General features: G+C 54.9%; 1 protein-coding gene and 2 long non-coding RNA genes across 6 annotated transcripts; 2 read left to right on the top strand and 1 right to left on the bottom strand.

Moving 5' to 3' along the window:
- Nucleotides 1–2,495: 2,495 nt before the first annotated feature.
- On the bottom strand, nucleotides 2,496–5,645 carry LOC118967308 (uncharacterized). Its single transcript, XR_005054226.2, has 2 exons — nucleotides 3,694–5,645; nucleotides 2,496–2,716 (listed from the first exon to the last, which is right to left on the bottom strand). It is a non-coding gene; the product is annotated as an uncharacterized lncRNA (long non-coding RNA).
- Nucleotides 5,646–5,778: 133 nt separating this feature from the next.
- TRMT44 (tRNA methyltransferase 44 homolog) lies at nucleotides 5,779–35,032 on the top strand. 4 transcript variants are annotated; one of them, XM_073237995.1, is made up of 12 exons: nucleotides 5,780–6,368; nucleotides 8,258–8,372; nucleotides 10,961–11,180; nucleotides 12,669–12,737; nucleotides 13,469–13,576; nucleotides 14,848–14,919; nucleotides 19,275–19,381; nucleotides 20,371–20,554; nucleotides 22,441–22,837; nucleotides 25,044–25,160; nucleotides 29,425–29,653; nucleotides 33,920–35,032. In XM_073237995.1, the coding sequence occupies exons 1-12, from the start codon at nucleotides 5,822–5,824 to the stop codon at nucleotides 33,927–33,929; spliced, it is 2,175 nt and encodes a 724-aa protein (XP_073094096.1). In that variant the 5' UTR covers nucleotides 5,780–5,821; the 3' UTR covers nucleotides 33,930–35,032. The 4 variants fall into 4 exon arrangements, with proteins under 4 accessions (XP_073094097.1, XP_073094096.1, XP_073094094.1 ...); XM_073237993.1 differs by lacking the exon at nucleotides 33,920–35,032 and adding an exon at nucleotides 29,819–30,290; XM_073237994.1 differs by lacking the exon at nucleotides 33,920–35,032 and adding an exon at nucleotides 29,784–30,290.
- A 13,755-nt stretch (nucleotides 35,033–48,787) lies between these two features.
- Nucleotides 48,788–53,865, top strand: LOC118974101 (uncharacterized). Its single transcript, XR_005063698.2, has 3 exons — nucleotides 48,788–49,837; nucleotides 50,595–50,682; nucleotides 53,202–53,865. It is a non-coding gene; the product is annotated as an uncharacterized lncRNA (long non-coding RNA).
- Nucleotides 53,866–61,464: the final 7,599 nt, after the last annotated feature.

Raw genomic sequence — 61,464 nt, 5'->3', positions numbered from 1 at the left:
TCTCCGTGCGAAGGGAACCCAAAGACGGGTGACAGGTAGTGGTGGAGAGGCCGAAGATGCTGAGGTCAGTTTTGGAGACACGTGACAGTTAAAATGTTGGTAGAATGGATGGAGGTGCTCAGCTGATATTGGGAAATTCTCCCTTTATCCCCATTCTACTCTGAAAAACCTTCTCCATTCCAAGACAACATTTTTCTTCACAGTTGTCAGTCTTATTCAAAACACTTACAATTAAGGGTGTCCGTGAGACTTTCCTGTTGCAAAAGCAGAAGAGACTGAACAACAAATTGGGGCCATGCATGTGCCATGCTCAGCTGGCAGAACGGATCCTCCATCTAGGCGTTTGCAGCCAGGGGTCTGTGGCTTTGTTGCAAGAGGTCCCTGAGTCCATAGGAGCAGCCAGGATTGCCTGCAGGTCCAACACTAGTGGTCTAAAAAATATATCTGCTACTGGATTTCAGATGTTTATAGATATATTTTTGAGAGCAATACCCATTCATTACAAAATTCACATGTTCTTTAGGCCAATTTCACCCAAATCAAACAACTAGACAGCAAGTCAGGTTCATGTGTTTTACTGACATTAGAAAACCATGTTTCCCCTTGGAAATCATTTGAGTCCATTGCAGGAGTGAAAGGGAAACGTTTCTAAGAGGACATTGGTGAGGACGGAGGGAGGGATGACTTTTTATTGTGGGTTCCATGTAAGATAGGGTGTCATCACAGAATGTACAGTGCAGATGTTCCCAGCCTTGAGAATGTCATCAGGCCCCCCACCCTTCTCTGACTCTCTCCTACCGCCTCCTCTCACGTTTGTCTACCTTTGCCCTCCTGGCTTGTCTGGGTTGGCTCGCAGCAGACTTTGCCCTCATTACTGCAGCCTCTGTTTACTTTCCTGCACTGGTGACTTTGTTTAAGACTGATCCCAGGTCTGACCCTGGCTTCACTTCAGGACCCACCTCCTGGTCTTTGCCTGCCAATGCTTCAGTACCCCACATTCGGTCCCTTCCTTGGCCTTAGGACACTCTCTGACCTGGGTCTGACAGGGATGTGCTTCGGGCATCTGTAAGTAGAGTCAGGTGGACACGGAATCATGTTGGATGGTGCTGAGGTAGGGTGAGGGGAAGGGGTCATACACTACTCTGGGTTGTTTTGCTGGGACCCGGATGAATGGAGATGCCACTAAGACTGGCTTTGGGGAAAAGAAAGGGAGTCCAGTCTTGTACATGTTTTGTTAGCTACTTCTTAGTGACACTGCCCAGCGCTGCAGTGCAGCTGGCATGAGCAGGTGCAGTAACTCGGCTGCCAGTGCCCTGGTAGTCCCATACTGGGGGCCTACCACCAGTCCCCGCCCACTGCTCTTGTTTTGACCTCTGTCCTCTCCACCCTGTTTGGCACACCCATTCCCTCCGCAATCTTTGTCATTTGCTCTGTGGGTTATCATTGGAAACTGCAACTATTTGAACAGATTGTTAGCACTAAAGTTTGCTCCCCAACTCTGGCCATTTGTCTCTCCTCATCCCCTTCCTCCTTTCTCACCATCACCATCTTCCTCACTGGTTCAGAATCAGGTTGAGCTGGGCCATGAAGACTCAGTGCCAAGCATGGTCCTGTCTCAGATCCACTGGGCCACCAGCACCAGCCTCCTTGCCCCTCGTAAATCCTGTCAGTAGCAGGCAGCTGCGGACGGCCCTGGGAAAAGGTTGTGCAATATATAACATGGTTTTGTATGAGGTCCACATACAAAGGGTGGAAGCTTTGATCTTCATGGCAATGGTACTCGCATGACATAAATATGTCAATGAAATAAATCTTTTAAAGACCTGCAAACCTAACATATTCAATTCAAAGGGTTTAAATACTGAAGAAATCTTGGTGTTGGGCAGTGTCTAAGGACCTGGAAGGCAATGGAATGGACAGGGCTGCTGCTGGGGTGGCCTGACCATCACGCTCCACCAGCACTCTGGGACTGGCCCTTAGGACCCTCCGAGCACAGAGGGCCTCCCAGGAGAAGCCTCAGGAGCTGCTGTCCCAAGCTCCACCTGGCTCCCAGCACTTAGATGCTGAGGACCCAGCGTGGAGTGGCTTTGCAGATCCCAGTTAGGCCTCTCAAGAGCATCACTGTCCCATACAGCAGCCATGAGTCTCATGTGGCTATTTTAATTTAAATGTGAATTAGTTAACATTAAATTTAACATTTGGTTCCCCAGTTATATCCACTACATTCTGAGTGCTCGGTGGCCACGAGTGGCTACTGTAAAAGACACAGAACATTTCCGTCATCACAGGAAGTCCTTCAGGAGAGCACTGCCTAGAGGCCGCTCCCAACCCTGGGTGGTGGGTTGGAACCTTGACCTACACCTGGATCTTGCCAGCTTCCACCCTGCTTCCTACACCCGGCAGTGTCGGTCCCTCCCTGCTTCTGACCCGCGGATGAGGGGGGAGACACGATGAGATATGGAAGATCAGAAAGGACCAGCCAGGGGACTCGAGGCTAAACAGTGCCAGAGTGGTGCTGAGAGGGCACCTCTCATATTTATTGATCAAATGGTTGTCAACAACAATAAAATTCTGTATAGGGGACTCAATGTACAGTCATTAATCAACCCCAAGCCTAACTCCCAACAGTCTCCATCTTCTGAAGCACCACGAACAAGCTCTTCTTACATGGTGACCAATGCAAGGGACTGTTTCAGTTTTGATCACGCATCATGAACTATAAACAATCAAGTCAGATATTATTACTCATTTGATTTTTATACTTGATTTATATGTGAATCCCATCCAGCAGCCTCTGGTTAGGGCCCTGCTTTTCCCCAAAGAGACAGTCCTGCCAGTCTACACAGTTCTCCTGCCACACTCCCTTCACTCAGAGGCCTTTTCATTCAGCGATTATTCCTTGGGTGTATCAAGCATGCCAAAAACGAAGCGGGGACCACAGTGATGAGCAGGCCAGACAGGGCTCCTCACCTAGGGCCACATGTGTTCTTGGGGGGAGACCACACCACCAAGGGGACCATTTTAAGAAAACAAAACAGCGCAACAAGGAGTGAAGTGCTGGGTTATTTGGCTGGGACGTCAACAAGCTCCGTTTGAGGACAGGACATTTGGTCTGACTTCTTAATTGGGAGAAGATGGGGAGGGAATGGGCATTCCAAGCAGAGGGAAGCCCTAGAGAAAAGCCCTAGGGAGGGAATTGATGGAGGGCAGAGACAGGAGACTAGCATTGTGATTAATTTTCCAAAAAAGCCAAGATAGAAACAGTGTAGTAAGAGCAGGAAGGATTCCATCTTAAGGCTAAGATTCCATTTTAAAAATGAGGAAGTTAGGAAGTTAGATTCCTAAGATACTCTTTGGTAAACAGACAATAACTCAACCCACTCTGGGGACAGGGCGGGCAGTCTTGATTGACATGTTCCCAGAGAGAAGCTGATTACCTGGAGAGGAACCGACCAATTTCTTGTGTTAATTTAATATTGCAGAATTACCTGGAGGACTAATGATAGAAGACATGTCTCTCACCAGAAATAAGCATTTTGAGGCCACCTTGCAAGTCTATAACCCCTGGCCCTTTGTCACGTTCCTGAAAGTGCCTAAGACGGAACCCCCAGTCTCTCAGCGCGCCTCCTCTCTGAGGGCGCCCACGCTCCCCTTCCAGCGTGTGCTTTTGAATACAGCCTTTTCCCTGCTCACCTCGCCGCATCGCATCTCTGCCCGTCCAGCGGTGTCTTGGCTGTTGCGCTGCTGCTTCGTTCTATTTCCAAGTCTTCGCTCGGCCTCCGCTTTACTCCCGGAGGCGCTGCGAGTTCACTTCGCCTGAGCGACCCGGGCAGAACGGCAGCTGCGCCGTCCGCTCTTAGCAGCCTGCCTGAAAATCTCCTTTCTTTGGGAAGTTAGAACATTATCTCCCTCCGTCCAGGGCTCTGCGGCTCGCCCAAATCTTGGGGTGGTCGGGGCTAGTCCGCATGCCGTGCAGATCCAAGCGGACACAGGATGCCAAGGCTTTAAGAGTTGGCAAGAAAATCTGCGCCAGGCTGAGAGGGTTCAGTGCGCTCTCCCTCTTTGCCGCTGCACTTCCCGGCTCTCTGCTGCTGCGCGGCTGCCGCCATTCACCAGCACGCTCGCTTTAATGAACTCCTTCCTTACCTACACCTGTCCGACCTGGTCGAGAACTCTTTCTCGTTCAGAGTCAAGAACCCACCCCCGACCCAAGCTGAAGTTTCGCCTGGTGTGCAGGGAGAGGGCTCCCCAGCCGCAGCCACCCAGCAACAGAAGGGGCGGAATGAGCTTGGCGGGTTCCAAGAATGAGAAGAGCCCTGCAGCAGATCAGCGGGTGGGAGGAAGGGGAAGTGTCCCGCCAATGGGCTTCAGCCCCGGGCAAGTTCACTGTGGATTCAGTGCGACCAAAGGAATGACAGTAGGACATTCTTGGGGAGTGTAAGTCTGGGAGAGCAAATTCTGGGGCAAAATACCTCTGAAAACCGAAATCAGTCAATGGGAGAAATAAAGTTTAAAATCTGTTTATTGCTTACAAACTGCAGCCCAGGCCTCTCTCTTTCCTGCTCCCTCAGAAGCAAAACCAGCCCTCCCTCTCCCCCATCAGGTACAGGTAAGCCCTCCATTGCCCAGGTCATTACCCACTGATACGGAGATTTGCTTCTCTCCACCCCTGAGGAGTGATGCAAACGCTCTAAAGCCAAACTTCTTTCTACCTATTGATATGCAGACGTACTAAAGCCAGGCGAGATATTCTGGAAATACTACAATTTTACCCACAAGAGGGCAGGTGTTAGGCCATTTTTGCTTATTTTAGTAGATTCTCAATTTTCTCCTAAAACATAATAAAAACTGACCCTCCTTTTGTCTCTCTGAACTTGCCTGTAATTCCCCATAGCTTGCATGTTCCGAACTGCAATTCCTCTGCTGTTCCCGAGTAAGCTTATTTTGCCAGTAAAATACCTGGCTGTCTAATTTTGAAGGTTGACACGACTAATACAGACAGCCTAAAAATCAAGCGCCATGTTTAAAGACTGGGAGGGAAGGAGTGAGCAAGGAAGTGAGAGGGAAGGTGTATCTATGGGATCACAGAGCTCATTTATCTTTGACTTAACGCCATAGACGTTTGGTCTGTGCTCTTGTCCCTGAGAAATCACATGACTTGTGTTCACTTCTTGATTCTGACATGGACTCTAGGGAAGATCACGACTGAGGGACTAATGTACAAAGATAATGAGGACTCTGGGATGTGGGGAATATCCCTAGATCCCGCAGACTGTGCTGGTGACGTTGGCCTGAACTGGCAGTACCCAAGCGTCCCTGGTCCTCCGGGACACGCAGGTGACAGCTGACCTTCACCTGTCATGGCAACACCCCAGGGCTGTGCTCAGAGCAGAGCGCCCTTTGCAACTCTGCCGCAGAGGCAGCACGCCAGAGTGAAAATGCACTAGAGCGAGCTTTCCTAAGAGGAGCGACCCTGGACAGCCGCCGCGCGGCCCCTTGCCCGGTATCGGTCGTCACTACTGGGGACAATCGGGTGCCGGGTGATCCTCAGGAGTTTAGGAGTTCTTCTCCAAAGTTCGGCTCCTGGTACCGTGCGGCGCCAATCCACGCCGGGCAGATCCGCGGAGACCAAGGCAACGGCCAAGTTGCTCAGCCAGGACCTCCGTGCCGAGCTCGGACAGGAATCTACGCTGGCGCAAGGCCGTTCCGTCTTCTCCCCGCTCATTTCCGGCCCAGCGCCCCACCCCTAACGTCACACCGGCGCCGCCGAGCGCGTCATCGCCCCGCGCCGCCGCCGCCGGGCCCCAGGCTCCGGCTGGCCATGGCGGAGGTGGGTCGGGCCGCAGTGTGCGACCTGAATGCGCTGCTCCCGGGTGGCTTCTGGGCGGCGGTGGCCGTGTGGCTGGAGAGGCCGCAGGTGGCCAACAAGCGGCTGTGTGGCGTCCTCCTGGAGGCCCGGCGGAGGGCCGCCCTGCCCTGCGCCGAGGCCCGCGACCCTAGGCCGAGCGCAGGCGCCGCGCAGGCCCCGGCGGCGCGCGGGCCCGAGGAGTTCCCGGGGCGGCTCCAGCAAGAGGGGGACCAGAAAGCAGCAGCCGGAGCGCCTCTGCTCGCAGGGGCCTCCGGGCAGCCCGGCAAAGCTGGAGTCGGGGAGGGAGACCTTCCCTCCTCGGGTCTGGATTCTCTTTGGGACGATTTCTTCCGGAGCCTCGCCGGCGACGGTCGGGAGTTGCTGGCCTTCCTCACCGGTTCCCGCGCGGGATCGCAGCCGGAGGCGCAGCACGAGCTCGACATGGTTCTCAGAACCATCATCCCGAAAAAGAGCCTGCATTGCCCACTTACTGCTCCGAGGAGAGAAATAGTCGTGCAAGGTAAGAGTATTTCAGAGAGCGGGAGGTGTCAGAGATACACGGCGCCGGCAGCTAAAGTGGTAAACGTAGATTTTAATTAATAATGCACTGTTGGAATAGGAATTAGAATCCCACGTGAACTGAACCTCACTTTGATTCATGCAGAGGTGGTGGAGTGTTTTAAAAGAATGAGAGTGGTGGTGGTGGGGCGCTCAGAAGAGTCAGGAAAGTGAAAAAATAACAAAAAGGAAAAGAAGGGGATTAGTCCCTGTGACACCCATCTGTGTTTGCTAACTGGTGATGTGTGGGGAAAGTTGGGGTTCCCATGGCCAGGATCCTCACCTGAACCTAAACTACTTGATGTAACTGGCCTGCTGCTAGGCGCCTGCTTCCACACCTGTAGGCAATAAGCTGTTATTGACTGGGTCGCTGTATATAGAGCTCTGCCCGGTGCTCTGGGCGGAAGCAGAGACGAGGAGGAGTACAGACCTGCAGACTGCTGGGTGCAGACATAGTCCTAGTGCTCGACCTATCGCAGGGAGAAGAGCTGGGTAATAAACCCTTTCACCCCAAGAACGTTCCATGGTCATTCCTCGGTCTCACTGAATCCATAGTGAACTTGCTCAGGGCTGAAACCCACTGGCAGGACAGCGTGGAAGTCAGGTTCCTCCTCTCCCACGGAGGCCGAGAGACAGCAGCCAATTCAGGTGTGGGCTGGGACTCTCACTTCTTTTGCGGCCTTGACCTTTCTCAGACAGGCACTTCAAGGGCCTGGGGTCCTCTAGGAATACGGCCTTGAGCTCTCAGGAAGTATGTCAGTGTTTGTTTAAATCCTTATCGGCCAAGATTGGATCCTGGCTAGAGTTTGGTCAAGAAGAGAATCTTTGGCAGAGGGTGCAGTTAGATAAAAAAGCATTCGGTACACCTCAAGTCAGTGAAAAGGTACCGCCTATGCCAGTTCCTCTGCAGTGTCCTAGGGAGGGTGTAGGTTTTGTCTTCTTTTCTGAGGGGCATGAGGAAATATGTACCCTTACTACAGAGGAGGGCCATTAATTGGGGCCCCGTGTGGAAGGCTTGAGGGAGAAGGTGCAGGAGCGCCAGATGTGGAATGGTCAGTAGGAGTTCAGCATGCCGAGAGACGAGCGGAAAGGCCTCCCAGGGAGCTCGCAGAGGCCTCCCTGGCTCTTGCTCGCAGCTCCCTGGATCGTACAGCCAGACAGCACCCAGTCCTTCTCATGCTTGGGACCTGACTGCCCTGTACCGGCTGGAGGAAGTTCTCAGCTGTGGCTAGATTGAGCCCACCTGCCTCATTTAGCCTGTTCTCCCTCTTCTAAAGCCTGTAGCCTTAATAACGTCTTCAGAGGCCCTCTTTGCCATGTAACAGCTCGGGGTGTCAGGACGTGGGTATAGTCAGGCGGCTGTCCTGTCTGCTGCGAACAGCAGTGCTAAATTTCTGCATGGTGTTACCCTCCACCCCGCCCCGTTTGTCTCTGTGTCCTTGTCAGACTTCCCAGGTGACCCTGCCCTGCCCAGACCAGCTCTTCCACCTCTTGTCCATGTGTAGTGATCGCCTTTCACGTTCTCCCCCACCCGACGGGGAGTGTGTGTGGATCAGGGCCCACGCGGGTTTCGGATGCAGACTTCCACATCTGCAGCTCATCTTTCCTGAGGGGGATGAGGCAGAGCTCCTCTCCACAGCCATCTGCCCGGACCTGTGAGGGTGTGGACTTGGGGACCCTTCAGCGAGCAGGGCATGGAGGCGTGTCTGTCCCCGAGGCACTATTCTGAGTAGAGGGGGCAGTCCTCGGGATCCAAGTCGGCTAGCTGGTTCATTGCTGTTGTGAATACTGCTTCTGTGAGCCACTGCACTGAGCGGTTCCAATTTGTCATCCTTGTCTTTTTACCCCCAGATGTCCCCAATGGAACTGTAACTTTTTTACCTTTGGAAGAAGATAACGAAGGGAATTTGAAGGTTAAGATGAGCAACGTTTACCAAATTCAGCTTGGTCACAGCAAAGAAGAATGGTAAGGACTAGAAACTGACCTCTGTCAATGTCTGTGGTTTCTGATGACTGATTCTTTGGGGGCGCTGCAACGGCCTGGGTTGCTGAGGAGCTGAAAGTATTTTCTCTCTCAGGCAGTTAGAGGTTGTGTGAATGGGCTTCCCAGGAGGGGTCTCTGTGACATGTGCATCTTTATTCGGGTTGGAGCCTGGCCTGCATCTGGGTGCTTCCAGCCTGGCCTGAGTCTTCAGTCCCTACATTCCATGCAGTGCTGGTTCACTAACCTAGTTTTACTGCTGAATTCAAATAAACTCAGATCCCTTTATTATTTTGTTATGCCTCACGGCTTGGTACTAGGGTGCAAGTGTGAGCTTCCTTTTTTATTTCTGGCTGAGGCTCATGTGCATTTAGTGACACTTATAACAATAGCAGTTTAATAAAGTCCCTTAGTTTCATGTGTTGTTTGGGCCTGTAAGGGAGGTGTGAAATTTGGTTTACTTCCATTGGGCATTTTCTTAAGTGAAGAAGAGGATGGGTACATTTTTTCTATTCTCCTGAGAGCTACATCCGGTCCATACTTTCTGTTACAACCTTGGAGATTGTGTCTGTTGACATGGAATGGGCTTTGCTCGTGGCTTTGTAGAAAGGGGTACGATGGGAAGACTGGGGTTTGCAGTCAGAAAGACCTGGGTTTCCCCACTAGCAGCGTGACCTTGGGTACGGCATCTCTGTGGCCCTCAGTCTTCTTACCTGTGAAAGGGGTTTAATTATTGAACCTCTGAGGAGGGGGCCGGGCTTGGCTTCACAGGGACTCTGGAATTGTCAAGAGGCTGCCCAAGCAACCTTACCCTGAGGCCTTTTCCTGCTGCAGTTCTCTTTTTGGCAGGTGGGGAGGGAAGCTGACACCCTGGGAAGCTGTGTCTGCTGGGGGAGGGCAGTCAGTTCAGTGGGTGCACACACCTGAGCTGTTAGGCAGGCGCTGATGGCCACGCTGTCTGCTTGAGTGTCCTGGGAACGTATGGGCACAGAGCCCTTGCCGGCACTCTGTACAGGCGATGCCTTGGAGCACCCCTTGTCCTCTGATAACTTAGAGGGGGCTCGGCTGCCTGCTCCCCATCCTTCTAGGTTGGCTCTTCCTGACCTGCTGCATTGGGAGGCTGTGACTTGCGTCCCCCAGGGCCCTGGCCAGGCCCTGTGGGCCTGATGCGTTGCATTCTAAGTTGAGCGCAAAGCAGGTGGACTTTGGGTGGGATGCTGCTGCAAGTCCTTTTCATTTCAGCAGTACTGGTTGTGTGCCCACCAGCACTGGGCACATAGTGGTGAGCAGATCTCATGGGGGAGACACATAAATACATGCTCTACGGCCAGGCGGTGCTAAGTACCATGAAAAGAAATAAAGCAGGCGAGACAGGTCTCTGTTCCCATGCCCCCCATTAGCAGAGGCCATGTGCCCAGTGTATGTAGGGTGGATGGGGGCCTGAGGAGGGGGCCTGAGAGGATGAGGGGCCATGGGACCACTGGGGACACCTGGGGACGAACATGAGGCCCAGGGACCAGCGGGGAAGGGGCCTGCCGAGCTGAGTCAGCCCCAGCAGGATAACTTCTGGGGTGAAGGGACTGGAAAGGTGACCATCCAGAGTCCTTCCCAGCCTCTGGCCACATTGTGACCGCCCTGAGTGTGTCTCCCGGGGGGAGCCGGTGCCTGTTACTTAGATGAGTGAGTTGTGTCCTTCTGAAGCACATGGTGGCAAAAACCACCGTGTCTCATGAGAGCGGCTGGCCAGTTTTCCCTGTGCCCTGGCCTGCCTTCAGCTCTGTGCCCCTCATGCAGCTGCCCGTGCTTCTGCTCATTCTTAGGGGCCCCACTGAACACCGTCTCTGTTTCTGTAGCCTTCTCTTCTCTGCCCCAAAAGCTGGATGCTACCCCCCCTTCCTCATGCTGCCTGAATTGCCTTCCTGGGGAGTATATCATCCTGATCTGAGCCCGCGGGTGCTGAGCTTCTGTTCACTTACTCAGCACAGCAGTGTGGATCTGCTGGGGACCAGGGACTGGTGGGCGTCAGGGTAGAGCAGGGGCAGAACACATGAGGGCCAAGGCCTCGCTGCCTTCTGGTGGCTGAAGGTACACCCCCGACAGTGAACCCATAAACTGCCCCAGGGACTGTTGGTGCCCTCAGCTTTGTGCTGAGCACTGAACCTCCTGGCCAGTGAATGTCTTAAAAGTATCGTGGTGCCCTGTATACTCACATTTGAGTTGCACATGTGAAAGTTTAGGAAAAACAAATGTCTGGGCAATCCTTAGGCATTTAGATGCTGGCTCATCAGTGCCTGAGGCAGAAGGTGAGAAGAATTGTTACTTGTCCATCATAGGATGTGTAAACACATTTAACAATATTTGCAGGAAAAGAGGAATTATTTTGGCTTTTAAAATGTGCCTTTCTCTATTTGATGAGAATCCTACAATTAGTTTCAGATCGTTTTGTGTTTTGGGTCAACTGTTTTGTACTTGTAGCTGTCTTAATTTTTCTTTTCTTTTGGATAATAAGCATTTAACTTAAAAACAAGAATTGAAACAAGCTCTGCTTACTCATATTTCTCTTATTTTTAAAGGTTCATATCTGTTTTAATTTTCTGTCCAGAAAGATGGCATTCAGATGGAATTGTTTATCCTACGTCCACCTGGCTTGGAGGAGACCTGGTGGTGAAGTTGGCCAGGTGGTCTGTGGAGAGGAGGAGGAGTGGGTTCAAGAACTCCCTGTCCCTCATTTCCATCTCCAAGTACAGCAAGGCCTACCAGGAGCTTAAGGAGAAGTACAAAGGCCTGGTCAAGGTAATTCTAGGGAAAAATCCTTGATTCCCCCCGTTTACACGAGGCAGCATGGCCAAACTGTGCCAGGTAGAATTGGCTTTCTTGTGCACCTTCCAGTTCATACAGATGCAGACATCGCGTCAAAACGCACCCACGCAGGGTCTCCCATCGCGGGCTGTGTGTACCCTGATACTCGGGTGCGTGCCACAAAGCGTCGCAGATATTTACAGGAAAGTACTGTGTTTGTTTGCACATTAGTTATTCTTTCCAAGAGAGCAAAAGGGAAATATTTAATTTGAAATAATTGGATGTTAATTACTAAATTGCCGTAATTCTTTATTATGAACTTAAGTGTATTTTAAGAAAATATATGAAAAATTACAGAATGAAAGAAAATATTCTCAAAAAGGAGATACATTTCATAACATGTCCTTATCTTTGCATCTTACACGAGGCCTGTGGGTTCACACTCAGCCTAGGAAGGAAAGCAGCACTCACACAGTTGCACCTCCTTTGCATTCTCCCTAGTTCACATCTGCACCCCCTCCCCCGAGAAGCCACCAGCACTCCTCATTTCCACAGACTCTTCGTCAGGCACCTGGTGCTGTGGAACGAGGCCAACCAGGATGCACACGCTCGGGACAGTGACCGCTCACTTGTGCTGAAGTGTCTCTGGATCCTGGCTCGGCAGACTTGGGCCGGGCCGCCCCTCTCTCCCAGATCCTGGCCTAGCAGTTAACTGATCTTGTTAGCTGTCCAGTACCTTCAAGAAGGGACTTCTGTTTTTTCAGCTTTTGAAATTGTCCCTAGTGAGGTGGTTCATCTGGACTGTCCGGTCCCCTGTGGCTAGAGACAGAAATGTGAGCGCTGAGCGCCGCCACTGGGTCTTCCCCTCCGCCAAATGCCCGTTTTGCACATTGTAATTTCAAGACCTCACACCTACGTGGCCAGTGTTTTCATTTAAAAGCACCTCGTGCTCATCCTGTGTGGCCGCAAAGGCCTGACCTCTGGGCTCTATCCCTGCCTTACAGATAGGGCGACGGGGGCATACTGCCGAGTGCCTCTCCTGTCGAGGGTGGCATGGTCACCAGACCCAAAGGCTGCAGCTGGCCCCCTGACTCCTGTCCCCTCGCCTCCCTCGCCCTGCGTCTCCTTGTCTGTCCTCATCTAGGTAAACAGTGAGGGAAGTGTAGCTGAGCATTTTCCTCTGGCGTCCGCGGCCTCATCTAAGTGTCAAACGTACGTTGACTTTATTGCAAGATCTTGCTTTGGCCTTCATGGCTCTTGATGCGCCCTATCACATGCGGATATGGTAACACTGTGTGTGTCTTATGCAGATCTCTTTGTTAGAAGAGGCTGATGTGAATTTCTGCCTTTGGAATGAGCTAATTTTTAAAATTTTATTGCACAATTAGTCCAGTTTGACTTACACCTTATGGGGATACTTTAACTATTGTGAAATGGTGGGAGATGGGAGAACAGCTTACATGTGCCCTTGAACTGTTTTAGGTGTGGCCTGAAGTAACTGATCCTGAGAAGTTTGTGTATGAAGATGTGGCTATTGCTGCCTACCTGCTGGTAAGAATGTACATGACAATCCGAGGTTGTGTGGAGTGGGGCAGCGTTGCTCCTGGTAGGTGGACCGTAGTGAACAACACTTACCAAGTCCATAGTCAGGGTGTTCACCGTGCTGTTGGCCGAGGTTGGTTGCACATGTAACAGCTTTTGTTAACCTTGCATGGTGCTTTTGTGTGAGGGTGGAACACATTTGAATTGTGACACTGAGCCGCGGAAAGCCAAGCTGAGCCAGTCTTCCATCATCAGTAGTCAATGTGGAGAGGCTGGTTGGCATTTGGGAGCTAGGTGGGTGCCCACCTGTCATGCATGTGCTTTCCAATCTTAGTATTTGGTGTTTCTGGTTCCAGGCCTTTCCTTTAACTTGATAGTATTGATTTTCTTAGATGTAAAATGTTTAGATGATTCCCAATTTCCTTTCAGCTGTAATTCTCTGAATCAAAACAAAATAATGCTATATCTGAAAAGACTAAGTGTGTAAAACTTGAAGAGTATAGAGAAAGCATGAAGGAGCTAACTTTATAAAGCCCTTGCTTTATACCAGAAGAAAGTTCTGTTAGCCCACCGAGCATCAGACAGGAGCTGTGGGCTGGGCCCAACCCCCTCTGCTCACCTGCGCATCACCTGTGCCGAAGCTCAGCCTCCGAGGAGGTCCCTTCTCCGCTTGTTCTGGAACTGTAATTTGTAATCCCACATGCGCAGAGTGAATCACACACTTCTTTCTCTTTACTTAGATTCTGTGGGAACAAGAAAGAGCTGAGCGGGGAGTGGTGGCCAAGCAGTCCTTTGTTGACTTAGGATGCGGAAATGGCCTCCTGGTCCACATCCTGAGCAGTGAGGGGGTAAGCATGGTTCCATGGCTGTTTCTGGAACCTTTTTAGAGTGTCAGGTTCTGCACGGGGTTCACTGAGGTCTGTTTCAGCCGGCACCATCTGGACTCCCAGTTGGCCTGGCTGTCTGAACAGTGTCTCAGTACAGGCCGTGTTCCTTTGTAGAACAGGCAGCGTGTGGAACAGGCGGGAAAACGCTTTGCTCCTATTGGGTGGAAGAGGACATCTGAGGCACATGTCCCATGTGCCTATGAAGTGACCAGCTTTCAGCAGCATGGGTGTTTTTGCTCAGATATTTTCGTTGGGAAGCCCTCCCTGGTAGGAATAAAGGGCGCGGTGGGTTCAAGTGCTTTCGTGCTAGTCCAGAGGACAGCTGTGCACTTATGCATAACATGACATAAAACCTCAGAGCTGGTGTTTACACCCATTTTCTGGTTAGCGAAGTGAAGACAAGGTGCTTAGCGCCCGCCTGGCACTCTGGAGCAGTTGGCTGAGCAGAAGGCGCCTGCGCCTGGTGCCATCTGCCATCTCAGCCTTCCTGTGGGGGTCTGCTGTTAGTGCCACTCTTCTGTCACCTGCCTGGCCACCTGGGCCTTGACAGCCTCTGTGGGGATTTGGAGCCCAGTCAGGTGACCCCAAGGCTGAGTTTCTTCTGGCCGTAGCATTCCACCCTATGAGATAGACATATTTATCCACAGCTGTAGGAAAGTGAAATGGGGTTGGTGATGTACTTTCTGAACTGGCTTTGTGAAAGAGTGAGTCTGCGTTTGCAATACCTGTAAACAGGTTGGAGTGTCAGCGCATCAGGTGGGGCCTGCAAGCTGGTAGGTGGAGATGACGGGGGAGGAGGAGGGTGTTCCATGCACCCCTCCCCCCGACTTGGATGTGACCCCAGTTGCCCTGTGAGAGCTAACAAGGGAGGTCACAGAGTGCCGGGTCAGGGCTCGTCTCGGTCGGCAGGGTGGCAGAGCAGATGTTTCCGAGAGCTGAGAGAGCCGGCTCCCTTTCCAGGCATGTTTCCTAGGACGCCAGCCCTGGAGAAGCCCCCACGCTCGACTCCGTCCCCCTTCTTGAAGGCTCACACTATTAGCGGACTTGGGCTCTCACCTTTCCTCATGGGGGTGCAAGTGTCTGCTTCAATAGCTGGGAGCTGCTGATACCATCCGTGTGTGCTGAGGGTCTCGGACTTCACACTGGTGGCGATTCCTGTAGAGTTTAATTTGTTCTTGCTAAATTACGATGTACTGAACTTAACCTTTGATTTCTGAATGTAATTATTTCAGCATCCAGGCAGAGGGATCGATGTCCGAAGAAGAAAAATCTGGGACATGTACGGCCCACAGACTCACTTAGAGGTACTGGCTCTGTTTGCTCATCTGATCTCAGCATGGCTATACCCTGGCGGCTGTTTGAATGAGCATCTGTGCATTGGCTGGTCAGAAGGGCTGACCACACATGCACATTATTCAAAGTGCTCTGAAGTTTGAAGGGAAAGATGAGCCAGCAGACTGTAGGACCTTCTGGTTGGGCTGAGAACACGATGCTGACGCTGGTGCCAGAGGAGCTGGGTGTGCAGGCCCTGGGCCTCCCCCGTGCTCCTCGCTGCCTGCGGGTGGGGACGGACCTTGCTCTCTGCATCTTCCCTGGTGCTACGCCAGGACGCTTGTTCAGGTACCACTGAGCAGCAGGGACCCGCACTGCCAGGACCTGGCTGGAGAAGGGGCTCCCTGGCAGCCTTTTAGGAGGACGCATCTGGGGCCCACACAGAAGAGCTGTGAAGCATGGTGCCATGCCAGTCCTGGCGCCCGGGAGGTTTGTGGGTTAAGGGAACCTGGAAGAGGGGCTCTGAGAGCCCCTCACAGAATGGCATCTTCAGGGGCAAGTGGCTAGGAGCTCGGTTTGGAGTCGAGATGCCCACCTGCCCCGTCCCTCCTCACAGCACTGTGCAGGCGGGAGGGGGAGCGGCCCCTGAGGCTCTGGGACCCGTGGGAGTCTTCCTGTCAGTTGGTAGCCCTCATGTGCCCTCTTGCTAGAAGTTGGATAGGATGTCCTTGTTTTTTTTATGACTCCTTCCCAGAAGGGATCACTATTTTAAACTCAAGGACATGAACACGCTTCATTTGTGACCATGCTGCATGTAGGATCTTGACTCTGGTTGTTGCTTATTAACGTCCCATCCTCAGCATTTTCCAAAGCCGTTAGCAGGTGTCTGTAAACACTGCTTCTAAAGTTAGAGTGATGGTCCATGGAGTCACTCACAACGACGCTGTCCCGGCTCCTGGGGTGCTGGCAGGTGCTGAGCCGAGAGCTGGCTTCCCCCAGGGTCTTACGTGTGCTGACGTTCTGCGACCGTCCCGCGGCCCCTGGTGTAGGTGGGGGCCCCAGGCCACGGAGAGGTGGAGCCTTAGGGACGGGGTGGGGGCGGTCATCACCTTTCCTTCTTTCCCTTCTTTTCCTTCTTTCCCTCACCACCTGTTCTCAGAAGACAAATTACACTGTAAATGCTAGTCCACTGTAGAACACATCTTTTCATAAGCTGAATTTTAAAAGGGTTTTCATAATACTGTCATATGGTTTTCAGAAGTATTTTACTTGAAATATACTTTCACTTCAGGAATAATTTTGAATGCCATAAGATGCATTAAAAAAGAACAGAAAAAACAGTCACATATTTACCAAATATTTTAATGCTTATTACCTGGCAGACATTCTCTTAGGTGCTGATGCCTCAACAGTGACAAATGGGGGTGGGGGAGGGGGACAGACACATACACAAGTGGGTGTGTGGCAGGTGGCTGTGAGCGCCAAGCAGCAAGGAGCCTCAGCTGGGTGGGGAGGGCAGGGCCTGCACTGTAAGGAGGCCAGGGGGCCTTGAGCGGGAGAAGGTGGGCCGGGAGTTGGGTGCAGGAACGGTTGCGTGCGCGCCTATGCCCTGTGCAGCTGCGGGGTGCCCCTCTCCCCACCAGCACCCACCCCAGGGCCAGTGCCATCTTCACAGGTGTTGCTCTCCTTCGAGGCCTCCAGGGCAGCAGGGGGGCAGTCAGCAGTGGGGTCCACGTACACGGCTAGTGGGTCCTGTGGGTGCAGCCAGCCTCCCCACCCCCAGCTTCTGCTGCTCAGGTGCCTGGGGTGCCTCCGAACCTTTGTCCCGGGGTTGCAGCGCCTGCTGCGACTAGGACAGTTTCCTGCCCAACAGAGGGCAGAATGCTGTCTTGAGAAATGTAAAGAATCCGACTTTTCATTATGCAAAATGTCAAGAATACACAAAGGTGGAGAGAAGAGCATGATGAACCACAGCGCCGCAGCGGCCAGCTCCAGCGATGGTTCTGTATCTCGCTGGCCAGCGGTGGCCCCACGGTTATTTTGAAACAAATCTTAGGTATTCATCTGTAAATAGAAAATAAAGTTGAGACTTTTTATATATTCTCTCTCATTTTCTTTTAGAGTTGAGAAGAATAATGCAGATATTTTTAAAGAGACTAAAGGAAGGGAAGATCATTGTAGCTGCCTGACAGCTCTTCACTATTTTTTAAATTATGTTGTCTTTTATGGTCCAGGAATTTGCATTTGCTTATATGCTCATACATCATAAGTTAAGACCTTTTAAGTCTCCGGTTTGAAGTCATCGAAGCAGGTGCATGGGTAGGTGTGCATGCAGATGAGCCACTACACTGTTGCAGCCGGGCTGAGTTTAGGTAGAGGCTGATGTCTGGAACAAAAGGAGTAACGTGGTGGGTTACAGGCTTCCCTGTTGCCCTTTGTTTGTGACAAAGCAAATTAATTTCTTTGGGTAAGCAGTTCAGACAGCACTTGACCCAGCCCTCTGCTCACGTCGCGAGCCTGGGGAAGAGCCTCCGGCATGAGGCGCCCCCTGGAGAATGGGTGTAAGGCTCTAGGTCTTGATTTGATGGTGCCCAGCAGCTCGCCTCAGATCTTTCTGTGGACTTGGGACCTCTACCCCAGCTCCTCAGGCCTGCTAACGAGAGCTCCGTGTTCAGTGTCTCGTGTCTCCCATGACACGTGAGCCTTTGGTCGTAGTTCCTTGGAGCCCTGCTCATCGAGGGCTAATTACAAGGGTGGATGCTTCCTCGTTCTGCTGCACCTGCCTGGGACGTGGCTGGACAGCCTGCTTGTGTTGGCAAGGTCGTGATTTGGGTGTTTCCCAGTAAATGAGTGATTTCCATGAGTAGGTTCAATCTGGACATCATAGGCCAAGTGTAGGAGATGACTGCTTTTTTTCAAAAGCATTTGATTGTAAGCAAGAGACAATTAGGAAAAAACACGTTTTGAAAACAGTATTGTGCTGATCACAAAGTGGCTTAGTTCTGTTTGTGAATCTGTGTATGAAATGGGAGTATCGCCATTTGCTGTACCCAGGGTGCCAGAACTGCGTACAGCAGGAGGGCTTTGTTATCTAGTGCTGCTGGCAAGGTGATGTGAATGTGATCATGGCGCTCACATGTGCAAACTTACTAATAAAGGCCATTTAAAGGGAGGCAAATTTAAATCCGGACTGGGAAGAAATAAAGAATAAATGATATCAAAGGTTTGTTTTTCCTGCTTTGAAGTTATGCTTTGACTATTTGAGCAATACTATTTTCAGTATTTTATACGTAAATAGAAGAGTATGTACTCAATTTAAGAACCAGAATAATTGTAGAATTTGGGTTCTCTTTCTGTGTATGTCATGTCTGCAGAAGACTCTTGTAGTTGCGTTGTTTATGAGGGAAGACCCTGAAAAGTGTCGTACCGCCCTCCCTGAGGGTGACACTCCCGCTTACTGTCGGGCATTCTTTCCTCAGTTTGAAGACGGACAGCATCTTGCATAGTTTTGACTGACAGATGGACTGTTGAGCTTAGTGAGTTCAGTAACGAGCGATGGCCTGCTGTTGACACAGAGGTTGGTGTTCATTGCAAGTTCTTGGATCGTAAAGCAAGTGTGTCTCACTCAACTACAGAAATCAGCAGAACGCCTTTTCAGTGGGTTTTTACTTCCATCTGAGAGTTTACAGAAGACAAGAGCAGAATAGCAAGAAGAGTTATGCAAACTTGTATATGTAAATTCCTCTTCTCTTTCCATAAATACACTTCATCATGGAGATTGAAGGACTTCTGAGGTTTTAAATCAGCTTCAGACGTTGCTGCTTTCCACCTACCCACACTTAGGGCCATTTCTTATGCCCATGTTCTGCCAAAGGTGAAATGGTTCCTGTGTCCCGTCTCTGGTAGCTCCTTTGTAAGTCTCAGTGAAGGAGCACGTTTCTGTTACTCAGGGAGCTGCTGGCCTCTCTGGTGGTGATGCTGGAAGTTGCCAGTATTTCAAGGCCTCCGGGCAGACGTGGAGCCAGGTGCCTTCACTTTGGTCCCGGCCCTGGAGATGCATGTGGCCCACGTGATAGTTCTGTTAGGCGGTGCTAATTGAAGGTGTGTCCAGCATTGAAAGGTGTGTCATTTTTTGGAAGTTTTTTCTGATGGTAGGAGGATTTGCCTTCAAAGGGAAAACCTTTCGGTTTAGAGATGCCACGCAGCATTACTGTCTGCTCACAGCGGACTCCTCTGCCTTTTACAGGAGAAGCCCAGGGTGCTGAGATGAGGGCTGGGGCAGCAAGCTCTGCCTCTGCAGGGCCTTCGCCCTCCCGCCCCGCCTGGCTGCCTCAGTGGCTCTCTGTTTATTTACTGAACACTCAGTCTTGTTTGTGTTTTCTTTTAGGAAGGTGCAATCACGCCAAATGATAAGACCCTTTTCCCTGATGTTGATTGGTTAATAGGCAACCATTCTGATGAACTAACACCGTGGATACCCGTCATTGCAGCCAGGTGAGTCAGTGGAGAAGTTGGCCTGTGAATGGCTGGGGATGTTTCGTAACCTAAACCTCCCTGTCCAAAACCAGCTGCTTGCGATGACTGAGCATTCGAAATGTAGCTTGTTCAGATTGTTGAAATGATAATATACTGAATGTATTGGGTTAAATTTAAAATAAGTTCCACCTGTTTTATTTTACTATTTAAAATATGGCTACTGGATAATACAGAGTTAACGTATGTTGTTCACATGATATTTCTGTTGGACAGTGCTAACTGAAATTCTGTCACTTCTGTGATATACCTATCAGCATTGAAAGGTGTGTCATTTCTGGGGAGGTTTTTCTGATAGGAGGGTTTGCCTTCAGAGGAAAGCCCTGCCGGTATAGAGATTCTCGCAGCGATGGTGTCCTTTCGGTGGAAGCTGTGCGCACCTCCCAGGGACGGCGTAAGCTCTCGTATCCATCAAGGTGCAGGTTACGGTGCTGCCGCAGCCTGTTGTGTTGCCAAGTGTCCTCTCTCCAGGGTTCCTTAGAACGGCTTCAGCTCTCCAGGTGTAGCGGAGTCAGGAGGAAACTTAGGCTTTGTTGTGCCCACCTCTGAAATGCACCACTAAAACCTCAGAGCACTTCAGGAAGTGGTGGTTATTGTTGACAAGAATTAACTGCCATGGAAAAATATTTTTTGTAAAGGTAAATTCATATTTTGTTGAAAAGATGTATTATTTCTAAAATTAAATTGGGGAGGGCAGTAATTCACCTTTTTTGTTGTTGTTAGGAGAGCAAGGTACAGAGATAAAGTGTTTAGAGATAAAGTGAAAGGACAGAGCTCCCGGCTCACGCCAGGAGGGGACAGGAGAGCCCCTAATTCACCTTTTTATATAGAAAACAAAATCATCCAGCAGCGGACATGTATATTTTACCCCGATACGCGGTTGCCACGTGGCTTTCTGCCGAGGCCTCTTTGTGACGCCGGGAAACGCGGGGGTGTGGGTCCCCCCGAAGGTCCTCCTACAGCTGCCGCTTCTTCCTTCTCCCCTGTTGCTTCTTCGACTTCGCGGGGAAGTACCGCCGGAGGCAGAGCGCCAAGACGCAGTACCGGGAGTACCTCGATTTCGTCGAGGAAGTGGGCGTGGCGTGCGGCTTCCGCGTGGAGGAGGACTGCCTGAGGATCCCCTCGACCAAGAGGGTGCGTCCCTCCGGGCCGGGCCGGCGTTCGGGCGGACAGCGCGGGGCCGGGGCCCGGGGCCGGGAGACGCTGCGGCGCCCGAGACGGGGAGTGTCCCAGAGGCGCCCGTGCGGAGGCCAGCGTCTCGGCCGTCGCGGGCCTCAGAGGCCTGTTCTGTCCGTGCGGCCCCTCTTTTGGAGGCCTTCCGGCACTTCTTCTCCAGGCCTGGGGTGGTGCTGCAAGGACCCTCACCAGGTCTCGGTTTCCTTTCCAGAAACTACAAGTGGCCCCGGGGCTTTCCAGGGTAGGGGTCCACTTTGCTTGTGTAGAAGTTCCCAACCCTCGTGTTGTCTGAGGCTGAACGCTCTGAATTCTGACTCCTTGGATTCCCAAATAATTAGCTGGAAGTAAAATTTGTTGCAGAAGTTAAAAAGGATTCCAAGTTTTTTCATTAAAAGCTTCCTTTGTTCAGATTTGCCTGAACTGTAGTGTGGGTGGGTGGAAATTGACGCTTGCACAGTCTCTGGAAGCTTCCAGCGTGTCCTTGAGACTGCTGGTGGTCAGGGCCGAGAGGGAGGCCTTCCCGCCCAGTGCTGCCCAGGCTTGGCCCATGGGAAGCGTCCTGGGAAGGACTGACATCAGCTCACACTGTCTCTGCTTTCTTCTGGGAGGCTCCGTAGTTGCCATGTGCTCTTTTTGAAAGACAAAACCTAGATCCTGTCCAACCCAGATCACCCGCTGGATGGCTGCACGCAGTGAAAAGGGTGACAGATGGCTCAGCCCTTGGCTCTGCCACCGCCTTGCAGCCGTGTCCTGGTCTGCCGGGTGGGGAGGAGCAGCTCTCCTTGGCTCGGCTGGAAGACCGTGAGGACTGTGTGGGGCGGTGTCTTCCGGCAGGTGCTCGCCGCGGAAGGGACCGGGCCCGCGGCACGCCAGGCACAGGCGCAGCACCGCCGGCCCTGCTCAGTGTTGTTTGGGAACCTCCTGCAGGGCTTGGCCTCGGGGCCCTCATGCTGCTCTCTAAGTGCCCTCCCTGTCCTTTGGCAAGGCATGGTCTCCTGAGGTCGGCGCTGACTTGAAAATGGCTAGAGTTTGGGTCACGTAGGTGGGGATAAGGATGCAGCTGGCTTGACTTCTGCGTTCATTCCATTGCTGGTTGGGCACCTGGGCTAGGCCGTGATCTCTCTGAGCCTCAGCTTTCTTACAGCCACTGGATATTTTGGGGTCAGACCAGGAGTCATGTTTAGTGAGGACTGGTCACAGGTCAGCCATGCGGGGAAGTTGTCACCTGCCCCAGATCACACATGCATCAGTGGCAGAGCTGGGGAGCAGGAAGTGGTGGCTCGGATATGATTAGGTTCGCTTGCTTTCATTGTCTGTGACCTGGCTTTGTAGTTAATGGCCAGGGAGGAAGTCAGAAGTGCTGTGCTCAGGGCAGTGTTGCTGGACTGGGCCTCACTCTCCCAGGGGCTCCTGCAGGGAGCCTCTGGGTGTACGAGAAGGAAATGAGTCTGCACATGCCTCCCTGGCTCTGGCAAGGTTGGTGGGAAGATTCTCACTTTGAGAGCTCTCAGGGTCACCATCCGGGGGTGCATGAGAGACGGAGGTGGGTGTGAACAAGGCTGACATGAGGGAGTGTGTAGAATGGCGCAGGAATCTCAGTAATGTGGACCCGATGTGCATGTTATCTTGGGAAGCCTCAGCAATGAGATTTTTCATGGACTTTTGCTGTTAGTCTTTTTTTTTTAAGTCATTTATGTTGGTATTAGTTTTTAAAATAAGGATTCTTTCATGATAGCTTTCTAGAACTTAGGTGACTTGCACGCCAGAACAGGAGAGTTCCGTGGAGAGCGGTGAAGTGTCGCAGGAGCCAGCCAAGGCGCTCACGTCCCTCTCTCCAAATGCAGGTGTGTCTCCTTGGGAAATCGAGAACATACCCGCCCTCCCAAGAAGTTCCCGTCGATGCGCAGAGAACCCAGTACATTAACGGCCGACAGCGCTGCCCCGGGAACTGCCCTGGCAAGGGGCCTGCTCCTCCCCCGCCAGCTGCCGCGGGCGGTACTGGTCACCCTGACGGCCACAGAGCTGGGGGCGCCGAGCCAGGGGTGGAGGCCCGGCCGGAAGGACCCTGGCTGACCGGATTTCACCCCAGAGAAAAAGCTGAGTGCCCGAGGAACTGTTCTGCCCTCCCTCGGGATTTCGTTGACCAAGTGGTTTTGCACGTGGCGAATTTGTTGTTGGGTGGAAACCAGTTAAACACAAGAAGCTCTCAGAGTGGCTGCCTGAAGACCTGGAATCGAGGAGGTAACCGCCCCGCACCCTGGGGCTGCTGTGTGCTGGGTGTCCGGCAGTGACTCAGTCCCCCTTTGCCTCCTTTGTGACCCATTCAAAGCATGCGGTCGTTTTAACCGACTGTATCGTAAAGGGGCATTGCTGAGGAATAGGCCGTTTATCAGCTCGCTTACACGTCTTCCATGTAGTTCCTGTTGGCGTATAGGGGTTCGGCTCCCTCACAGGAGTAAGCTAAGGTCAGAGGGTCACGTCTGGGCCCCACCTAACCTCTACAGACATGTTCCGGCCTGAGGGCCTAGAGCCACTCGTTTTTAGTCTACAGAAATTATCCAAATAGAGAACAAGTTACTGAATGCCAGGAAAGGCACTGGCCCCTTGAATATGTGATAATGTTTTGGAGATGTTGTGGTTTGATAATTCTCTTTGAAATCCTCAAAATGCAAAAATTAGACACTATGGGAGGGAGAAAATTGTATCTGTTGTCACAGGATGGGTAGCGTGCTGGAACTAGTGGCGTTCAAGAGGGAGAGGGACCAGGGTATGAGGTCCCACCATCTTTATGAAGTCAGGTCGGGCAATGCTCCTGGCTCCCAGGGCCGCTGGCCGAGGGGCCGCTTCCTGCCTGCACTTGCCCCCGGGACCGGGACCGTCAGCCGCCAGGGGGCACTGTGGGGCTGCACTGCGGTCGCTGGGGGAACTCGCGTCCTGTCCCTCAGCCTGCGTCCCTCAGCCTGCTGGGACTGCTGTCCGGCCGGTTGCCTGGTGGCACAGGCCAGGGAGGAGGCAGCGATGGCTTCTCCTCTCTGGGCCTGGTCTCCCCCTCCCCCGAATGTTGTCCTGCCCCCAGTGTCTGCATCACTGCACTCCCGTCTCTTGTACTAGTGACGTGGCTGCACCGTTGAGCATGTTCCCTTTTCCAGGAATCCCCCGGCCCTGTTACGTCTGATCAGAACTTCTAGGGATCCCGTGGCAGCCCTGGCCAGAGCCTCCCTGGTCCAAGTGGCTGAGCACCCATGTGGCTGCTTACAGGCCCCCAGGTGCTGTGGGGCATTCTCTGGGTTGGCACCCCACTTCCCTAGGTGTGCCCTGCTGAGGCGGGCCCAGAGTGAGGAGAAGGGCAGGCTGGGTCTGGGGGGCTTGAAGCCATGAAGTGGAGCCACAAAGGGCACAGGGCCCAAGCATGCGTGGGGGGCAGGGAGCCCTGCAGGTATTCGGGTAAGTCCTCTGGGAATGGCTGAGCTCAGGATGCTTGTCTGCCTGGGACACGGCGCCCTCTGTGAGCGAACACTTCCCTAGGCTCGGGGACCTAGTGGGCTGCTCGGCCATCCAAGCTCAGGCCTGCCCACCCACCGGGGGCATCTAGGGTGCCAAGGCACTGTCCTTCCCAGAGGGGCTGCCTTCAGCCTGGGGCGGGGGAAGCCTGTACCCGTGAGGTGGAGCAGTGCCCTGGGCCTCCCAGCCGGCGGGCTTCCCACCACAGGTGGGCCTCCCATACTTTGGTCCCTGCAGTGAGTGACCCCCTCCCCAGCCCCCCAGGCACGGGGCCGCCATGTTTCTGAGCCCTGTGTGTGTATGAGTGGGTCTGCCCTGACTAACTTGCACCTGGGATCTGTGCTCTGCAAGGCATGGCTGGGGGAGACACGGGTGGGAGGAGGTGGCCCCTGCCCTCACGACTGGGTCAGGACGCACACGTATCAGGCAAAGCAGCTGAGAGGAGGCTCTGAGGAGCTGCGCGGTGGTGGCCAAAGCTGTGCGTGTGAGGGTTGGCGCACCGTGGGGCTTGGGGGGACCCCTCCCCCTGCAGGGGCAGGAAGGTGGCATGGAAGTCTGCTGGGCTCTGATAGGTGGAGTCACAGCAGGAAGAGCAGCTGCTGCCCCTGGGGCTGAGGCGCTCATCTTCTGCCTGGGGCGCAGCTCTCCTGGGCTCACCTAGAGGCTGGCTGGGTGGCTGGCTGGGTGGGGGGAAGTGAGACACTAAGCAGGGCCTGGCAGGTGGCAAGTTCCAGGCCCCTGGGGTGGTGGCGGCTGTGCCTGTGTAGTTCCAGCTGTTGTGAGGTGTGCACTGAATTAAATTTAAATTTTCGGGGTCCCTCCTGCTGACACACATGAGGGATTTGAATGTATGGGCCTGGTGTTGATTTCCAGGCCCAACAGCTTGTGCCTGGGGAACGGGTCTGTAACAGCCTTTTGTTGTTTGGGGAAACCCCTTTGTTAACAGAGAGCCTTTCATTGGCTGAAGTGGCCAGCAAGCTGGGCAGGGAGACTCTACAGCGGCTGAAGCGGGAATGCGGAGGCCTGCAGACGCTGCTTAGAAACAACCACCAGGTGTTTGAAGGTAAGGGACTTAGCCTGACATGGGCCTGTTTCTCAGATACCCGACGGCACGCTCTACCGCGCCTAAGGCAGCAGGAGCTTCTGACGTCCCTCTTTCCCAGCCCCACCTTCCATTTTCCCTAAATGAACTGTATCTTAGAGCAGGACAGACTTACAGGGAAGTTGAAAAGAGAACAGGGAGTCACCGTGTGAGCATCTCCGCCGGGTCAGGGCACCGGCCACGCCGCCCTTACCTCTCGTGCCCTCCGGCACCACCCCAGGCCTGCTTCCCCCTGGGCCCGATCTGCTTGCCCCTCACACGGAAGGAGGAGCCGCGCTGAGAGCTTGCGGGCTGGGCTCGCATGGCTGAGGGCCTCCCGGGCTGAGGTTCGGGCGGGGCTTTGGCCCTGGGCGGCCTGTGGACGAGCACCCTGAGCGCCCTCTCCCTGGTCCAGGGCACCTTTCCTGAACAGTTGTGTCTGCCCCACGCAGTCCTGCCTGGGGCCCCCGGATCCGCCCGTGCTTCTGTCACATGTCCTGCGTCGCGTCACCTCGCTGCGCCCTGCTGCCCCGGCCAGACGCTGCGCTCCCTGCGGCCGGGCCGGGCCTCGCCCTGCAGCCTGAGCCCCCTGCTTTGGTGCACAGCCACGTCACAGCAAGAAATCCTGTGGCGCACACTCACCTCACCCTCCTCACAATGGGGAGGCTGTTGGGTTCCAGGGTCCCCAGCTCACAGGGTGCCATCTGTGGGCGGGGCCTGGAGGCCTTGCGGGTATGCAGGCAGCTACCTGAACCCCAGTATTTGGGCAGATCCTTCACCCCCAACTTTGTGCTGCTGTGGAGTATGGGTTGGACCGTGACTTGGGCAGATGGTGGGGAAGGAGTCCTCGGCTGGCCCACAGTGGACGGACGCTAATCCGTGCACTCCCTCAGCCTGCAACCCCTGAAGGAGTGGGGTGCTGCCTCCTCTCCCCACCTCCTCGCATGCACTGGGGTTCTCCCCCGACCATGCGTACACTCGGGTGCACCCCCATGCCTGCACGCAAGCTTGGGTGCACCCACCCCTCCCCCTCCCCCTCCCCCATGTGTGTGTGTGAACTTGGGTGCTCCCTCCATGCATGCACTCGGGTGCTGCCCCAATGCATGCACATGAGCTAAGGTGCACCCCCCACCCCACCTCCACCTTGTGTGCATGTGAGCTTGGGTGCAGCCCTACCATGTCTGCACTCAGGTACACCCACCTGCCCCTCCGTGTGTTTGTGTGAGTTCAGGAAAGCATCTGCCATGCCATCGGGTGGCCTGGTTGCCCTTGTGGGGCTACACTGGGTTTTTGCTTAAACCTGGCTTCTCTCCAGTGGCTGCTGCTGTTAGGGTGGCAGTTAGCCACAGGACTGGGGCCTCCGTCTGTGGGGTGCTTGCTGGGGCTGTGGCTGGGTTAGGCAGGTCCCCACAGGTGAGTGAGTGGAGGGGGCCCTTCTTGAACTGAAGGGGATCCCCCTCCAGCAGGGCCCGGCACAGGCTGCCTGGGGTCTCCTCTCCCTTCTGCAAAGCTTTAGACAATTACATTTCTTCGTGCGGCTCAGAGGGGCTGCTCTTCTGGTTTTCCCAGCACATTTTTTTGATTTAATTTCATGAAATAATAGCTTTTTTTCTATCTTAAATACGCATGTATGTGATTGCTTTTCTGTGCAGTTCACCATGGGGGAGCATATTTATTGTTGGAAACATTTCTGAGGAGGCAGCCTGAGACGGGGCTCTGAGTAAACATTCTGCTGCAGTCATGCAAAAAGTATGCATCAAAGCTGGGCCTTGTCTCTGCAGGATAGTGTTTTTTTTTTAATTAACACAGTGGGTCTCTAGTAATGTTTACAAGTTAAGAATGTAAAACGACTTCAGATGCTTTCAGTTCAGCTAGTGCCAAGCCCCGGCTAAGTGCCAGGCAGCACTGGGGCTGCTGCATGGAGGGGACCCACGCTCTTGGCCTGCGCCTTCCTGGGGCCTGCGCAGCCTGGCCTGTGCCTGTGGTCAGGAAGCTCCGGCCGGTGGAGCACATCGGTGACAGCACTGCACTGAGTGGTCTACGCACGTCTCTTCAATCCCTTAGCTAGTGGTCTTGATGCAGACACTACTCAGAGAGGTTGGAGACTTGCCCAAGGTCTCCCATGAGTGGAGAGGCCAGGCTGCTGACCCAGGCCACGTCTGACCAGGACCTCAGCACGTGGCACTGTCCCATAAATTGCCCATAGTGATTTCTGGAAGAATCTTAAGCCAGTTTCTCAGAACACTGATTAAGATAGCGTCCACTGTCAGAAAAGGAGGAGATGGAGCAGTGGGTTTTGTGTGTTGTGTTCAAATCTGAGAAAGTGTATACTTTGGGGAAGAAATGTTCAGAAACGTGTTGGGAAGTGAACCTGGGTAGAGTGTATTCTGTTCCTATAATTCTTCTTTAAAATCAGGAGCACATTCCTGCACCGGCAGGAATCTCCTGGTGGTCTGACTGCAAGCTGGCTGGAGTGTGTGCACCAGGAGGGCAGTGCCTGGGCGCCTGGGCACCTGGCCCAGACCTGCCCGGGATGGGAGGGGACTGCAGGGCACTGCCTCCAGCCTGGGCACGTGGGGGAGCATGTGGGCTCTGGCCAGCTCCACAGCACCCTGGCCTCTGCCGTCTCCAGTCCTTAGCACCCACTTTCCAGGCCTTAGAAATCTTGGCTGGGCCCCTTCTCCCAGGCCCTGCAGGTATTGCTCCAAAAAACGTGGCTGGCTGGGTGTTGTCTTCTTTCCTGAGGCTTCCCAGGAGGACCTACTGAGAGCCGGCCTGGCCTGAGGGGAGGGGCCCAGGCCCGACCTGCCTTTGGCACCAACAAGACCCTGCCATCTCTTCCAGATTTCTCTCGAGCACGTCCAGACCATGAGGCTGGGCCAGGGCCCCTCTCCTTCCTGGGGCATGTGCCCCAGGAGCCTGATGGGGATCTTGCCTCCAGGGCTCCTTGCACACACACTTCAGGGGTCTAGGCTGCCCACCCGCTGGGATGCGTCACCGCTGCGCCGGGAGGGCACCACTGTGGGAACATCTGTGGAGCTCAGCAGGGTCCCCCAGCCTGAGTGTGCAGGCTGGGGAAGGCGCTTGTGGCCTCCCGTGAGGATGACTCCCCCTCCCGGGGCGCCTCTCTGCTCCTTTGTCTGGTTTCAAGGGAAATTATTTAATAAGTACCTGTCTGTGAAGACAGACTGTCTCGGTGTTGCCGAGGAGATTTGAAATCCAAGTCCAAGCTTTAGTTCCTACTTGTAAGTTCTCGTTAGAAGTGGGAGAGCCAGACTGACTGAGGACGCTTCCTTTATTTCTCCCCAAGCCTTTCCGTCTCTGGTGGGTTCACAGCTTCCAGGGAAAACCAGACAGATTTGGTTGCTTTGGCCTCGTTTCACATGGACTTGGCTTCTCATGGTGAACAGCCCGGGGAAGCTCCCGGGAGGCTCACCCCAACTGGGGGCAGCTGGCTCGGGGGGCAGCTCCATGGTGGGCTGGTGAGCTGAAGGGGCCACAGCCCCCTTCTTGTGTGCCCCCCGGCTCAGCTGCCCACTGCTCCCTGCTGACGGGGCTGCTGTCCCCTGACCCGCTGTCGGCGGCTCTGGTGGTGGGGGTGCCAGCAAGCCTGGTGGCTCCTGCAGCTTGCCCCTCATCCTTCCCTGCCCAGAAAGGGCCGCTTCATGCCTTGGTCCTTTGCCCTTTGCGATGAGGGGATGTGGCCCTCGGGGACCCGTGCCCCCTGCAGATGAAACGGTTTCCAGCTTACTGTCCGAAATAGGGACCATGCCTGTGGTGCCTGGTCTGCCAGGTCCCCAGCCTGGTCTCCTCCAAGCCCACCCCCCAGCTGCCCCAGCCTCTCTCCCCCAAGGCCACACCCTAGATCCCCTCGCTGCCAGGACCTTGGCTCTGCACGGGGCTCTGCACCTCTCCCCCAGAGTCCAGCATGCTGCCCGGACAGCTCCCACCCTGACGCTGCAGCTTCCTCACCAGGGACGCCACTCTCCTTTCTGTTTCCTGCCCTCCCTTCCCTGGCTGGGCTCCCGGGTCTGCCTCCATCACTGCGCCCCCCAGTCACGTGGGGGCTCTTGGTGCCGGGGGCGCACTCCGAGCCAGCTTGCCGAGGTGGAGACTGCGCTCCTGCTGCTGCGTCCCCAGCCCTGGGGGCTGCCCCCCTCCCCTGAGCTGGGGCCTCACAGACCCTGTGAAGCGGTCAGCTTTCAGGGTAACTTCTGGGCTGTGTCTGTTTTCTCCCAAACCGCAGTTCTGAAGGGGAGAGTCCACATCCGTGACTGGAGAGAAGAGGGGCTGCGGAAGGAAAAGCGGCCAAAGGCCAGACAGAGGCTGTTTTCCGAAGCTTTCAAGACCCGAGTCTGTTGGTTTTCCGTGCATCACCCTGACGGCTGCGTGCTGCCTGCAGACCGCTGCCCGTTTGCGCACGGGCCGGCCGAGCTGCGGCCATCCCAGACTCCCAAGACGGACAAGCAGGCTCTGTGAGTCGCGTGTGCCCTGCGCGTGGCGCCGGGTGGGAGGCTGAGCCAGGGAGAAAGGCCCCGGTCCCTCCGAGTCCTGCCCTTCCTGGGCTCCTGGGTTCCCGGCCATTTCCCTTCTTCCTCCCTCCAGATTTTCATGGTGATACAAGCGTGTTACATAAACAGTGACAACTGGAGCCGGCAGGTCACTCCTGACCCAGCCCAGCCGAGAGCTGGGTTTGCATTGTGAGTGGGGCCGCCAAGTGCGTTCAGACTGCATGAGAATGAGAGCCTGAGGGTTCTCGGCCCGCTCGCACTGCTGAGGACGGAGATGTGCCCAGCCGGCCGCCCCAGGCCTGGTTCTGCCTGCCTGCCTGAGGAGAGCGGCTGCCTCCGGCTGCACCGCCGCCCGCCTGGGCCGGAAAGCCAGCCGCTCGCGCCCTGCCGGACACGGGATTCTAAAAAGCTGTAACACGTGGGGGTTGTTTCTGCCTTAGAACCAAAGGAGGTGCCCCATCTCCCCCCGTGGCTCCTGCTGACGATAGCAAGCATCCGGGCACGGTGTGACCAAGGCCGGAGGCCTGTGCCATGGGCACAGCCGCCGCCCCCGCCCTTCTCCCTGCTGCTTCCAGACACACTGCTGGTTCTTTTGATTACAGAGCATAGTCTTCGTGTGTTTTATGTACGATTACACAAAAGATGGCATCGTCGTACACTGTTCTGTCCTCAGTTTTCCAAAGAATATGCCCTGGCGACCTTCCCATTCAGTAGTGTCTGGAGTGTGGGTGGTGGTGTTGCCCATGGCACTGAGGGGACACTTCTTCCTCTGAGAGGCACCCTGTTCAGGCAGCACCACCAGGGTGGGGCACGGGCCCTGCCCTCGGGAGCCCCAGGTCCCAGGGCTGCCTCCCAACCCCGTGTGGAGACCAGCCCACCCGAGCCTCACCCTGGTGTGGGGGCCCCGGGAGAGGTCCTGGTTGCTCTGAGCGCATGGAGCCGCTCTGACCCGTGAGGTGGGTCCTGGGAGGGGTTTCCTGGCTGCAGAGCCCCTCCCAACCTGGTCCCACTTTTGTGGGGGCCGTCTGGTGTAGGAAGCCCTGAGTGGCAGGACAGAAGGAGCACAATTCCCTGAAAGCAGCCCTGGGTTTGGGAGCTGGAGCCGCAGCCTCCCCACGTCCAACCTGCTACTCACAGATGTGAGTGTGAAGCCAGTGAGCTGAGAAGTGCATTCAACACAGGTGACGGTGGGTGAGGTCCCCTACCTCCCAGCGCCCCTGGTCAGCATGGGCTCTGACTCAGGAGGTGGGCACTGTGCCATCCGGAATGACCTGGCCCGTCCCCACGGAGCCCTCCGTCAGGCGGTGTAGGCAGGGCTCTCAAAGGCCCCCAGACTGGGAGAGGCGGGTTGGCGTGCAGAGAGGGTGCCCCGTCCCCATGAGGTAGGCGCTGTCTTGTTGGTCTCCCAAGCCCTGTTGCACTCGACAGTTTATATCCATTGTCATATTCAAACCTCACACCTTGAGGGGGGTCAGTGACCTGGTGCCCCAGAAAGAACCGAGGCTCAGAGAGGTTGAGTGACTTGCCCAGTGTCACAGCGGCTGCTGGAGTGGGGTTCACACCTTGGCAGTGACGCCCAGGAGGCTTTCCCAGCAAGGGCTTCAGGGTTACTTTGGACGTGGGTGTGTCTCGCCCTCCAGGGAAGGCACTCCCACTGTGCCATCGTGCACTCCGGGGCGCTGGCCTCCCATTGTCAGGGGCAAAGTGAAGTGCTCTTCAAAAACGGATCCGTTCTGCTAACAGGAAAATCAACGGGACACAAAATACCAATGATGGTGCTTTAGTTGGTGCGTGGATGGGGCCATCGTCTCAGAGGTGGTGTCAGGGTGACCCCGGCATGGAAGTCACTGCCCTCTGACCTCTTCCCCAGCACCTGCATCCCTCACCATCTTGCATGAAAAACCACTGCCGCCTCGTCCTCCTCCCGCCCTGGACGGCAGGGGCAGCGCCTCAGTTTCCTTGTCTGTGGTCCTTGAGGCTGCAACTGAGATGAAAGGAAGGAATGGGCTCGGGGTCCATCAGGCTGGGCCCCAGGCAGGTGCTTGGTGGGGTCGTTAGCATGGTGGCAATTGCCACAGCTCATCCAGCTCCAGAGGGGGCCTCTGGTTCACCCCAGGTGGCCTCTCTGCACGGGGAGGGGAGCAGGGGTGACTGCCCAGGGTCACGGAGCTGGGAGATCAGCGGAAACCACACAGCAGTCTGTCTGCCTCTGCTGCTCCCCGGGGATGTGGGCTCCGGGGCAGCCAGGACATTTCCACTCCTTGGGTAATTAGGGGTTCAGTGCTCATTAACCCAGAGAGGCCACAGCCTCTTCCTGTGACACACAGTTGCAAGTTGTGGTGTGCACTTTGTGTCTCTCCTCAGACTGGGATTTCTCGAGGTTGCTCAGGATTTATAATATGCACCCTTCACCTATCGGTGTCTGCCTTACACTGATAGTAAAGTCCCTTCCTAGAGAAGAGAGAAGCCCGACAGTGGGCGTGATCCCACTTACATGCCTCCCGTCCTCTGCTGTCATCCTCATAGCGCAAACCTGAGCGTACATTGTTCTTGCTTGAAACAGTCCATTGACTTGAATATTTTTAAAAAATTATATTTACACATGTATTTACCATTTCTTCTCTCCATCCTTGTGCCTACGAATTTCCAGTTGCTGTCAACTCCTTTCAGCCTGAATATCTCCCTTTAGCATTTCTTGTAGCACAAGTCTACTGGCAATATCATCTTGTACTTTAATTTGCCAGGAAAATGTCTTTATTTTGTCTTCATTTTTGAAAGATACGTTGATTGCATGTAACATTCTGGCTCAACAGTATTTTTCTTTTTAGCTCTTTAAATTGTCATTCCTTTGTCTTTTGGCCACTATTGTTTCTGATAGGCTGATAGTGATTTTTATTTTTGTATCTCTATACACAATGTATGCTTTTTCTCTGGCTGATTTTAAGATTTTTTGTTTTTTGTTTTTAGTTTTCAGCAGTTTTGTATAATGTTATGTAAGATGTGATTTTATTTTTATTTTTCCTCCTTGGAGTTTGTTGAACTTTGTAAATCTCTAGGTTGCTGTTTTTGATTGTATTTGGAGAGAAATCAGCCAGTAGCCCATAGAATTCTCTTCTCCGTCCTCTCTCCCACTAGACTTCCGACTATGTGTAGTGTATCAGGTCACGTAACACCAGCCCACTGGTCACTGAGGCTCTGTTTATTATTCAGTCTTGTTTCTTCACGTGCCCGAGTTGAGGTAATTTCTGTCTTGTCTCTAAGTTCCTTGGACCCTCTGTTGTAGCCGATCTACTGTTAATCTTATTCAGTGATGATATTTAAAAAACTTTTTCAGATACTGTCATTTTTGTTTCTGGGTTTACATTTACTTTTTTTCACAAGTAATTTCTCTTGAGATTTTCCATCTCTTCAGCCATTATCTGTCAGGTTTAAAGTCCTTTTCTGCCAGTCGCCAACATTCAGGACATCTGCAGGCCTGTGTCTATTGCTGTTACTTCTGTTAACTGTGAGTCACCTTTTCCTGTTTCGCCCTATGACTAGATTATTTTGTTGTGACCATATAATATACTGGATATTGTGGCTGATACATTGTAGATTCTGAATTCTATCGTCTTCCTATGAAGTGTACTGACTTTCATGTTAGTGCCCATTTAATTATCAGTGAATGATTTTGGCTTGGTGGGGGCTTGGCCCTAGGCTCTAAGACACATGGTTTCTTATTTTTGCCCTTACGACCCCTTATTCCATGCCCCTGCAGTCCCAGAACAGGTGGGCCTTTCCTGGTTTTCCCTGGTCCCCGACTTGGCAGGACCTGAAGTCCAGTCTTTGTCTCCTCTCTGGCTGCTCTGCTCAGCTGTATTCCCGGCTCTTGGACTCTCAGCCTTTTCCTGGGCAAGTCAGACAGGGATTCCAGGGGAGGTCATGGGCAGATTTTGGAGTGTCTCCTCCTTTGGGTCCTTCCTCGCCAGGGTTTTCCCCTCAATTTCCAGTTGCTTTGGCAGCCCTAAATTCCGTCCACTGACTCCTCAGGGCCGTGAGACAGCAGCTCTGCGTCTGGTGTCTGTCCCCCATGCAGTGCAGGGTCCACGCAGGGTCCAGGGAAAGCTGTACAATGCAGAACGTGCACATGTGCACACGTGCACCCTTGGGCAGGCTCGCCTCCAGTTCTCACCTGTTTTTGGTCAGTCTCCACTGCCTTCAAACATCTGCTCTTTTTGTCCATGTTTATAGCTATTGCTAATGGAAGAGCTTGTCCTTTGTAAAGTACTGCATGATGACCGGGAGCCAGCGTCCTGTGCTGTCAGCTTTGAGGGACACGTGACCACATTGTCCCCCAGCCTGCTGGCCAGCTCCCACAGCTTCAAGGCTGAAAAGCATCCCTAGACCCATGAGGAGTCCCAGGCCCCTGCCCTGGGGCTGGCTGAGCTGCCCTCAGCATCGGGCTAACTCCCAGGTTCATCTCCCTCCACCTGCTCTCAGCCCCTGAGACTTCAGCTCAGGCAGCTACTTCCTCAGCTGAGCTCTCACCTAGACCAGTGCAGCCAGTAGAACCTTCTGCAGTGATGGAAATGTCCCAGATCCACACTGTCCAGCATCGTAGCCACTCGTCCCTAGCCACCTGAAATGTGGTTGGTGTAACTGAGGAATGGGATTTTTATTTTAAATGTAATTTAAATGTAAATAGCCACATTTGGCTGGTGGCTAATGCATTGGGAGGAAGCTCCAGACCTTTGCTCCCTGTAGTGTAGTCTGGCAAATGGCATTCTCACCTGGGAGTTTGTTAGAAGTGTGGGGTCTTGGGGCCCACCCGCCCGCCCCAGCCCTGCTGATCAGAGTCCCCGAGGCGGGGCCAGCAGCTGCGGCAAGCTGCGCCTTGCTCCTTCCAGATGGACTGTGAGGGCGCTCAGGCTCAGGGACTCCGCTCCAGGGAGCCCCACACCTCTGAGCCTCCCATGTGCTGTTCTGCCTGCCTTCTGCTCGGCAAGTAACGGTGCTTCCACCTCCAGGCACATCCGTCTCTCTGGAGGCCTGTCCCCCTCAGCATCTTCGGTGAGCTGTTAGGACGGCGCCCTTCACGCCGGGTCACCATCGTCTGTTTAGGGGTCTGTCCTCCTGGGGGCTTCTCAGTAGGGAGGGACCCAGGTCCTCTCCTTGTCTTCAGTCTTGCCAGGGTCAGGCCCATTCAGGCGCCCAGAGGCACGTGTGGAGCAAAACTCAGTTTCCTGGTAATGTCTGCACTGCCTGCTGCTTCGGGTTTTTTCCCCTCCTGGTGTTTTGCCTTATAGTCGGTGTTTCCATCTTTGGAAAGCCTATGGCAGTCAGTGGGGTTTAATTCTTGAATAAATTTCCTTTCAAGAGCTAATTTTTTTGCTCATTCTTTAAGAATATAGATTTTTTGTTTACAGTAGAGAAAGTTAGGAAATGCAAATATTCCTGTAGATGATTCAAAAATACTTGAGGGATGACCTTGTTGAATTCCTCTTAGAGGTAAGATATTCCCAGCCGGGACCAAGGCTGCTAACGCAAGGCAGGCAGGCAGGGACAAGCTGGGGACTTGCTATTTCCCTGCAGTCCCCAGAGGCCCTGACACCCAGACTGGGTGTGTGTTCCTGCCTTTGCCCGCCCTGGGCCAAGCCATGGGAGGGGTCAGCGCTTGGAATGTGGCCCCTGGGTAGGAGGGGCCTGCTGCAGATCACAGCCTCAGGCAGGACCTTCCACACCTGCATTGCCGGCCTAGGCCCAGGGCCGCATCACCTGCTGCAGGGCTCTGCCCTGGTCCCTGGAACCCAAACTCTATGCAATTCCACTCCTGGGTCATGTGGGCATCACCAGCCAGCTGTACCACGCGGCTGAGGGGCAGTGGCGGGGTGGGTGCGAGTCGACAGCCAACTCAGCTGTGGGAAAACAAAACCAGGCCAGAGAGACCTGGCCTTGAGCATGGCCTCTGCCTCTCGGGGGCTGGGTGAACTCCTGGCTGGCTTATCTTCCTCCTCCACCCTGAGGTGTGTCCCAAGTGGCTCTGGTTTTGTTTTGTCTCCTACATTGCCCCGTTCTGATTGATTCTGGGAGCACGGGTGTGTGGAGGAGGAGCGGACAGCCGCAGCCCCGTGGCTGCTCAGCTGTCGGCTGGCCTGTCCAGAGGCCCTCGAATCCTGGCTGCATCGTTGGCAAAATGGGCCAAGAGAAGCAGGCTCATGGGGAATTAAGTGAGATACTCTGTGAAAAGAGCTCTTCCCATGTACTTTGCGTGAGAATGAAGAGTCCACACATTTTGCGGCTTCACAGCGGGAGGCTGAATGTATGGAAGGGCCAGCAGTTGGCACTAGATGAGGGGGAGGTTATCCTACCCGTGAAGGAGGCATCCCCCTCAGCCCCAGAACCCTGACCCTGAGCTGGTCGTGGCTGTCCCACAGCTGAGGGTCTACCAGGGGGTTTGCTCAGCTTCAAGAAGACACAAAACACATTGGGAATGTTTTGGAAGTGGGGCTGGGCAGCAGACACCCCAAGAAGGCACAAGGACCCCACTCTGGTCTGAAGCACGGGGCAGGCCTGCCTGGCCCCACCCACGTGTACTTTACATGCTCAGTGTGCTGGGTACCGGGATGCTGTGCCCCTCCCCGGGTCTCCCCCTGGCCAAGGGTGTACAGAGCAGCCAACTGCTGCTCCCACCAGGCTTGGGAGCAGGTGTCAGGGACGATGCTGGAAACCGCTCTCAGTAGCCCTGCACGCCTGGGGAACCTCGGAGGGCTGGGAAGGGCCAGGAAGGCAGTCCCAGTGGTTGGGGCTGATGTAGGGGTTCAGCCATGGTGAGAAGAGGCAGTCCCAGGGGCCTTGGGTGGAGGACAGAGCAACTTTGGTGCCAGCTCCACAGGGACACCACATCCAACATGGGACCAGTCCATGAAAGAAAAACCTTTTGTGCCAGTGGAGCTGACGAGATGGAGCATGCTGCCTGCAGGTAGTGAGTGCCCTGTTACCAGAGGTGTGCAAGTGGAGGCTGCGTGACTGGCAGAGGTGCTTGGGGTACTTCTGCTGATATTTTTTGTGGGAGCATGAACTCTATCATTTCCAAAGCCCCTCTTAATTTAGGCAGTGTTTCCAGGAAAGGAAATGTCATGGTGGGATTGCCAGACGAGGCGACCCCGGCCCTCAGGACCCAGAAGCTCCCTCTTGCTGCACCCCAGGGCAGCTGCGTGACTGCCGGCCAGTGCTTGTCCTTCGGCTCCTTCCCTCCGTCTGTAACCAGGAGGCCACTCGGGCGGCTCCTGAAGGCGCCCTCCGCCCTGGCCTGGCCCACTGCTGCTGTGCCCGGGCAGCTGGGTTCCCTGCTTCTCCCGGATCCTTGGGGAGGTAACTCCCTTCTCCCAGGAGGAAACACCACTGGTCCCTTAAGTGGCAGCTGTATTTGCCAGCAGAAAGGCTATTGATTGTTTTTTTCAGATAGAGGATAAATTTAACGAGTCATAATTTGGCATTCTCCAAAACGGTTCTGACCTATAAACTGTGAGCTCCTGTGAAGTGGCAATGGAGGCTCATGGGTGTGTTTAGAGCCCTCCACTGACATGGTTTCAGAAACGTCCCGTGTGTCGGTGGGGTAGTTCTTGTGATGGGCCGGCGCCCTGAGTAGGAACACCGGCCTGCTTCTTTCTCTTGGCCTTGGTTGACCATATTTGTGTGGTGAGGCCCTCTCTGTGGCTGCGTGACGGACTGCAGTGAACTGGACGCCTAAGCCACCCTTAGGTGTCACCTCAGCTGTCATGGTCTGGAGTCCGAGCTCTCAGGGCTGTGCAGGCAGCTGGGGTGCGGGCGGGGCTGTGGTGTGCTCAGGCCTGACTGCAGAAGGACCTGCTTCTACGGTCAGCAGCGTGTTGGCAGCATTCAGCCTCTTGCAGGCTGTCAGTCAAAGGCTGCCCTCGGCTGGCTGCCAGTGGCCCTTCTCAGTGGCCAGTTGACCAGGTGGCAGCTTGCTCCTTCAGAGCCAGCAAGGGAGACTGCCCCCTAGTAAGACCAGGTAGGATAACATTACCATGGTGGTGACATCCCATCGCCCTGCCCAATCCTATCAGTGAGTCCCAGGTTCTGCCACACTCGGGAGGCTAATCAAGGGTCAGTGAAAGGGACAGACCATGGGCCACTTGGAGTCAGTGCACCACTGTCTGGGTTGGCACAGCCGTGTTAGCCTCACCCTTGCTGAGACAAGTTACAGGCACAGACCAGGATGAGCAGAACCACAGATCAGGGTGAGGGCAGCCCTTGTGCCCCTCGCCTGCCCACAAGAGGCAGGAGAGCTGGGCTTGCCTTACCAGCTGTGTGACCCTTAGCAGGTCACGCCCCGCCAGCTGTCTGCCTCCTCGTCCCTGAAACTGCAGTGACGGGGTCGCGGCCCTCTCCCTGCACCTGCTCCCTGCCACAGGCCGTCCCGCACAAACCCCTTCCGTAAGCAGGGGCTTGCGTGTCTGTTCCACCCACCTCCCATGGTTGCCAGTGCATGCTTTTTCCACGCAACCAAGGAGCTAACAGCTCTCCATGGACACTGGACCCAGTTCTGACACCATCTGCCTGGCGAGGAGCAGAAGATGCTGCCCACGGCCCCTGCCCTGTAAGGCACACACTGTGGCTGCCTTCCCAGTGAGGGTCCCTTGGCACTTCTCCCTTGTCTGTGAGGCTCAGGTGGATGGAGAACCCCAACAAGCCCCCTTTGTGGCCCTGGAGAAACACTGGGGCGCGGGGGGCAGGCCAAGGTCGCAGGGGCAGAGGAAGGCTCAGGAAGCATAGCTGCACCACTTTGCTGCCTTTATCCTCAAACTGCCCCCAGAAAAGGGGCTCAGCATCACCCTGTGCTTGTGAGAAATCAGACACCCGAGAGGTTGGGGCACTTGCCCAAGGCCACACAGCACACAGCAGCATGAGAGCTGGACCCAGGGCTGGCTGGCTGGTGCGCACAGGGGGCGCGGAGCAGGAAGGCGCTCTCCCTGCTCTCAGGGGTACTTCCAAGGAGGGGCCAGAGTGGTGCCCAACAGCCCCCCCCAAGACCCAGGGTCCCAGGGACCCCACATCTCTGGACGGGACCCCCTCCGCTGCCCCCACAGACCCTGCAACAAGGACTCAGCACAGAAATATTTTCAGTATCGGGTAAAGCAAGAGGCATTTCTCTTGGAGCCTTGGTGCCCCAGAAAATGACATTGCCAGGAACTCCTTGTCTCCTGAACGGCCTGTTTGATCCCCAGGCCTGGACGCACCAGAGACGAGGAGGAGCCTCAGCCCAGCTCCCGGGCTGCATGGTGATGGCTGTTCCTCAGAGCCGCTGGCCAGGCCAGGGCGCCACTCTGGGCTCCGCAGGGCCTTGACCTGATTTCACCTCTGGCTCTGGGCTCTGCTCACAGCGGGCTCCCTGCCTGACCGGGCAGCTCCCTCCCTCGGCCTGGGGGTCCCCTGAGGCCAGGGAAGCTGGCCAAGTGCTGTGTCCGCACTTCCTCTGCAGGGTTCTCCCCTCGGCGCCGCCCCGCTGGCGTCTGCCCTCCCGACACACCAGCAGAGGCCCAGCCTGGAGTGTTAGGAGCCGTTTCTTGGCACAAATAAAAACCACAACTCAAGTTCCCTCTTGCTTCAAATGAAAAATGCTGCTTGGTTAGCCAGGCGGCCCGCCCTCGGTCCAGGCCCACCGGGGCCCTTGCTGCAGCTGGGGGCTGGGGGGCCTCACCAGCTGAGCCCCCGGAGACCGTGCCAGCGGCCCGGTCAGTAGACTGCCCAGTGGGAGCTTCCCCAGCAGAGCCCACCTGGCCACCGGTCAAGGGGTCAGCGGCAGCCTGGCAGGACTGGAAGGCTTGTGACCATGTCAGCTTCTCCAGCCTGGCTCTGGGCCTGGGGAGGAGTGGGCAGCAAAGCTCTCTCAGCGCCCCAGCACTGCCCCCCAGAGCCATCTGTGCTTTTCCAGGAGCACTGCCCGCCTGCTCCGTGGTCTCTCTTGGCTCCACCCACCTGCGTGGTCTCAGCAGAGTGACCGTGTGCATGCCCTGTGACCCCAGGCCAGGCCATGCAGGGTCCCCACTGGGAGTTTGAATTAGGGACAAGTGTTCTCAGGGCTGGATTGGTCATTCAGAAACCTGGGGTCGCCTGGCAGCAATCTGCCCACTGCGTGACACTATGCCCGGAGAGAACAGGGCGGGCCCAGGAGATGCCCAGGTGACCAAGGCGCAGACACACCCTGCCTGCGGTTCGGGGACTCCCTTCTTCCCCCCAAGCTCTTGCTCTCTGTGTTTTGGCTGAAGCTAAAGTTGATTTCTGTTATTTGTGTCCAAAAAGAGTTCATTCTGGGGGGTGTGAGGTGCCCCTGCTCTGGGCTCTTGGGTCCTGCCCTGGGTCCACGCTGTCTAGAGGCAGGGCCGTTGTCCAGTTCACAGGAGCCCCACGCTCTGGGCCCAGAAACGAGCTGAGGGTCTGCAGTTTGCACAGGCCCCATGATCACAGATGCTCCAGGAGGCACAGCCTGAAGCTGCAGAGGGGCCTGAGCCCCAGCCCCCCTCTAGAAGGGGGTACGTGCTACACCCGTGGGGAAGCCTGGGGGTAGCCCCAGGTGAGGATGTGGGCGGTGAGAGGCAGGGAGGGGGCGCCATCACAGCGGTGGTAGGGCTGCCTGTCCTGTGTGGCTGAAGGTCCCTGAGCTGACCAGGCCATCAGGAGCCCCCGAGCCCTCCCGCTGGGAGCCCCGAAACCTTGTCCCAAGTGACTCCAGCCACGGGTGAGGCTTCTGATGGGGTGCAGGCTGCCTCGAGCCGCCTCCTCGTGTGGGCAGGTGCTTGGGAGGCCCCGGGCGACTGCACAGAAGGGAAGCCTGCCCCTCAGCTGATGGCTGTGGGGTCCGCTGACCCTGACTGCAGCCATGTGCCTGCAGAGACACGGGCCCTAAAGTGCTGGCCGCACATCTCAGGTGACAGACCCACAGCACCATCCCGTCTACTGCTGTGCCCTGCGGCTGGTCTGCTGGGTTTGAGGCAAGTCCCTCCCCCGGCCGAGCCTTTTGCCCACCTGTGAGGTGGGGGAACAGCCCTTTTCCAAGCCAGTGACCTTTCTGGCCCTTGGGCTGACCATCTCCTTTGGCGCCCCTTTCCCTTCCCAGCCGAGGTGCTGGCTGGCCAAGCCTCGTGCCCTCCCAACACTGCCCACCAGGGCTGGCAGCTGGCAGGGCCTGGAGGATCCCAGCCAGCCACTCCTCTACTGAGTAGATAGCAGGTAACATCTGGGGTTTCTACAGAAACTAGAAAACAGATTTTGTCATCGTAGCTCTCCTTGAGCAACCTAAGAAACACAATGAAATCATGAATCTAACTCTGGCCAGTGGAACTGGGTTTTTTCCACGGTCCTGAGGTCTGGAGCCCCAGGGAGGAGGTGGGTGCTGTGGTCTGAGTCCCTGCTCCTTGTGGGATGCCCCAGGCATTTCCCATCCAGGACAGTAGCCCCTGGGCCACCCTGGACAAGTGACGCGTAGGAAGCGGAACAGGTGTTGGCTGTCTCTACCCAGCCTGTGTGAGGCGACAGTCCAGGTCCTCTGGAAGCAGAGCCTAAGGAGGGGATTCTGGTCATGTGGTTTATTAAGTAACAATGTTTAATAGCAGTATTATTATGTTGCTCTCAGGTCCGGGCAAGGGAAGGGATTAGGCAACACAGTGGTCTCCCCTGGAGTCTCCTCTGCTGGGTGTTCTGGCCTGTGAACTATGCCACCCAGTGGACCCAGCCTGAGGCCAGTGCCCTGGGCACCTCCGTGTGCTCTGGACAACCCCAGGGAAGGACCCAAGCAAGGGCAGTTGTTCTCTGAAGGGGCTCCAGTGAGTCCCCTGCTGCCTCCCTGGGGAAGGGCTTGGCTGTTGGGAACTCTGGCCGAGACACCAGGAGCTTCCTCTGCAACATGTGTCTGAGAAAACTGAGGCTCAGAGAGACCAAGGCTGCCCAGGCCCCCATAGCACCCAGGGAGGCAGAGCAAGGCTCGCGCCGCCCACCACACCGTTCTTGTGCACCCCAGGGAAGGGTGGGGGCAGCTGGGTACCTGTGTTGGAAGGAAGGCTGTTGCTCCAAGGGAATAGTTTTTTATTTTTCCTGCCTACCTGGAGGGCCTCACATGTCGCATCATTTAGTTGTCACAGTGACCCCCTGACATGAGCACCGGTGTCCCCCTTTGGCGCAGGAAGGAGAGCGGTGGCACGCACAAGGCTGCAGAGGACGGCCGCAGCAGAGCCGGAGCCCGGACGCAGACCTTGGGCTTCCTGGCCGCCCCAGGCCAGCAGCGATGTCTGGGGTCCTGTGCCGGTTCTGCGGGGGTCGTGGTGGATGGGTGTGGGATATGTCCTGGGAGAAGCGTGCCAGGACCCTGCAAGTCCTCATACTGTGAGGGGGCCAGTTCCTCATGGCAGGCCAGGGGGGTGCCTGTTGGCCCTTCTGGCAGTGTCGGGTAATAAGGCAGTGTTGGAGAAGGCCGTCCAGGGAGGGTAGCGATCCTCGTGGTCGGAGGTCAGAATGGGGGAGCAGGGCCAGCTGGGCCTGGAAGGACAGAGTGTCCACTGGGAGTGGGGGACCTGTCCCCTGAGGACTGATGGAGTCTGCCAGGCCGTGTGGGTTCAGCCATCTCAGTGACTCCTACGGCCTTCACATCCCGTCTTCAGTCCCTTCCTGGGACCTGCAGGGACCCACACCAGATACACAGGCCTGTTCTGTCTGGGTGGGCCACAGCCAGCAAGCCGCGGAGCCTACTGGGATGACTCCGTGCTGGGGTCTGTGTGCATGTCACACCTGCAGTTACTGGCTTCAGTGTGTGTGGCCTTTTAACTCCCATGATGGATTGATTCCTCATAAAGGCGCACCCAGCGCCGTACTCATCGGCCGTTGCTGCTTCTCCTCTACCCTTCCCACTGCGCCCCACCCTTCGCAGATGGTCCGCTGTCCATTGTTTACCCACCCCCACCCACCCCTATTCCTCTGTCCTTCCATTCATCCAGCCAGCCTCCATTTCCTGGGTGCCCACTCTGGGGCCCAAGGGTAGCATCAGATAAAGGAGATGTGAAGGGGAATATGGCATGTTTCCTTGTCCTCAAGAAACTCACAAGTTCTAGTGGGAAAAACGGCAGTGAAGGTGACAGCTCACATCCACTGAGGACTTCTGTGCCTGGCACGTGCTGAGTCTATGCAGGGACTTCCATACTGGAAAGACGCCTTAGCGGGATGACACGGCCTCCTCAGGGAGGCAGCTCTTCCTTTCGACTGAGGACTAGGCAGGCTAGCAATGATGGTCGTGTGCAACAGCGACTCACAGCGACCGTGACGAGGGCGTGGGGTGGAGACCAGGGTGGAGACCTTGTCTTGGACTATGTGAGGAGGGTTCAGTCAGGGAAGGGGTCCCCAAATTCTTTCTCTTACCTGTTCCCCAATGACTGTTGAAAAAAAACACGCTTCCTACACATCTTAAAGGTGATCTCTAAACTTTGCATCCTAAGTCTACAGGGTCACAGAAGGTGATAGATCAGTTAAAAAAATGTCAGCACTTTAAAAAAAGCAGAAAGTTTTATCCCCTAAGATGGTAGGCAGCAAATCAGATGGCATCAACATTCCATTTGCCGAGTTGGAAAATGTGCATTTCTTATGCTTCACATTTTTTTAACTCCCCCCTCTGCCCCAACCCAGTCTGTTATAAACATATAAACTGAAATAGTTTAAAAAGAAAATTTCTGGGGTCATTATGATGTGCCAAGACTTTAAATTTTCTTCTGCATTTAGTGATCCTTACATTTGTTACTAGAATGCAATCTATCAAAACAACATAAGCACATGGGAAATGAATATGGCACATGAAATACATTTTACTGCAAACAGTATGTTGGGCGGGGCCGTTTTTACCTAGTTTTGTATATGGCTGCATGCTGCCTACTGCTTGAATTACAGCAGGTTTGGCATCCATCTACTGTTATTTTTTATTTTATAGGTAAAGAAATGAAAAACACTCATATGGGAGCCCCTGGTCAGGTGCGCTCAGGGAAGCCAAACCACTGGTCCAGCACAGCCACTCTGTGGCCCATATATGTAGCCGCCTCCCAGTGGCTGTGTGTGTGCATGTGTGCACATACACGTAACATATATAAACCTGTAAGTGCACAGAATTATATAAAAGATTATATAATCCTTTATAAATAGAAAATGAATATACTTTAATTTTTAATATTTATATTATAAAAGTTGTTAATGCCTGTATTATTAAATATATTTAAGTATACACACAGGCATATATCAGTTATCACATGTCTATGTTTACAAATTCCTTTATAGATGCATGTACATACACATGCATTGCATATGCACTTACATATTTGAGTGCAGGCTTACAGTGTGTCTGTCTGTTTATAGAGGGGACGGTGGGCAGGAGTTGGGTCCGTGCTACAGTGAGCAGGTTGCCAGCTGTCGTCGTCTGATGCTGGAGCTCGAGGCCGGGGGCAGCAGTGGGAAGGGCCGGCGGGTGTGCGGTGGGGACAGGAATGACCAGAAGCCGCTGCAGGAGCTGGTGCCCCAGGAGGGTGGCTCCTGCCCCACTGCCTCCGCCCTTGGTGGGAAGAGGGTCCTGCACGAGCCCCTGTCACCTGGCCCAGGAGCAGGGGGAGCACAGGACCAGGGGAGAGGGCCTGCAGTTAGGGTAGCGGCTGCCCACCCAGCAGGTGGGCCTCACTGCGGCCACTGCCCCCCTCCTACCCCCTGGGGTGCCCAAGAGGACCCTCTGTGGGGAAGGGCCTCAGAGGTGCCTCTCAGCCTGGTGGAGCTGACACAAAGCAGCGCCGGGCTCCCGGTGCCTTGGACGGAGGGACAGGCTCTCCCGGGGGTCGCTGCCCCCTGCCCGTCCCTCTCCTGAGAGGAGATGCAGCGGTGGACTTGGTGGTGCCAGGAGAGGGTGGACACGAGGGTGCTGAGGCCTGTCCACGCCCTCGGGGGCTTCCACCACTCCTGCCCGGCCAGAGCTCCTTGCACAGGCCTCATTTCAGCCCCTCACCCACACCCTGGGCACCAGAAATCCTCAGCGGGCACTGTGACTCCCGCACCCACCTCTGCACATGCTTCCTCCTCCTGAAACGTGTACTGCCCCCCCTGCCTCCCTGCCCAAGCTCGGCTGGCATCCACCTCTAGGAACCTTTACCCTCTGACTGCCCACCTGAGCAGGATTCAATTGCCCCCTCTGGACGCTGACCTAGGGACACCCTGGTTCCCACAGACTCATGTCAGGGGCTGCTGTGGTCTCGAGGTGGCAGGCATCTCTCTGGCACCGTTCCTTCTACCACGGAACTCGGCTCGGTGCTGCAGGCGCATATAGGGGCCTGGGTGACAGATAGTGGCACTGCCCTCCCCTCCACGTGACCCATCACACTTAGATGGTCAGTTTCTGCAGGAAGCACAGACCCCCACCTGCTCCTTTCTGAACATCCCCTTGGAAGGATGTAAAAAGTTCACTCCCAAAGCTCTTCCTTTCTTTCCTTTTAAAGGGAATTTAAGAGCTGGGCACTGAGATTGAGGGCAGCGATGAGCGATCTCCGTTTTCCAAGTGCGCTAGGATCAGACCCCAGCCAGACAGAGCTGATGAGACGAGAGCGGCCTCCTCCCCCAGATCGCACCCCCCCAGGCTGGCCATTCACACCAGGAATCTGACCCCTGCCCGCAGCTCTGTCATGGGACAGCTCCCCTCAGTGGGGGGTCCCTGGGCTGTCTTCTCCCTGGGGGTCTCTCCCTGGGGGCTGAGATTGGCGTGCTGGGGAAACCAGAACCCAAACCTGGGGCCCCGTGTCCCCTCCCTGATGTGGGTTGGCCCCGCCGCATTTGAGCAGCTGGCCTGAGGTGACCTCTCTGAGGCTGGCTGGGTTTCCAAGGTGTCCTGGAATCAGGAAACAGGGGAATGGCCTTTGTAAAGTGCTGAGAGGTACTGACTGCCAACAAACCCTGGGTTTCTTTCTGGGGAAAATCGACAGGCTGGTTTCAAAGGCACATGGAATGAAGAGAAACAAGAACGGTCAGGGCAACCTTGGGCACGTAGGGCTAAGCTGGAGGGTCTCACGGCTCACGGTTAATGCCTGTTAGCAAGTGGCATCATTGAGGAGTGAGGTGTTGGTACCAGGACAAGCCAGAGGGGACAGTGGGGAGCCCGTCAAATCCTACACTGGAAGACTCAGAGAATTCAAACGCCCACACAGCGGAAGGCACCGGACCGCGTCAGTCCTCAGGGAAATGCAGACCGAGCTGTGCTGCCGTCGCATCTCACACCCGCCCAAGGGCCTAAAACGCATCAGACAGATGCTCTGAGGGCTCTGCAGCGGCCAGAGTGCCGGCCCGCACAGGTCGGGGTGGGAACTGTCAGGCACTTTGCCCCGACTGGTTGGCACCACGTTGCAGGGCAGCACAGTGCCTGCCCTGCCGTGGCATGCACACAAGCCCGCGGACCAGCCCACCCGGAGCCTCTAATGGGCGGTCAGCAGCGAGGGCCTGAGCATGGTGTGGTCAGCACGCAAGATCCCCACACTGTAGATGGTGACACGTTACACCAAAGCAGGGCGGGCGTCACGAACCTGGAGGGGTGTGGTGAGTCCCCCATGCGGCTGACAGTCTCTTCAAACCCTGACCCCCAGGAGCCATCAACCCCCTCAATTTGCTGGTGGTGCTGTAGGGCCACCCTGGGCAATGAGAGAGGCGAGAAGCAGAGCCCTGGGCCCCCTTACCGCCCACCCTCCATTTCTCTCCTCACCCCTCCTGCCTAAGTTGTAAAGAATGGAACTTCTTCAGAAGGTGAAGGACCCGAAAGACAGGACAGCGCGAGGGAAGGAACTCAAGCTGGCTGCTCCAGCGACATTCCACATGGTCCGAAGAGGGCTAGGCCTTCTTAACTTGGGAACCCCAACTGAGGAGAACCCCAACAGGAGTCCCAGCCCTGTCGCCAACCTGCTGCGGCCGCCACCTGAGGAGCACAAACGCCAGGTGCCTCGAGGGTCCTTCCTGCTCCGGCGCTCCTGATGTTGACGGTCTGCTGGGGTTGTGCCCCTCCGGAGTCTGTCTTCAGTCCCAGGAGGCCAAGGCTGGGGAGGGAGGGGCGACAGTGGACAGCACAGGCCCTGCCCGGACCTCTGAGTGACCTGGGTGGGACCTGTCCTGCCCTGCCGGGGGTGGGTGCCCAGGGTGGCCCCTCCCGGCCTTGCAGGGGAGGAGTCGGGGTATGGCAGGGCTGCTGGGGCTGCCTGTGTGCCCCCAGGGCTGAATGACAGCAGTGAGGTGACCAGCCACCTGCCAAGAGGTCCCCTCTGTTCCCTCTCCAGCCCCTTTGCCCAGAGAGCTGCCGAAGACATGCCCGCTGGAGACCAGTCCCTCTGGCCTGCGTGGGGCCTGGGCAGTTTGGCACAAAGGCTTCTGCGGGCACGGGCTCTGAGGAGGCTCCGCACATCCTCCCCGAGGTGGCCCAGGCCCGAGGCCACGTCAGCAGCAGGCCCACGGCCGGGAGACGGCCTGACCCGGGGTTTCCACAGGCACAGCCTCTGGCAGGATGTGAGGGAGGCGGGGCCTAGGGAGCCGCCTTCCCCTCCTTGGACAGAGGAGGAGAAAGTGACTTCCAAGAACTGAGTGGCATTCGGGAATGCCTCTGCCCCGAGAGTACCCTTTCTGTACGCAGGCACCCACAGAAGGCCCCGATCTGCCTGCTGGCTTCATTTGGGCGTTAGGGCAGCTGGTGGGGGGCTGTCCAGGGTCCTCCCTGTCCAGGAGGGGGATGGCGAAAGTGCCAGGCCTGCAGGGCGAGGGCTGGGATCTGACGGGCCTTCAGGCAGCTCAGTTCTCTCAGCAGGAGGAGAGGCTCCCGTGCAGGTGGCTGGGGGGGGAAGGTGAGTGAGCACATGCAGAGGCTGAAGCGCTGGGAGGAAGAGCTTTTCATCCAGAAAGACAAAAGGGACCTTTGCTGAACCCCCGTGTCTGGTCTGTGTTGGGGTGAATGAGAGACAGCTGGTGATAAGGGGGACGACACTTTCTGGAGGGCTCAGGACAGCTGGCACACGGGCCATGAATGACCCAGTCAGCTGCCTGCTGGGTGGTCCTGGATCAGACAGTCAGCTTCTCTGAACGTAGTATTCAGACATCCAGATGGGACAATTAGTGGTTGGCAGTGCCACCTCAGTGGGTCACTGACTTTCTGCAGGACCCTGGGTGAGCCCCTTTTCTTGGGTCTCAGTCTCCCTGTCCATAGGACGATGGGGAATGAGCCATCCCCGAGCCTTGGTTAAGGCAGGAGCCCAGCTTCCTCTGCTGGGAAGGAGATGGGGCGCAGAAGTCTGGTGTGGAGTTATGCTAGGGAAGGAGTGGGCTTGGTGAGACCCCAGGAAACAGGCTGAAGGAAAGAGCTGGAGAAGTTGGAGCTGCAGGTATGGGGCCCGGGAGGCACCAGGGGAAGTACCGGAGTGGGGCCTCGGGAATGTTCCTAAAGGGGGGTGGACGGCAGGTGCTGTCCGACTCCTAACCTTCCCTTCTTCTTGGCTGGAATGAAGATGTGCAAGTCGGAGCTCCAGCAGCCAGACTGTGACTTGAGGATAGACACCACACACCAAGTGCGTTGAAGCAGGGAGAGAGGAGGATCTGGGGTCCATGCGACCTGTGGTGAGGCCACCCCCCTGACTGTCTTCTTTTACGTGAGAGTAAATTGCTGATCTGCTTCCGCCACTTTTATTCCGCTTCCTGTTGTAGGCACCCATGCCTGACCCTGCCTGCTGTGCCATCCTAGGGGCTGATGGGATGCAGGGGGAAGGGAAGGAAGGGAGGAAATGTCGGGAGACTCCAGGGAGCTGGCGAACTACTGGAAAGCCGATGCGGGGTGTCTGGTCCAAAGGTTACTACCTTTTTGTAGGAGATGCTGTTGGGGCAAAGCCTGCCGATATCACCGACATCAGGAATGAGAGATGATACTGCTACAGAGTTCACAGATATTAAGAGGAAAATAGGGACTAGAGGAACAACTTCATGCCAATAAATTCAGCAACGTAGCTATAAATGGACAAATTATTTGAAAGACACGAAAAAGTCAAAGCCCCTTCAATAAGAAAAAGGTGACAACCCAAATAACCCTATTTCTACTAGAGAAACCGAATTAGTGGTTAAAACTCCCCACAAAGAAGATTCAGGCCCAGGTGTTTTCACTGGCAAATTCTGCCAAAGTCTAAGGAGGAAATAACACAAATTCTACCTAAATTCTTTTGGAAAATAGAAGAGGAAGGAATATTTCTCACCTTATTCTGTGAGGCCAGCATTACCCTGATACCCAAACCAGACAAAGACATTACAAGGAAACTATAATCTCTCATGAATATAAATACAAAAATTTTAAATAAAATTTTGCAAATTGAATCCAGTAATAAACGGGATAATATATTATGACCAAGGCAGATTTATCCCAGGAATGCAAGGTTGGTTTAACATTTAAAAAGCAGTCAACATTATGAAGATTAGAAGTTATCACATTAACAAAATAAAAATGAAAACCCACATGATTATCTCAATAGAAGCAAAAAAAAAAAGCTTTGACAAAATCCAACATATATTTTTGATAAAAATTCTCAGCACACCAGGAATAGAAGGGAACCTGATCAAGGACAGATACAAAACAGCTATTGTTTATGTCATACTTAGTGGAGAAAGACTGACTACCACCAAAACAGGAGCAGAGCAGGGGTGTATGCCGCCCGCCTCTGGTCAGCCTGTATTAGAGGTTCTGGCCAGGGCAATACAGAAATAAAAAGACATACAAAACATGCATATTGGAAATGAAGAAGTAAAACTCTTTATTCACATGAACATGGTCATGTAAGTAGAAAATCTGATGGAATCTACAAAACTGCTAGAACTAATAACTGAGTTTAGCAAGGTTGCAGGATACAAGACCAACATATAAAAATAAATCTTTAATATACTGGAAACAGGAAGTTGAAATTTAAAATGCCCATTTATAATAACATCAAAAAGTATGAAACACTCAGGAATAAATTTATGAGAGACATGTAAGACCAATGCAGTGAATTGCCAAAAGAAACTAAAGACTTAGAGGTGGTTGAAAGAATAAGATGCCTCTTCTCTCCAGATTCACCTGTAGATTCAACGTAATCCCAGGTGAGTTCTCGGGGGACTCTTTTGTGGAAATCAACAAACTAGAATTCGTGTGGCTGTGCAAAGGACATAGAGTGACCGAAACAAGTTGAGAAAGAGCAAGGCTGCCGTACTACCACGCCTGGGAGGACATGCGTCACATGTCACCTCGCGCATCCTTGATCTGGTCCTGGGGGGATCTGAGGTGCAGGGAGGCCCTCGCTGACCAGCCCCCCACGGTGGTGAGGGCCAGTGGGAGGCTCACTGGGCAGGACCATGTCCACTCTGCTTGCCCTGCGTCCTCAGCTTCTAGTCCCGTGCCTGGCACATTGCAGGGCCTGATGACAGTAAGAATCCTATTAGCCGTGGTTCCTGTGCACTTCCTTCACCCTGGCGCTGTCTGAGCACGTTGTGTGTGTAAACACGTGCACCAGCCCTGTTTGGATGGATGATTCTCCCCTAGCCTAGTGTCTTTAAAGGGATTTTCCCTGACCCTCCTGGGTCCCCATCCCCCACCCCTCACAGAAGGAGGGTGTCCTTCCCCCGGGGGGCATGCTGTGCTCCCACAGAGCTTCCCCGCCCTCTGCCCGCTCCCAGTGTGCAGCACGGTGGGCACCTCCTCCAGGCGGTAGGTCTCAGGACAGCCCCTTGGGGAGGCCTGTAGGGGTCACTGCCGCTCCTGCTGAGTGGTGGCCAGCCTGGTGGCTGCCATTAAGAAGGCATTATTGCTGCAAATCCCAGCTGTGTTCTTGTGAATCCAGTCTTTTGTTTTTCTTTTAAGTAATACAGCTGTACTTGATTTCCACTCCGTTCTGCCTGATTTCTTGGCCTGCGCTTGGCCCCAGTCTTGGGCAGCACCAAAGAATATGGTAAGTGAAGAATTCCTTTTTCTCAGAGGTGATCCACATGGCATCCTATGGGGTGAGTGCTGGTATTGTCCTCATTTTGCAGACAGGGAAATTGAGGCACAAAGAGGTGAATGTGTGAGTGAATGAAAGGACGGTTTTCCTGCAAAGCCTGGGCCCTGTGCCATGCACTGCCCTGCCTTTGACACAAAGAGCCGGGCCTGGCAGAGGGGAGGTGGGTGTGACAGTCCCTGGCTCCGTTCTGGACAGGCTGGGTGGTGAGGACAGACAGCCTTGGAGCAGCCCTTCCAGAGCTGGTCAGCTGTGCCGCCAGCAGGGGGAGGTTGCCAGGGCTGGTTTTCCACTGTGAGAAGCAACGCCCTGGAAGGCACGCAGGGGCCACGTGGACTGAGACCGTGTCCCTGCTAAGCCCTGGCTGCTCTGCCTTTTAACAGTTACCCTCCCATCAAGATGGCCCAGGCCATGCCCTCTCCTCATCCCGGGGCTGCGAGGTGGCATTCTGTCTGCAGACACAGGCAGCCCCTTGGGACAGACTCAGTTCCTACCCACAGGGGGCACTTGTTCTGTGGGGGAAGCAGACAAGGAAAGCGATGCTTATAATGCCCTAGTCAGCAGTGAAGAAGAAGTCAGGGATGTTTGCCCACAACCCCTGGAGGGCAGAGGCCACCGTGCTCTTCTGGCCAGTGAGCAGGAGAGCCATTTCCTCCCTAGCTGACCACTGATCCCTCTGCCAGGAGGCCCTCTCCTGGGCACCAGGTGACGGGCCTGCATGAGACCTGGGGTCCTGCTTGCACCATTGCCAAGAGGTCACATCCCAGGATACACACGTGGCCAAGAAATGTCTGCTATGGGTCCACAGCAAGTACAGAATTGAGAGCACATGTGGACGGACTTACAGCATCTTGACCTTGAAGTCTCACGCAAGCGTGTCATTGTCGTCATGCACAGTGGGAACATGTTTCTACCTGGGATGGGTTGGTTCCTCCCCACAGACAGCTTGATAAGTGCTGACAGACGGAACCCTGCCTAGGGTGGGTGGCAGTCAGGAGGGCTTCCTGAGGGAGGTGTTTCCAGAGGTGGCACAAGCCTCAGAATCAGTCTCCCTGGAGGCCTCTGGGATGGATGGAGGTTGAAGACTCACAGCCTGCGCTGAGGTCCTACAGGGAAGCCAGCTCAAAAGGACGCAGGCCTCCCTGCAAGCCAGAGAAGTTTCTGGGCCGCAGACGCCAAGGGCAGCAGAGAAAGGACAGAAGGAAGATGCATTCCAAAGGAGGCTGAAGAATTTGCTGACCAGGAAATACTTCTGGAAAAGTTCGAGGAGGCCTCCCGGGGAATCTCAAGTATTCCAAGTTTCAGAGGAAGGAAGGTTTGTGTTCCCAGGATGCGAGGGCCAGGGAGGCCTGGAGATCAGCCTTTCTAGGTTCATTCCACAGGCGAGGCCGAGCTCTGGGGCTGCGAGGTCAGCAATGGAGGAGGGGCTTGGATGGGGCTGGGCCGCCTGCAAGACTGGAGCTCAGGCTTAAAGCTGAAGACACTTGGGGCAGCCCCCAGCCGGCCCCCCACTCAGCCCTGCTCCAGGACCGTCTGCACGGCGGCCCCGGGCACGGCATCATAGGTGGTATTCATGCCTGTGTCTGCGGCATGAATAACGGAGCAGCACGTCCACCGCATCTCAGACCCGCCTGCTGCAGATGCCTCCTCACTTTCACGCCACGAAGAGAGAGAGACCGCCAATGAACTACGACACAGCCTTTAGCTCTGGGCCAGGTCACCGTCTTTCTGCAGACATGCTGAAGGGCACTGACTCACGTGCTGGGAGTGGCGTCCCGTGAGCCACCTGCAGGGCTGAGGGCACAGGGCATGCTGGGGAAAGTGGGGACAGGCGACGGGGCATGGTGGGCTCATTCCCTGGGTGCTGGAAACTTGCACCTCCAATTTCTGTATCTTCCCACTCAGTTTACAGCCTTAGAGCCAAGAAAACTGAGGCGCGGGAAGAGTCTGTGGTGCGTGTGCAGCCTCATGGTGCCCAGAGTGTCTGGGGAGGCCCCAGTGCCCCGGGGTCAAACGCTCCCTCCCAGCACCTCCTCCCCCCACAGGGGCAAGGCCCTCCAGCCCTGCCAGGTCTCCGGGTCAGGGTGCTGTCTTGCCAATGAGCTTCAGCCCCGGGCAAGTTCGTTATGGATTCAGTGTGACCAAAGGAATGACAGTAGAATGTTCTTGGGGTGAAAGGGTTATACCCAACTTTATTCCCATGGTGGCAGGTCAGTCACTAGAATCCCGTCCACTCAGAGCGAGTCTGCAGGCAGCAAGCCGGTCTCTGCCTCTGGGCCCCTCTGTCCGCACAGCTGTCCTCTGGGCCTCTGCTCTGCTCTCCTGCAGCCATGCCACTGTGTGGCCCAGAGCACTGGGCAGGGCTCTTTATATGGAGTCACTAACAACGTATTGCCCACACGTGTGCAGTGAACCAGCCGACCAGGGCCAGGTGGGAATCCTGCCCACAGGAACTTCCTTTTTATCCACAGGTGTCCCCCGTCTGGCAGCTGACGTGTGCTCACCCCTGACCCAGTGGATGTGAAGGGCCCAGGAGCAGCAGGTGTAGCTCGGCTTTGTGAAACCCGCATACGTGTGAATGTTCTTATGAAACACTGACAGTGAGTCTCCCCCTTTCCTCAGCTTGCATCTCTAGGACTTGTTTCCTCGGAACCCAGCTTTTTAAAGTTATTTTTTAAACAATCATGCAGGCCTCTTGCCCCTTTGGGTGTTCACTGCGGTGGGTTTCCCACGTACGGAGGTCTGCCCAGGAGCGCCGCAGTCAGGGTCAGACCAAGCCGGGCCCGGAGAACCCCAGGCAGGTTCCGGGCCTTCCCCCACAGCTCCTGCTTTGGGACGTCCTGCAGGTGGGCAGGCACCGGAACAGGCTGGCGAGACTTGACGCACTCACTGTGGAAGCCACCCTGGAAGGCTGAGCTCCAGAGAGCGCGTTCCCCGCAGTGCACACCCGGCCCGTCCACGCCACTGCCCTTTATTGCTGGGCAGCCGTCCCTCCCATGCACACGGCCTCGTTCAGTTATCCACTGTCTCACTGGGGGACAATTTTCTGGCCCATTTGGAGGAGGACAATTGGGTTGTTTCCAGCTAAGGTCTTTTGCCAAATTTGGGAAAATTTTGACCATTATTTCTTCAGATATTTTCCTCACTGCCCTCCTCCTCCTAGCACTCCAGTGACATAAATGTCAGGCCCTTTAGTCTCCCCACAGGTCTATAAAGCTGTTCATTTTTTCCTTTTCTTTAATTACACTTTTTAATTATTGATACAAGAGTTGCCATAATAAAGGCTACAATTCAGTGGGTATCAGCATTCTTACAATGCTGTGCGTCCACCCCCATGATCTAATTCCAGAACATTTCTGTCACCCTAAAGGACACACAGTACCTGTTAAGCAGTCACCCCCAATTCCCCCCTCCCAGATTAGGTGACCCTGAATTGGCTTTCTCTCTCTATAGATTTGCTTACTATGGACATTTCACACAAGGGAGATCGTACAGTATTTGGCCTATGCATCTGGCTTCTTTCATTCAGCATCACGTTTTCAGAGATGTGTCCGTGTTGTCCCAATGCATCAGTGTATTGTTCCTTTTAATGGCTGAATAAGATTCCATTTTTTGGCAAGACCACTGGTTAAAATCCATTCATTAGTTGACAGACATTTGGGTTGCTCCCACGGTTTGGCTATTGTGAATAATGCCACTAAGAACATTTGTGTGAGAGTTCTTGTGTGAACATACGTTTTCAAGTCTGTTGAATTAAATTACATACCTAGGAGTGAAATTTCTGGGTCTTACGGTAACTGTATTTTTAACTTTTTGAGGAAATGTGGAACTGTTCCCCATAGCTGCCGCCCCGCGTAGATCCCACTGCAATGCATGAGGGTTTGAGTCTCTCCACAGCCCCACCGACACCCGTTGTCTTCTGTTCCTGTTCATAGCCTTGCTAGCGGGTGTGAAGCGGTATCTTGTGGCGGCTTTGATTTGCGTTTCCCTGATGACTAGTGTGTGGAGCATCTTTTCATGTGCTTATCGGCTATTTGTATGTGTTTGGAGAAATGTCTGTTCAGATCCTTTCCTCATTTCTAAATTTGTTTTTTATTGTCATAGTGTAGACACCAGATTCTTATCAGGCATATAATTTACAAATGTTTCATCCCATTCTATGTGTCGTCTCTTCACTTTCTTGGGAATGTCCTTTGCAGCACCAGCTTTTGATTTCGATAAAGCCCAGTGTATCTGTTTTTTTCTCTTATTGCTTTTGCTTTTGGTTTCGTGCCTAAGGTCACGTAATCTTAAACCTATGTTTTCTTCCAAGAGCTTTACAGTTTTAGCTCCTACATTGAGGCCTTTGAGTTATTTTTGAGTTAATTTTTATATATGGTGTGAGGTAGGGGGTCCAAATTCATTACTTTTTGCATATGGACATCCAGTTGTTCCACCACCATTTGTTAAAAGGGCTGTTCTTTCCCCTTTGAATGGTCTTGGTCCCTTGTAGAAAAATCAGCTGGGCTCATCTCCATGGGCTTCCTTCCGGACCCTCGGTTCTGCTCATCGGTCCCCGTACATGTTGGCCCTCATGCCAGTACCACACTTTCTTGATGACTAGCTGGGGGGTAAGTTTTGAAATCAGGAAGTGTGTATCTTTCATCTTTGTTCTTCTTTTTCAAGGTTGTTTTTGTATATTTGGGCTCTCTTTCAATTCCATACGGATTTTACGATTAGTGTATCTATTTCTACAAAACAGACTATTTGAAATTTCACCAGGGTTGCACTGAAGCTACAGTTTTGGGGGCATTGACACCCTAAGAAAATATTAAGCCTTCTAATCCAGAACACAGGATGTCTTCCCATTTATTTAGGCATTCTTTAATATTTTTAACACTGGTGTGTGGTGTACAAATCTTGCACTTCTTTAGTTCAATTTATTCTTAAGTATTTCATTCTTTTTGATGCTACTGAGGAATTATTTTCTTGGATTGCCCATGGCTAGTGTATATAGGAATGCAACTCGCTTTTGTATGTCAATCTTGTATCCTACAACTCTGCGCAGTGTGTTTCATGAGCTCCAAGGGTGTGTTGTGGATTCTCAGGGTTTTCTACATGGTCATTTCATATGCAAATTGAGGTGGTTTTCCTTCTTCCTTTATGGTCTGGATGTCATTTTTTCCCCCTTGTCTAATTGCCCGGCTCAAACCGGGACACTGTGAGCAGGGGTGTGGCGAGCAGGCATCTGCACCTCGCTCCTGGTCTTGGGGGAAAGCATCCAGTCTTTTCCACGGCGTGTGTGGATGTTCTGGAGATGGTGCCCTTTGTCGGGTTGAGGAAGTCCTGTTGCTTGTTTGCCGTGTTTTTATCATGATAGGCTATTGGATTTTGTGATCATTTTTTAATCTCGTTTATCTCTTTTGTTCAAGTTGAATAATTTCTCTTGCTCCATCTTCCAGTTCACTCACTCTTCTGTCACTTCCATTCTGCCATTGTGCCTGTATAATGAACTTTTTGTTTTGTCACTGTATTTTTCAGTTCTAGATTTCCCTTTAGCTTCTTGAGATCGTACGTTTCTTTGCTGAGGCTTTCTATCTTTCATTTCAATAATGTTCACCTTTGTACTTGGATTATTTTTATTAGACTTGCTTTAAAAGGGGCTGGGAAACTGGGTCCTGCTGGGCCTCCTTCCCAGGCCAGCTGGTGCTGTGGAAGGGGCAGCAAGAATCTGGGCAGTCGGTGGTCTTGTGACCTGACCCCTTCCTTCTGGATGGGTTCAACAGATAATCCTGCCGTCCGAGTCATCTGGCATCATTGTCTGTTGCCAGTCTTTTCTCATGCAACTTGAGGTTTGCTTGGTTCTCGGTATGCCAAGTAAATCTGGGTCATATCCTGGACATTTAGAGTGAATGTTATGAGGCTCGTAGTCTTGTGTAGGTCCAACTCACAGGTCTCCACCGGCCTTCTGTGGGGCGTGGTTTTACCATTAGTTCCCCCTCAAGGTCTTTGCAGTGATGTGTCCTGTGTGTGCACCGCCCGGTGGCCAGTCCAGGACCTGAGAAGCGGTCCACGCTTACTGGGCTTCTTGGTGTCCTGGTGTGCTGTTTAGGATCAGGCCCACGCACGTTTGGCTCAGGTGTGAGCCGGGGCACCAGGAGCAGTGGCATGGTGCCGCTTCTGCGCTCCTACCTCTTGTGACATCTCTGGGACGCTCTGGTCTTCAGGGGCCTCTTCACTCTTTCAGACAGAAGGCGGGGCTTCAGCTGCGCCGCTTGTTGTGCTTTTCCTGGGACTGCAGAGCCCAGGGCCGAGCAGTGAGAGGACAAGAAGCTAAAGCAGTGGGGCTTGTCCCACCCCTTGGGACCTCAGCTCCTCTGATTGGAGAGGAGGGTCTGGGCACCTGGGGGTCCCACCACTGTGACTGTGTCAGGGCGGCTGCTGCTGTGGCCTGAGAAAACGCTGGGCACAGCCCACCTGCCAGCGTGGACTATCTGTCGGCCAGGGCCCCAGCTCCCCGGCCCCGGCCCAGCCCCCTTCTCCTCAGCGGGCCTCAGCAGGGTCTGCCCACGGGGCCTGCTCCCCCCCGCCCACAGGTCATCTTGTTCCCCTAGAGCTGTTGCTTCTGAGACCAGCTGAGCGTCACGTCCACTGCAGGGCCTTCACCAGCTGACTCTTCCCAGAGGGAGAGACACGCCTGCTGCCCTCCCACCCCCACTACTCCTTCCCTCCTGCCCCACCCCTGCCCTCCCACCTTCGTGTCCGTGAGGTGCTCTGTCACACCTGCACGCACCTCACACACACAGCCAGTCTTTCTCTGTGTCCATCACCCCCTGGAGTCTGCAGCCTTTCAGGGAAGAATGCTTAGAAAACCAAGGCTCAGAGAGGCCGAGGAAGTCACCTGAGGTTGCACAGCTCATCGTGGGCAGAGCCGGGTCTTTTGGGCTGTGCCTCCCCTGCTCTTGGCCCCGCAGATCTCCGAGAGGTCACGGCCTTCTCTGTGCACCTGCCCTGCCGTCCCCTCTCCAGGCCCGGCTGCTGTTTCCGTTACAGTCAGGGTGGAACACAGGCACCTGAGGAATGAAGTGACTTCCTCCTCCCTCCCTCTCCACCTCCTCCCTCCCTCCCTCCCTTCCTCGGTGTTCGGCATCGTTTGGATGCAGTCGTCTGTGGCTCACACTGTCCCTGGCCTGCCAGGGGACCCGGGAGAGAGGCTCCCTCATTCGCTCAGGAGACAGTCTATACCCAGCGGGCAGACCTGAGTTCCTTTTCTGCCCATCCTGCGGGCCCCCGGCTGGTGGCCGAGCGTCCCTGCCTGTCCCCGCCGTCTGGCTCGCCCGCCTTCCTGGCTCAGCCTCGCCTCTCCCTGTGGAATGTGTCATGGTGGCATCGCCCCCCACCCGGTGTCCACAAGGGCACAGGAGTGTTTGTGAGAGCTGACCCCCCGCCCCACGCAGAGCCAGATGCCGCCCGAGCGCAGGCACAGGACCTGGTTTTCTGCACCACAATCCCATTCCTGACACCCCGTCGGTGCTCAACAAATAATTGTTGATTTATTTCTCTCTGTGCTTGAAAGAGCCATATTACACTGTTGTGGATGGAATTGAATCAGAGTTTTTTTTGGTGGGGAGAGGGTTTTTCTTAAACATTCCAGAAGGAGGGGCACCGTAGCCACTGCCATCCTCCCAAGACCCAGTTCATCTGGTTGCCCCGTGGTCGCCCTGCTCCACCTGCCCAGCACACAGCCTGACCCCCAGGCCTCCATCTGACGGCCCAGAGCCCCATCCAGGCCGGCCAAGCTCTGGGTGGGTGTCCTGGGGTCCCTGACAAAGTCCCCCACACTGGGGGCTCGAACACAGACACACGCCTCTCCCAGTCCAGGGAGTGCAGGCCTGACATGAGGGTGCAGGCAGGGCCGGGCCCCTCAGAGGCCCAGGGGAGGCCCCTTCCTGCCTCTTCATGCTCCTGGGGCTGCAGGTGCCCGGCTGGTGCTGCGTCCCCCACCCCCTGCCCGTTGGCACAGGGCCACCTCTGTAGGTCTCTGTGTCCTCTCTTTTCCTTGTAAAGGCCCACCTAATGACTTCCTCCTAACTCAGTGGTATCTGTGAAGACCCTCTCTCCCAGTAAGGTCACCTTCACAGATACAGGGCTGAGGACACAGACATGTCTTTTGTGGGGGACGGTTCCGCACACAGTGGTGTCACAGGGTTTCTGTGAGCCCAGAGCCCCTCGCTGGGAGGACGCTTTGGGTGCACCATTCTCCACCTCATAGGGGCACAAGTGCCTTCCATCCAGGTCAGCTTAGGAGAGGAGCCCGGGGTGCTGATGCCCAGAGAAGGCAGCCTCCTGGGGTGCCCTCGGTGAGCAGAAAGAACGGGCTGCAGACGAGGACTCACCCCGGGGGCGTGATCCGATGTAATTCCCACACCAGCGAGGAGGAAAGGGGGCTCACAGTCACTCTGCTTTCCCATGAATGCCGTCAGTCCTTGCTCAGAGGGCGGAGAGGATGCTGGGAGCCCCCCTGGCCAGGCCCCGCTCCGGTGTCACATGCGGCCCCACCCTGGTCCCCCCACGAGTGTCAGGTGGGGGGAGCACAACTAAACCCAAGGACAGCTCAGGCTGCCAGGCAGGCCCTGTGGTGCTGGGCGATGCCTGCGTGGGGTGTCACCTTACAGGTGGGAAGCTCCCAGAGGGAAGCCACGTGCCGTCCCAGGCCCTCTGGGCGAGGATTCCCCATGCGACAGGCCAGGAAGTGTGGCTGCCAGGAGGCCGTCTGGTTACGCATCACTCCAAGTTCCAGGAAAAGGGAGTGGGGCTGAGGGTGGGTTTGGGAGGGTGGCCCGTCCCATCTGGGTGTGAAGCATTAATCTGGGAGAGTATCTGGGGGCCCATCCAGAAGGAAGGGGTCAGGTCACAAGACCACCGACTGCCCAGATTCTTGCTGCCCCTTCCACAGCACCAGCTGGCCTGGGAAGGAGGCCCAGCAGGACCCAGTTTCCCAGCCCCTGGGACCTGCATGGGGCCAACAGACGGTTCTTGCCCTTGTAGCAGGACACAAGCGATTCGTGTCACTTCCAGGCTGGTGCAGGTGGGAGCCGCTGTGTTTTGTCCCTCTCTCAACCCTTCCTACCAGCTGGACATTGGCATCCAGGTGACCTCAGACACACTCTGGGGTTCCGGGACCCCTCAGCCTGGTCACGGCCAGGAATCTCGGGAGAGTGAGACGTCAGTGTTTATTGCTGTAAGCCTGAATGTAGGGGTTTGTTCCCGCAGCGAGCATTGTTCTAACCAAGTCACTGGCCGAGCATTTTAAAAGGAATTTATAAAGGAAAGAAGCCACACGCAAAATACACTTAGCTCGCCTCTCAAGGGGTCCCAGCAAGGGACCAGAATAAAGATATTAGGGCAAATTGAGGGAACATTTTATGGTTGTTAAAGTAGCACGATGTGGCAGGTGCGTGAAATTCACTCAGTTAAGTGAGAGAAGCTGAAAGGGGAAGTGACAAAAGGCAAAGGAACAAAATGAGATTTTGGATAAAAGGTAAGGGAAAAAGGAGAGTAAGAGCAAGACCCAGTGGGAATCCAGAGAAAGTTCCGTGTGAGCCAAGGAGCCGCAGATCTGAGGCCAACAGTCGGAGGCAAGCACAGGCGGGGGTGAGAAGCGTTTCTTGGAAGTTCAAAGCTGCAGCATGGAATGGAACTTGAAGAATGTGAAAAGTCATAGCGTGTTTTCTAAAGAATTAAGGGAAGGATCTTCACTTTCACCTCCATCAAACCAAAAGACAAGCAGAATGTTTGGGGGGGACCGTGAGACCTCGGTCAACACCCTCAACACAAGGCGGCCGCCGGGAGAGGAGGCCACGGCCCAGCCCCGGGCAGAGCCACCGCCCCGCGGCCCTGGGGGCGCAGGCCGGTCACCGCAGCAGGGTGGGGGTGTTGGCCTCAGCCGGCCGGTGGCCTGGAGCAGAGGAGGGTGGGGCCCACGGGGTGCACAGCCCAGGACCGGCACGGCTGGGCAGGACACGGTTCTCAGAAGGTACCCCGCACTCGGGTTTGCAGCTGGTGTCCTGAAATTATTAGTAATTTTATCTTTGACTGTTTGATTTGGAGTGAAGTCTGATGCATCAGCGGGTCCCATATGGGGACCCGGAGCCCTGGTGTGCCAGGTGTTTGCATCCACCCCTCCCCTCCCCACCTGATGGTCAGGGTATCGCTGCCACCCTGCCCTCAGTGGGGCCTGGCACAGGCTCAGGGGGGCAGGAGCTGGGCGCACGCTGGCTGGCTGACCAGGGCAGGGACCTGGGCCACGGCTTGGGTCTGCACCCACCCCACGCGTGTCCCCATGCCTGGAAGGCCCAGGGCAGGCTGAGGGGCCGCAGCGGGGAGAGAGCTTCCTTCTAGCTTTGGAGGGGGACTGGCTGTGTGCTTTCCTTTTGCCTGGGTCCAGCCCTGGTTGGAGGCCCAGGGGGAGCTGTCCATGGGCACAGGAGCCCGTGGCTCTTCTCTGTCCCCTTGACTGAGCTCCCCTTTCAAGATCCTAGCTAGGAGTCCCTGACACCTGACGGCCATGCTGGGCCCGGTAGGACCAGGCAGGTGGTACCAGCTGGCCCATCTGCTCCTTCGGGCCTGGTGACCGCACCTCATATCCTTCTAGACCGTGAGCTCCTAGAGACCTAAGACCACGTCTCTGTCTGTCCATCCGTATGTGTTCATTGAGCAGCTTCTCCGGGCCAAGAGCTGAGCCAGGCATGAGGG

This window comes from Manis javanica, chromosome 5 (assembly GCF_040802235.1).
Source record: "Manis javanica isolate MJ-LG chromosome 5, MJ_LKY, whole genome shotgun sequence".
Classification (NCBI taxonomy): Eukaryota; Metazoa; Chordata; class Mammalia; order Pholidota; family Manidae; genus Manis; species Manis javanica.
This window is presented reverse-complemented; position numbering and strand designations above follow the sequence as displayed.

What these genes read in the sequence shown, in the direction of transcription:
- TRMT44 (XM_073237993.1), top strand. Translation starts at nt 5,822, where the DNA reads ATGGCGGAGGTGGGTCGGGCCGCAGTGTGCGACCTGAATGCGCTGCTC. An exon ending in AGTACAAAGGCCTGGTCAAG is followed by an intron (nt 11,181 to 12,668) that starts GTAATTCTAGGG and finishes GAACTGTTTTAG; the next exon opens with GTGTGGCCTGAAGTAACTGA. An exon ending in CAACCACCAGGTGTTTGAAG is followed by an intron (nt 25,161 to 29,424) that starts GTAAGGGACTTA and finishes CCCAAACCGCAG; the next exon opens with TTCTGAAGGGGAGAGTCCAC.